Source organism: Microtus pennsylvanicus, chromosome 10, assembly GCF_037038515.1.
Source record: "Microtus pennsylvanicus isolate mMicPen1 chromosome 10, mMicPen1.hap1, whole genome shotgun sequence".
Classification (NCBI taxonomy): Eukaryota; Metazoa; Chordata; class Mammalia; order Rodentia; family Cricetidae; genus Microtus; species Microtus pennsylvanicus.
Window position 1 is genome coordinate 14,450,818 of NC_134588.1, and position 64,120 is coordinate 14,514,937.

General features: G+C 49.7%; 1 protein-coding gene across 2 annotated transcripts; it reads right to left on the reverse strand.

Moving 5' to 3' along the window:
* Positions 1–9,424: 9,424 nt before the first annotated feature.
* Positions 9,425–53,258, reverse strand: Ralb (RAS like proto-oncogene B). Of its 2 annotated transcripts, none has more exons than XM_075987718.1 (5): positions 53,025–53,258; positions 24,465–24,626; positions 17,747–17,955; positions 15,061–15,238; positions 9,425–10,977 (listed from the first exon to the last, which is right to left on the reverse strand). In XM_075987718.1, exons 2-5 carry the CDS (start codon positions 24,576–24,578, stop codon positions 10,858–10,860), a joined length of 621 nt encoding a protein of 206 aa, XP_075843833.1. In that variant the 5' UTR covers positions 24,579–24,626; positions 53,025–53,258; the 3' UTR covers positions 9,425–10,857. The 2 variants fall into 2 exon arrangements, with proteins under 2 accessions (XP_075843833.1, XP_075843834.1); XM_075987719.1 differs by lacking the exon at positions 53,025–53,258 and adding an exon at positions 52,634–52,726.
* Positions 53,259–64,120: the final 10,862 nt, after the last annotated feature.

A 64,120-nucleotide genomic window follows, 5' to 3' on the forward strand; every position in this document is an offset into this window, starting at 1 on the left:
AAAAATTAATATATTTTGTTCAAATAAGCTCATAAAATATTGAATTACGAATGCTGGGCTCTGGCCTGGAGCTGCAGCTCAGTAGTGGAGTGTTTGCAAAGCGTGCGCAGCCGTGCACCACAGGCCAGCAAAACGAGGCTGTCCTGTAAGCACTTTGAGGCTCTGGATGGTACAATCTAACCTGCAGTGTTTTGTGAATATGTATCTTCCTTACTAAAATAAAAATAATAACAAATAAGTAAATAAATAAAATATCCAAGTGACATTTCTGAAGCCAGCACTGTTCGCAGTACCAGAGCAATGGAGTACCAGCTGAATGCAACTCAGGCTGGTGTTGGCCAGGAGTCTGGTGGTGGTGCCACCACTGATTTCCTGGCACTGATAGACTTGCAGGGAGTTTGAGTGTGTGGGGGTGTGGGGGTGTGTTTAGAAAGACTCTCTTGTCACCCAGGCTGGTCTTGAGCTTGTGATCCTCCTCCCTCTACATCCTGAGTACCGGGAACACAGACACACCTGGGCACTAGAGGTTGCACCTGGGCCTTCTACATGCTAAGCTAGTGTCTACACCACAGCCCTAGAGTTCAGTTGAAATTGTTTAACAAGGGTATTATCAGCACAACAGAGAGATGGGAAAGCCTGCAAATTCCACACTGAGTATAGTCAGGAGTTCACAGGCTCAAATCTAGTTACAGAACCACAGCTGCAGTCTAGCCAGGCTTAGGCTTGATCAGTGTGCTGGAATCTCTTTCTGCACAATAGACTGACTGATTGACCTCCCTCTCCCTTCCCTCCTTTTGTCCCTCCCTCCCTCCTCCTTCCATCTATCCCTCCCTCCCTCTCTCCCTCCCTCCTCCTTCCATCTCTCCCTCCCTCCTCCTTCCATCTATCCCTCCCTCCTCCTTCCATCTATCCCTCCCTCCTCCTTCCATCTATCCCTCCCTCCCTCCCTCCATCTATCCCTCCCTCCCTCCCTCCATTCCTCCCTCCCTCCCTCCCTCCCTGCCTCCCTCCCTCACTCACTCCCTCCCTCCTGTCAGTCTCATTTGTCCTCAGCTGGCCTCGCGTTGACTTCCTGCCTCCACTTCTTCAGTGCTTGGATTACAGGCATATGTTGCCATGCCAGTTTATTCCATGCTGGGAATGGAGCCGGTGTTAGGGGAATACCCTACTAACTGAGCTTTGTTCCAGCCTATACAGAACAAGCTTCTGAAAAGTCATTCAGAAATAGAAGCTTACAAAACAAGTATATTTCACATCCTATAGAAGACGTGATACCTAAAAGGGGTTATGGATTATGGATGGCTGATAACCCAAGTTGGATGCCCAGGACCCACATGGTAGAAGGAGAGAACCAACTCCCACAAGTTGTCTTCTGACCTCTGCATGTGTGCCAGGGCAGGCAGATGTCCACCCCAGGAAAGAAAGAAATAAAATGTGAAAATTGAAAGATACTGGAGCACAGCAACAGAATCCCACCATGGCCATGCCAGGGCCACTTCCCTCCTCTCTGCTCCTCACGGGCCAGGGTGGGCAGCCAAGGAGGTCAGTCAGAGAGCACGGCTTACTGTCTCCTTCCTCCCCTCCTCCAGGGATGATATTGTCAAGTGCAACACACACATATGCACACACATACACATGCACACACCCACAAACACATGGTTGTCCTCCAAATTAGAAAGGCAATGTTCCTACACAGAGTAAATTATTTTTTTAATCAAACCATTCTATGTTTGTGTGTGTGTGTGTGTGTGTGTGTGTGTGTGTGTGTGTGTGTGTAGTCCTGGCTGTCCTGGAACTCACTCTGTAGACCAGGCTGGCCTCGAACTCACAGAGATCCTCTTGCCTCTCTGGAGTGCTGGGGTTAAAGGCGTGCTCCACCACCGCCCAGTTTATCAGTTTATCAAACCATTTCTAACTGCGTGTCAAAGCTTTGGGTTAGAAACTTGGAATGCTGAGTGCTTGTGAAGGAGAGAGCCACTCCTGGAAACTCGATTTAACAGAAGTGTAGGGCTGGGGCTATGGCTTGGTTGGTACAGTGCTTGTCCAGCAAACAGTGCCCTGGGTTCCATCCCCAGCACGGCATACGCTGGGTGTAGTGGCCCTGCAATCCCAGCAAGTGAGGGAGTGTAAGGAGGCAGGAGACCAGAAGTTCAAGGTCACCTCCAACTATGTAGTGAGTTCAAACCACCCTGAGATACTAGAGATCTTTTTGAATTTTTTTTTAAATCCAAAAGATTATTGAGGTGACTCAGCTGTTAAAGGTTCTTACTGCCAGCCAGGCGGTGGTGGCGCACATCTTTAATCCCAGCACTCAGGAAGCAGAGGCAGGCGTGAGTTTGAGGCCAACCTGCTCTACAAAATGAGTCTTAGGACAACCAGGACTACTACACAGAGAAACCCTGTCTCGAAAAAATAAAAAGAGGAGAAAGAGGAAGAGGAAGGAGGAAGATGAAGAAGAAGAAGAAGAAGAAGAAGAAGAAGAAGAAGAAGAAGAGGAGGAGGAGGAGGAGGAGGAGGAGGAGGAGGAGGAGGAGGAAGAAGAAGAAGAAGAAGAAGAAGAAGAAGAAGAAGAAGAAGAAGAAGAAGAAGAAGAAGAAGAAGAAGAAGAAGAAGAAGAAGAAGAAAGGAGGAGGAGGAAGAAGAAGAGGAGGAGGAGATGCCCTCAGGACCCACATGATGGAAGGAACAGATCCCTGAAGCCGTTCTCTGACCTCTAGAAGAGTGACCCCACACAACATCATACACAAACACGTGTGTGCAGGCCAGGGCACAGGATTCAGGAGTAAGTTCTCTCTTTCCACCATATAGGTGCCAGGGAATGATCTCAGGTTGTCAGGTCTGTCGGTAAGCGCAGCGCTCAACCATGCGACGGCCCAATATCAATGCAATTTTAAATCACTTCTATATACCCTCCTACTCTGCCACCAGGGAAAAAACACCATTTCTTCACAGTAAGAGTTTTAAAAAAAATTAATAAATCCAGACACCATGCAGGAACACGGGCACAGCAGCAAGCCTCCCCTAGGCAGGAGTCCCAGACGGCCTGCCTAACTTTCTCTGCCTGTATCTTCTGTGTTGTGTTGACTACTCATTTGTGAGAGGTTCAGATAGAAATGGAAAAACAGAGGAGGTTGGGGATGTAGCTTTGTTGGACGAGTGCTTGCCTAGCATGGATGGGTCCCACCCCAGCACCAAATAAACCAGGTTTGGCGGCCAACACCCGCAATCCCAGCACTCAGGAGGTAAAGGTAAAAAGAGCAGAAGAGTTTGAGGCCATCCTCGGCTACATGTGGGACTCCTAGGTCAACCTGGGCTACATGAGACCTTGTCTCAAAAGGGAGATGTGGGGTAATTCCATTTGCTAAATAGAATATTTACCAGAGTCACTTTCTCATTGCATTACCGAAGAGTTACTTCTTCATTGCCTTCGTGGTAACATCAGACACAGGCACCACTTTTGTGGCTGTCTGCTAATGCTATAACCCAGGGCTCTGAAAACACACACAGCACAGAGCACTCGTGTTCCAGGAGCTCCCCTGCTTGGTGCAGCCTAGCCCCACTGTCTACTGCAGGTGCACCAAGTTAGAATCCCAGCCCACCAAACACAGAGCCCTGAGAAGATGCTCCAATCCTTCTCCAGTCGCAGGCTGCTAGTGGAGCCGGCCCTCTAAGTTCCGTACCTCCAAAGGCTTTAGGAAGCTACCTCGCCAGCAGGTCACCAGGCCACAGCTGGAGGTGACATGGGATTTCTCCAGGCTTTCAGTGAAGACAAGCATCCCTTCTACACCTCGTGTGGCCTCTCTGCTGCTTCTGCTGCACAAACCTTGCCCGCACAGCCCTCTGCTGGCCTGTTCTTGTGATGAGACAAGTGCATCGTCCATGTATTTCAAGACAGCACTTGAACTTTTCCCTTTGGGCTGGAGAGATGACAGCCCAGTGGGTGAAAGCACTCTCTGGGCAAGGATTAGACCTCTCCAGCTGAGCTCCAGCCCCTAGTGCTCATGCAACACCCGCAGTGGGGCCATGCAGGAGTTGGATGCCAGCGCAACGAGGGTGGGGACAGGAGAAAGACTGGGCTTGACGGCTGTCAGTGTAGCTCCAGGTTCAGTGAGACCTTGTCAAAAGAGCAAGACAGAGAATGGCAGTAGAACATTCACCTCTTAGTCTAGCACACATATTCACACACACACACACACACACACACACACACACACACACACACACACACTACTTCTTTAAAGAAAAGGAAAGCTGGGCGGTGGTGGCGCACGCCTTTAATCCCAGTACTCGGGAGGCAGAGGCAGGCGGATCTCTGTGAGTTTGAGACCAGCCTGGTCTACAAGAGCTAGTTCCAGGACAGGCTCCAAAACCACAAAGAAACCCTGTCTCGAAAAACAACAACAAAAAAAAAAAAAAAGAAAGAAAGAAAAGGAAAGAAATATCACCTTTTAAAATTGTCAGCCATAGTAAACTAGCCTCTCTGGACAATAAAGAACTTCCATAAAACAGGAAATGGAGGGAGGGGAAAATGGGCCATCACATAGCTCAGAGCCTGTAAAGACACTTGCAGCCAACCTGATAGCCTGTTTGATCTCCTATCTACAATAACCTTCCCCTAAGCACACCATGGAGTGTCCTGTCACTGGTTTATACGTTCTGTGCATTCCGAGGAAGGACCCCATCCCAGAAGGATGGCTCAGGGGCTGGAGAGACGGCTCAGCAACTGAGAGAACTAGCTGTTCTTCCTGAAGACTCAGTTTAATTCCCTGCACCCACTTGTCGGTTCACAACTATACTTCTAACTCCTGGGGATCCAAAGCCCTCTTCTGGCCCCTGCCGGCATTGCACTCAGGTGTTGCACAGATTTGCCTACAGGCAAAACACCATTCTTGGAAAACAGAACAAAGGGGAAAAGATGGCTCAGGGTGTTTGCCACCAAGCCAGACGACCTGAGTTGGACCCTTGGAGTCCATGTGGTAAAAACCAGCTCTGGCAAGTTGTCTTCTGACCTCCAAAGGCATGCCATAGCACATGCCTCTTCTTGGAAAATAAATCAATGTAATTTTAAAACATTAAAATAAGCTGGAGGAAGACAGGCAACATTTGCCTCTGGCCTCCACATGCAGGAAGATGTGTGTGCTTATGCACCCAAGCACAACCAGGCACACCCACGCAGGGCGAGGGCTGAAGGCGAATGGCAGAGGTGGGCTCACACTAAAAGGGGCTCTGACAGTGTTTCTGGAACATGTGGCCCTCTTCCTATGTCCAAGGAAGCAGTTGTGTTTTCTCACGGAAGACAAAAAGGACAACGGGGTCCTATTTTCTTTGTCAACTCAAGTGTCTCTGGAAGGGGAAAAACTTAAAGCACATATATACTTGCTTTCTTTAAAAAAAAAAAAAGTTTAAGCTGATCATGGTGGCACATGCCTTTAATCCCAGCACTCAGAAGGAAGAGTCAGGTGGATCTCTGTGAGTTCTAGTCCAGCCTGGTCTACAGAGCGAGTAAGACCTTGTCTCACAAAACACAAAAATAAAATGAAAACTTGGTTCTATTAGTGTGTGTGTGTGTGCCGTGTGCATGTAGGTGTGCAGGGTTTTGTGCTGTGTGCACACACACAGAGGCCAGAGAATGATACTGGACATCACCCTCCACTGTTACCTGCCTTCTCATCACAGTCTCTGGATAAACCAGAGGGAAACATCTTGGCTAGGCTGGCTGGCCCATAGGCTCTTGGCCCCTCCTATTTCCACCCCTCCATCACCCCCAATGCTGCAGCTAGTCATAGCCATGCCCTGCTTTTTATGTGTGTGCTCAGGATTTGAACTCAGGTCCTCCTGCTTGCACAGCAAGCCCTTTACCTGCTGTGCCATCTGCCTAGCCCTCACCTTATTTTTTCCAATAGCAGAACTGACCAGCACAGTACAGGACGCCCGTTACATTCAGGGGGATTGCTGGTACATTTTCTCTTGATCGTCAACCTGATAGAATTTAGAACCACCATGAAAACAGACCGAGCTGTCTGTAGGGCATCATCTAGACTAGGTTACTGAGTTAAGAAAACTCATAGGCATTCATCTCTCTGTGGCCTGACTGCGGACACGGTGTGAGCAGCTGCCGCCCGTTCCTGCCGCCACGCCATCCCCACTGTGATGGATTGCACCCTCCAAATGTGAGTCCTTCCCTTCAGTTGCTTTTGTCGGGTATCTGAGCAAAGGACAAAAGTAGCTCACACCGCTGGAGTCAAGTTCCACAGCAGTTTTGACTGCCATCCTGGGACATGAAGACACTCCACTGTGAACCAGGCCCCAGCATCTCCCGTGCGCACCTGTCACTCTTTCGTGTTTGCATTTATGCAGAAGGGAAGGTGTGCCACGGGCCAAGGCTTCATCCCATCTCCAACTTCCCACCCAAACTAAGGTTTGATCAGTGAGCAGAAGTAGTGGTCTCTTATGTTTATACTATGAGTTTTAACCAATAATGTTCTGTTTGTTTTTATTATTTGGGTAAATCAGCTTTTAGGAAATGATTTCTATCTGTAAGTAATGAAAATCCGTAAGAATTACTGGCAAGGCGGGGATGTGGTGGAGCACTTGCCTAGCAGGCAGGGAGCCCTGGCTTCCAGCCCCAGCACTGTGTACCCCAGCATAATGGTGCCCCTCATACTCATCACACTCGAGTGGTGGAGGCAGGGGGATCTGGAATTCAAGTCATCTTCAACTACTTACAGAATCTGAAGCCAGCTGGGCATGGTGCCACACGCCTTTACTCCCAACACTCAGGAGACAGAGGCAGGCAGACCTCTGAGTTTGAGGCCAGCCAGGGCTATAAGATGCCATCTCAGAAGAGGTCACAAGTAGATATCGAGCTAGGCGATCAACTCATCGCCTTGCAGACAAAGACAGAAAGAAGGGACAAATGAACACAGGGAGTCCAAAACATCCTCACTTGAAGCTTATAGCAAGACAATGGCAAAGGGTTGCCACAGTCAAAAGAAGCATGCCTGGGGGCCGGTCCATGAGTCCCTCCACTCGGATCTGCCAAGAGGAAACGGTATCTGGAAAAAGGATACCCAGACAAAAGGCAAGACTGAGCGCCAATATGTCTCCAACTAAACATTTAAAAGAAAACTTGAGAACAAATGGCAGAGTCATGCTGAATCCTAAAGTTTATATACATACACACACACACTCACACACATATATATACACACACGCGTATACATATACACACATATCTACACACACGTGTATACATATACACACACATATACACACGTGTATACATATACATACACACCACACACACATATATACACAAACATGTATACATATACATACATACACACACATATCATGCCCTTCTAACACTTTGGGGCGTGTGTAAAGCAAGTACAGACAATGCAAGAGCTGGAAGCTATGGGCCATGGCTCTGAGATGCCATCTTCTGGCTAAGACACAGCAGGTGCAATCCGGAAGTCAAGGCAGCCGCCGCTGCCAGCTGCTGCCGCCTGTGCAGGGTCTGCACAAGGATGAGTCTGTCAAGAGTCAGGCTGTGGTGGCACATACCTTCAATCCCAGAACCTCAGAGGTAGAGGCAGGTGACTTCTGAACATAGTAAGTTCTGGGTCAGCTAGGGCTACAGATTGAGACCCTGTCAAATTAGAAAGGAAGGGGAGGAAGAAAGAGGAGGAAGAAGGAACTGAAAGGAAGAGGAGGAGAAAAAGTAGTAGTAGTCAGGCAGAGGTAGGGGGAGGAGGGGTTGAAGGTGGGTGGGCCATCTTCACCACCCAACTCTCTCTTACTGGTAGGTGCAGAAGAGGGGAACCTTTGCTTTCCGTTGTGTATCCACTGGTGACCCTGCCAGGCTCCAGTGGGTAGTTCCAGTCCTGGGCTCACACAGATGGTCACAATGGGACACAAAGCCAAAATCCTGAATCCGAGCAAAGGACAGGTCGGGAGGAGTGGGGGGGTTGACTGAGATGAGAGCGACGAGGGTCAGGAGAGAGTGCATCACCATAAAAAAAAAGAGCTAAAGACAATGCTTTGTACACAGGCAAGCATGCACAGACACACACAAGCAAGCATACATGTACACACACATACAGCCAAGCATGTACACACACACACAGGCAAGCACTCACACACACAATCAAGCATGCATGCATACACACACAGGCAAGCATGCACACACACAATCAAGCATGCATGCATACACACAGGCAAATATGCACACACATAGGCAAGCATGAACACACACGACCTTCAGGCCTGTGGATCAAGGAGACTGAACTCAGCTTCTCCTTTGCACAGTGAGCCATCCTGTTGGTATGAATTAAACTTGTTTCTGGCTGATGAGAAGGTTCTGGATGTACAAGTACTTGATGCCCAGAACCCACATAAAGGGGATGGAGAGAACCTCCATGTGTGCACGGTGACACTTGTGCCCACACACGCCTGTCACGTACACACACACACACACACACACACACACACACACACACACACACACAAATGAAGGAAGCTCACATACCACAGTTCATCTAGTTTAGTAAGTGCATGTCTGCCAATGAAATCAAGATGAATTTCTTACTAGGCAGTGGAATGATCTGAGACGTTTTATAAGTGTGTGCATGTAGTACAGGTATGTGGTTTATGTGTGCAGCTATGTTTACAAGGACAGAGACCACAGAAAGAAGAAGGGGGTCCTGCTTTATCATCCCTCTCCTCATTCCATCGAGACAGGATGTCCACTGGACCTCGTGACTGGAGAGCAACCACCAGCAAGCCCCAGTGATCCTCCTGCCTCCACTCCATGGCACTATGGCTACAGACCTGCAGATGGCCACACCTGGCTTTTTATACCTGTGTGGGGCTTCAAACCCAGGTCATGCTTTCATAGCATGTGCCCTTAATTTTTTAAAAATGATTTATTTATTCTTATTTTAAGTGAACTGGTGTTTTGCCTGCCTGTATGCATGTCTGTGTGAAGGCATCAGATTCCCTGGAACTGGAGTTACAGACAGTTATGAGCTGACATATCGGCACTGGGAATTGAACCTGGATTCTCTGACAGAACAGCAAGTGCCCTTAACTGCTGAGCCATCTCTCCAGCCTCTGAGCACGGCTCTGACTCACTGAGCCCCCTCTAGCCTCACATGCCGGTTTTCACGGCAGCGAAATCTTCCTGTTAGCACAAGTGTAATCACCGTCAAGGTTTTATACTTTAAGGAGGATGGAGATGTCTCCCAAAGGAGAGATGAAGGTACAATTATTGCTTATATTTATAGCTGTGTTTCCCAGCCCATGGGATTCACTAAAGTAACGCGTGTCTGATAGGCGGCACAGCTGCTAAAAATAACAACTACCTGCTAATTCCTTTCCACGAGCATTCCACGTGGCAGCACGCAGGCAAAAGCGTAAAATCCTGAAAAGTGTATTTTATTTTATTATTTTTTTTTATTATTTACTCAAAAAGGCCCATGGTTCTTTGGAAGTGACAGATGAGTTTCCAGGGATCAGACCTTAGTTCCCACAACCTCTGTCAAACTGTCCACGTGAGGGGCTCCCGCTCTCCCCACCCAGATTCACATGCGGCACCTAAACATGACATGTTCACTTCTGAAAAATGGGAGGAGTGTGTGCGCTCAGGGTAGGCTGCTGCCCCAGTGTCCCCTTCCCCATGATGCGAGAGTGGCCTCGAGCCTGTGGGACCTGAGTCATCTCAGCACCACCAGAACCGCCTGCCGGGGAGCTACAGGCCATTGGTCCTCCCCTCTTTTACCTGTAAATTGGGAGCTTTGGCGTCTCTGGAGAGGGAGCAGGAAGGGCTGGGGCTGGCACTGGCTTTATGTTCTGGGACATAATTCGTACTGGTCACAGTTTTCAGAAGAAAAAGAATAGGACTGCCCGGCCTCTGCTGGTGGAGTGGAGAGGGACCCAGAGATACGGCTGGTGGTACAGTTGGCGACCAGAAGATATGAAAATGACCTAGTCAGAAAAAGCAAGCCCACTACAGAGCACAGGCCTGCGTTTCCCCCAAAGAAAGTTCCCTCACCAAATAGGGCGCTGAGGAGAGAGAGCCTGCAGCCAGCACCTGGCTGGCACTTAAGTACGAAGAGAACAGCACCCCGCTTTCGCTTCGAAGGCCAGGGAGCTTGGCTCAGCCTGTCTGGCCCAAGTGAAGTTCATCTTTCTAATTCTGCTTCCAAGTTGCCGAAGTTTATTTTTAAAAAGAAAGAAAAGAATCCTTTTTTCCCCCAGTATTATCAGAGCTTAGATTTTTCTGTGTACTTCTAAACTGATAAGAACTGACAAGGGTCTTACCAGAGACCCCTTTCTAAAACCTAAGAAAATAAGACATTAATTTTTTTTTCTTTTTGAGACAGGGCCTTGCTGGGTAGCCCAGGCTGGCCTTGACCTCAGGATACCCTCCCTGCCTTACCCCTCCAAAGTGCTGGGACTACAGGCGTGTACACCACGCGGATCCAAAATGAGGCATTTTAATTTTCAAACGAAAGATGATTGTGTCCTAGACAGCAGGAGAAGAAGATACTGTGACGGTATGCTTCCTCGTCATCCCAACTCAGCTGTCTGGGATCTCCAGCACTATGTCCCTAGAGATGGTGGCTGTCATGGTTGGGGGGGGGCAGGTCCTCGGAGCTCCTGCTGACGTTAACAGATCTACCACACAAAGGTGCCTTTCTTCTGTCAGCCACCGATGCACAGATATCTGTCCCATTTAAAGAAGTGATCGTGAATGCAGCTGTGGAGAGCGAAGCCAAACTGGAGGAAGCCAGACTGGGGACAGCCTCTGGCGTGCAGCGTGGTCCACTCTGCGCTCCGCCGCGGGCGCCCGGCTCACAGCAAGCAGCATCGCTCTTTGAAACTCTTCTTGCTCTTGCTGCTCTTCCTGCCGTTCTTGTCCTTGTTCTCCGACATCTTCTTTGCTCGGATTTCTCTCATCAGATCAAAGAACACCTGGCAGCGGGGAGGAAGGGAGGGCAGAATAAAGAGGGAGAGCCATTTAGTCACTGGAAAGCAGCTCAGTTGGCAGGAAACACGAACATGCAGCCATTCATTCGTTTGTTCTCTGAGGCAGGGACTCCTGTAGCACAGGCTGGCCTCCAACTGACTGCGTGGCCAGGAGTTCCAGAGCCTCCCAGGGTGGTCACATGGCACTGGCAAGGGAAGTCCAGGGCAACAGTTCTACCAGCTGAGTCCACCCCCAGCTACCAAGCTTACTTTTACGAGCCTGCTCCATTAAAACAAAGTATCAACAATAAATAAACAAACAAACGAAGCAGCTACAGCGATAAAAATCAGCTTTGGTGAAACAGCCCTTTTCCATTCCGCACGGCTGTCAGCGGGGGCAGGACGAGCCTGTCACCGCCCTTCAGAGCTGAACACTGTAAGGGTAAAAGATGCTTCTGCAGAGAACAGATCTAGAATGGAGGCATTGGGTACAAACGTCTGGAGGGCAGCGGGCACCTGTGGGTCTATTCCCATTTCCAGAAACGCTACCGAGCATGCAAGATGGAGTTCCGCAGTTGAGACACACATGGTGACAGAAGGTTCTGGTTCCCACAAGTTGTCTTCTGACACCATGTACACGACAGCATGGATAGGCACACACACACACATGCACACACACACACACACACACATGCACACACACACACACGCATGCACACACGCATGCACACACACACACGCACACACACACACGCATGCACACACACACACACAAACACACACACACGCACACACACACACACACACACACACACGAATGAACATTTGATGACAAAGGCTAGAATGCCTTTGTAAGTGACAGCCCCTCCCCAAACCCTACTTTAAAAGTGGCCAGGGGCAAATCTGAGAAAGCAAGGGGATGGGAAGTAGGAAGGCAGGCTTCTGCACTGGAGAGCTGGGGAGGACAGGGAAAGAGAAGTCTCATCACAGAACTCCTCCTCATCTTCCCCTACACCCAGCCCCACACCTCCCCCCCCGCCCCTTCACCCCACTGCCAAGAGGAATTTTATCAGGAAAGACAAGCAGGCCTTATCACTGGCCCATGAGGTTTGGGTTTTGCTCTCTGCTACCACAATCACCAAAGGGCTGATTACTCTCAAGCAGACAAAATATCATGCTGCGAAGACACACTGCAGATTTCCCACAGAAACTGGAAGCGTGACAAGGAACACAGGCTTTTTTATCTCCACCAAGATCTGGTTCTCAGACACAGACCAAGGTGAACAGCAAGCTGAGGGCTAGGGATGTGGCTCAGTTGTCTGAGTACCTGCCTGGCATGTACAAGACCCTAGGAATGATTCCCCAGCATGACGTAAACCAGGCCTGGTGGTACAACCTGTAACCCTAGCACTCGGGAGGGCAAGAAAATCAGAGTCTTTCTCGGCTGCATACGAGCTGGAGGCCAGCCTAGGATAGATGAGGTCCTGTCATTTTTTTTTAATAAAGAAAAAATTTAAAAAACAAACAAGAAAGAAAGAAAAACACAAGCCATGCATGATGCCACCAATCTAGAAAGGTTCAAAATCCAAGGTCATCCTTTACAGAACAAATTTGAGACCAGCCTAGGCTACACGAATTACTGCTTCAAAAACCAAGCAAACCAAGATTGCTTTTCTGGAGTGGCACTCCATATGAGCTTACCTCGAGTGCCAGGTACAGGAAGGGAACCCCAAGAGTCTCAGACTGACCTCTACACCCCCTAAGCTAGCCACAGCCACCAGTCAAAGTGACAGATGTCTGTTTCATCCTAAGTTAAAAGGCAGGGGAGATGCGTGGGTGCATTCAGCTCAAATGCCACCTGCACTCTCCCACAGCCTTTCTATTAGAAGTCCCCGCTGGGTCGCCTGGCAGGTAAAAGCTCGTCCAGGGAGAGGAGGGGGATACGATGTATAACACCCCATACACAAGAGACCCCAGAGACTCGAATCTCATCACCTCAAAAGCAACATCAGCATTTTCATGCCGAGAAAGTCTTTCTCTTTTTGTTTTGTTGTTGTTCTTTAGACAAGGTCTCCTTATATGGATCAGGCTGGTCTTGAATTCAGAGATCCACCTGCTTCTGTCTTGTGAGTACTAGGATCCAAGGCTGACGCCACCATAACCAGACAGCCCTCTTGGGTTGTAAAAAATAAAAGGCATGGGAGGCAGAGACCAGCCAGGACTACATTGGGTGACCATGTCTCTAATGTGTCCCACCTCTTCCTTTCCTCAGCTAGATGATGGGAGGAGAACAGAAGTCTGAGCATCGCAGGAAGCAGGGGGAGAGTTCAGATCAGAATATAAAAAAAGGCAGTTGCTGGGTGTGGCAGCTGGTGGAGCACTGTCCAGTAGATGCTGAGTCCTGGGTCCCACGCTGACACCATGAATCAGGTGCAGGGCTCCGCACCAGTAATTCAGTGCTTGTTACACAGAGGGTCATATGAGAGCCTGTCGATAGACAGACAGGCAGATAGGGAGAGAGACAGACAGAATTCTAGTGCTTGTTACACAGAGGGTCATATGAGAGCCTGTCGATAGACAGACAGGCAGATAGGGAGAGAGCGAGTCAGGGAGATGGCTCAGTGAATAAGGAACTTGCTGCCAAGCCTGGCAACTTGAGTTCAATTCCCTGGGGCCCACATGATGAAGGAGAGAACCCACAGATTGACCTCTGACTCCCACATGTGTGCTGTGGCACGCAAGTACACAGTTGCACAAATGCCCCCCACACACACCAAGAAACAAACGTAATTTTAAAAGCAAATCAATTTCTAAGACAACAAAAAAGCAGCTGATGAAGAAACACAATTCACCATACCCCAGGCTACCCAGAGGTGTGCTGTCAACACTGGCCCCTGCTCAAAGCCAAGCCCTCAGCTGGGCGGTGGTGGAACACGCATGTAATCCCAGCACTTGGGAGGGGAGGCAGAGGCAAGCAGATCTCTGAGAGTTCGAGGTCAGCCTGGTCTACAGAGTGAGTTCCAAGACACAGAGAAATCCTGTCTTAGAAAAAAAAATGCTAAGCCCTCCTCTCAATGGGACATCTCCTAATGTTCTATTGAGAGTGCTCAGCTCTCCTCCAGAACCAGCTGAGTGAACCTGGGAAGGCAGAAAGCAAAGGGAGATGGCATCCCACAGCACCAGCCTGTGTGTGTGAACTATGGTGCGAACTGAGAAGAAGATGAGACAGAGAAGGGATCTGTAGCTAAGCACAATCTGGCGCAGACACGGCCTTTCCGCCTGTCGTGGCTCTGCACTGATTTCACAAGTCCAGGACATGAAGCAAGAGCCCACACTATAGGGTGTGAAAACAGAGAGAAGTTCAGCTGTGAGGTGCTTACTTCAAGTGTGTGGTAACACCCTGAACTCTGATGTAAAAGGAGAACACGGGGGCTCCCCCCATGCCAGCACTGTATAAATGGTGTGGTGGTACACGCCTGCCATTGCAGCAAAGGAGTGTAGGGTGGGGCTGGAAGACCAGAAGTCAAGGTCCTCTTCAGCTACACCTGGAACTCTAGGCTAGCCTGTGTGAGACTATCACAAAAAGAGAGAAAAAGACAGAGAAGAGCAGAAGAAAAAAGAAAAACAGAAAATGACAAACCATCGTGGTGATCAAACCCACAATGCCAGCACTTGGAGCTGGGGGCAGAGCAATCAAACTTCAAGGTCATTAGGAGACACTGTCAGAAAGAAAGAAGAGAGGAGCAGGCAGAGGAGGAGGAGTGGCACTGGCAGCTGGGGCAGCTGCAGAGCTGGCTCCGTGGTTAGGAAGACGACAACTCTTATAGAGGACCACTACCCACGTCACAACAGCTTCCAGTTCCCAGGACCCACAGCAGACAGTTCACAACCACCTGCAACTTCAGTTCCAGGGCTTTCGATGATCTCTTCTGACCTCACTGAGTGCCTACGCTCACATGGCATATCCACACACACACACGCACATACACGCACGCACGCACGCGTGCACACACACACACTTAAAACTAAACATCAAGCAAATGAGACAGATGGCTGGGTCTTCCAAGAACCCCCCAGAAGCCACGCTACCTTGTCCACATTGGCACGGGTCTTGGCTGATGTCTCCACATACTGCACACCCCACTCCTCGGCTTTGCCCCGGGCCTCGTCCACGGGCACTTGCCTCCGCTCCTCCAGGTCAGACTTGTTGCCCACGACCAACAGGGGTATTTTATCCTCCTCGGCCTTGACTCGGAGGATCTGTTCCCTGTGGGTGAGGCGTCAAGAACACGGTGAAGAAAGCTAGAGAGCAGCCAGTGAGATGGTTCAGCAGATAAGGGCGCTTGCCTCCATGCCTGATGACTCGTGATCCACCAGGTGAGTGCTGAAAATGACACCTGCGATTGTCCCCAACCTCCACGCAAGCACTGAGGTGTGACAGTGCACACACAGACACACAAAGGTGTTTTGTTTGAAAGCCAGCATAGCGTAAGAAGTTACTTTACAAGCAGCTGACAGTGTGCCTGGGTGCTTACAAGCACATCTGACAAGCTTGGAAAGGAACAGGAGAAACTGCTCTATTTGGGGAGTATTTCAAATGGGTCTCCATGGGCCTGGGCTTTCCCAGGCTGGCCCTTAGCTTCCCACCATCATCTGGTCTCTCTCCATCTGAGGTCTCTCTACCCCACACTCCTACAATAGAGAAGCCTGCATCCCCACAGGGTTCCTGATTTATGGGGAAAAAGAAAGAGGTGGACAGGGAGGGGAGAAGGAAGGGAAGGAACCCTCTGAACTCTCAGGAATTAAAACAAACTGAAAGGTGCTGGGATGTGGGGCAAGGCAAACGCTAGCCTTGCACACACAGAGCCCAACCTAGGTTCCGTCTCCAGTACCCTACAGGCGGGGCATGGGGGCACATGCCTGTAACCCCAGGACTCGGTGGAACCAGAAGTTTCAAGGGCATCTCGGCTACATAGTAAGTTTAAGGCTAACCTGGTCTGTATGAGACACTACCTTAAAAAAAAAAAAGGCAGAACAAAGCAAAAAAAAAAAAAAAAACAACCCAGGATCTGAGAGCTGGCTCAATGATTAAAAGTAACCTGATTTGATTCCCAGCCCCCACGTGGCAGCTTATAACTGTCTTTAACTCCAGTTCCATGGATCTGATGCCCTCTTCTGGACTTGGCGGGCTCTGCAGGCTCCTGCTGCACAGACATAGGAGCAAGCAAATCACAGGGGGACCAGGACCTGTCCCTGACACAAGAACTGCCTCTTTGGAACCCATTTCCTAGGAAGGTACACCTTGCCCAACTTTGATTCTAGGGGGAGGAGCTTGTTCCTGCCTCAGCTTGATATGCAGCTTTGTTGACTCCTATGGGAGGCCTTACCCCTTCTGAATGGAGACAGCGAAGGAGTGAATGGGGGGGGGGGGGTGCAGAAGGGAGGTGGGGAGAGGGAACAGGAAGAGAGGAGGGGAATATAAAATAAACAAACAAAAATAAATAAATAAAAACCAAAAATCCCATCATCAAAGTCAAAGCAACAGCTTGCAAAAATGTTTAATAATTCCAATACAGGGACAATGGAGTAAAAAAGCAGTGTGTGTGTGTGTGTGTGTGTGTGCGTGAGTGAGTGTGTGTGTGTGTGTGTACCCTCAATGGCCTCAAAAGTCAGACTGTGAAGAGGACACAGTTGTGACCACAAGAGTGACAAGCGTGCTATCCCTGTAGACACTTCCTGGTAAGATCAAAACACCTGCAAAGGGAGGCAGCTGCTCATGCTGAGACCCCTCTATCCTTCATATGCGCAGAGTAGTTGCAGGAAACCAGGACCACAAGCACGACCAGAGGTCCTATCATATTGTCTGCCTTCTTTACTAGATTGGCTGAGTTCAGCCCTTGGCGCCTCCCTGGCTCGCGGAGCGGCCTTCCAAATCCTGAGAAATGGTCTCCCTTTACCTCGGTGGGTCACCTGACTTCCTGACAAGAAAGAGCCTGCAGAAGCCTGCAGTCAGGCTAAGTTGACTCAGCCAGGAAGAGGGCCTGGCACCAAGCCTGACTGCCTGAGTTCAAGTCCTGGAACCAACCCACATGGTGGAAGAGAATCAACTTCAAGTCTTCCTCTGACTTCCACATATTCCCTGTAGCACAAGTATACGTATACATGTGAGCACATGCCTGCATGTGCACTTACACTCACAGACACACGGTGGCTGGAGAGCTAGCTCAGTGGTCAAGAGCACTAACTGCTCTTCTAGAGGACCCAAGTTCAATTCCCAGCTCACAACCTTTTGTAACTCCAGTCCCAAGGGATTTGATACCTCTTCTGACTTCCACAGGCATCAAGCATGTATGTGGTACACAGATATACATGCAGACAAAACAACCATACACAGAAAATAAATAAAAATAAAAGTAAGTCCGGTGTGGTGGCACACACCTTTAATCCTAGGACTCTGAAGGCAGTGGTAAGTTGATCTCTGAGTTCAAGGCCAGCCAGGTCTACCAAGGGAGTTCTAGGACAGCCAGGGCTCCACAGGGGCCCTGCCTTGAAAAACCAAAACAAACAAATCTTTAAAAAAGATACATCCAGGGATCCTAAGACATGGATGCACCAAGGTGCATGGTGGATGGAAATGTACCGAGACTCAGAAACCCTGTGGCAGAGTTCTTCCTCATCAGAGGCCCAGCTGTCTCCAGTCTGCTCAACTCAGGTCCCTGGAAGCCTCAGTCCCGTGGCTGGGGGATCAAGGACGCAGCTCTCCCCTTCAACGCACCTGAACTCGGCCGTGGCCGTGAAGGACTCGTGCTCGGTGATGGAGAACACAAGCAGAAAGCCTTCTCCGCTGCGGAAGTAATTGTCTCGGATGGCCGCATAGTCCTCCTGGCCGGCGGTGTCCAGAATGTCTATCTGAACCTCTTCTCCGTCGAGGACCACCTTCTTCCTGTAACTGTCAGCTTTGGTGGGCTCATAGTCTTCTACAAACTGGAGAAGCAGTCAGAAGTAAGGACTACAGCAGGACCCTGCCTGATTCTACATCTGACTCCACATTCCAGATCAGCTTCATACTGGCTGAGAGCCTGGAGTTGTTACATCTTGAAGGAGACACCGAAGGATGCGAGTCATCCTTCCTTCTGAGACAAGGTCGCACTATGTAGCTCAGGCTGGTCTTGAACTCCTAGCCTTCCAAATGCTGGAATTACAGACATGCTCACCACACTTGGGAACCCTTTCCTTTCTCTACTCTAATACGTACAGATAGCCCCATTTGCAGATGAGAACGCCAAGCATCAAGCAGCACTCTTGGTGACATTATCGTCAATACAGTGTAAAGTATAACACAAACAATGGAAAAGGTGAGACATGGAAGCCTGGATTCATAATGGACAGAAGTATAAAAATCATCCCAAAGGAATTTGGCGAGGGGAACCAGAAGCTTAGAATAAAACCAATGGTGGGGGTGGGGGCGGGGGTGGGCAGTGTTAGGAGATGGTGTTGAGCCCCACGTAAACATTTAAAAAAACAGCAAAGAAGGTCAGAGGCTGGAGAGATGGCTCAGCGGTTAAGAGGACTTACTGCTCTCCTAGAGAACCTAAGTTAAGTTCCTAGCACCCTTGGGTGGCTCACAACTGCCTGCAACCCCAGCTCCAGGGATCCAATGCATCCAGCCTGCATGAGCACCTGCACTCACACACACACAATCACACACACGGGGGCAGGCACATAATTAAAAATAATAAAAATAAATCCTACATGGGAGCAGTCCACGTATATGATCCCAGCGCTGGGATGTGAAGACGGACACTGGAGCTCACTGGCCAGCCAAGTCCTGCCTCCTCAGCGAGCCCCAGGCCAATGAGACCTGTCTCAAACCATGACTGCGAGTGTTCTCTGACCTCCACAGGCACAAAAGCATGTGTACATGCAGGCATGTGCACATACACACACATACATGCACATGCACACATCTGCATACATGCACACGCACACACACGTGGGTAAATAAACAAATCAGTCAAGCACTGCGAGCAGACATGAGAACCTTATTACCTTGAAGTAGAGAAGGCCTTTTTAACTATGACTCAAAGTCCAGAAGCCATGTAAAAAAAAAATATGATAAATTAGATTCCCAAGAATGAAACACAACAGAGGCCCAAGAGAGCACAGCACAAAGGCAGGCACCAAACAGAATATCTGCACTCTGTGCACAGAGCATGCTTTCCTCTCTGTCGTGCGGGGTGGGGAGGCACCGGCATCCAACAGAGAACCTCAGAACCAGAGAGCACAGAGATGCTGTCTTCACTAGTGCAAAAGGAAGGGAGGGAGGGGGGAAAGGAGGGGGAGGGAGGGGAGGAGAGAGAGGGAGGGGAGAGAGAGGAGAGGGAGGGGAGGGAAAAAGGAAGGAGGGAAGGGGACAAGAGAGAGAGGGAGGGGGAGGGAGAGGAAAGGGAGCAAGGGAAGGAAAGGGGAAGGAGGGGGATGGGAAAAAAGGGAGGGGAGAAGAGAGGAGGGGAAGAGGAGGGAGAGGGAGGGAGGGGAGGGAAGGAGGAGGGAGGGGAGGGAAGGAGGAGGGAGGGGAGAAGAGAGGTGGGAGGAAGAAGGAAGGAGGGGGAGGGAGGGAGAGGAAGGGGAGAGAAGGGGGAAGGAAGGGGATGGTAAGGGGAGGGGAGAAGAAAGAAAGAGGGAAGGGGAGAGGAGAGAAACGGCAGGGAGGGGGGAAGAGAGAGAAGAGGGAAGAAGGGGGAGGAAGGGGAAAAGAAAGAGAGGGAAGAGGGAGGGAGAGGAGAGGAAGGGGAAGGGGAGAGGGAAGAAGGGAGGGAGGGCAGAAGAGGGGGGAAGGGGAGGAATACAGATTATTACAAATGTATATAAGGATGCACCTCACAAAAAGACGAAACAAATTCAAAAGCTGCTAAGAAGAAAAATAGAAGCAAATTAACCTTCCTAAAGGTTTACTTGGTAATGAAGACACAGAAAAAATTAACTAGTTAATGACACTTTAGCCAAATATTTTGATAAAATGAACTCCCCTTTATGAACTTTTTAAAATTACGTGTGTGTGTGTGTGTGTGTGTGTGTGTGTGTGTGTGTATGCGTGTGTGTGTATGCGTGTGTGTGTTTGGGAGAGCATGTACTATGGTACATATGTGGAGGTCAGAGGGCATCAACCTTCATCTCCCACCTTGTTTTGAAGCAGGGTCACTCTGCCTTTTACTTAACCAATGTGCACATACTAGGCTGGCCGGCCCAAGAGCTTCTAGAGTCTCCTATCCGAACCCCTGATCTTCCCACAGAAGTGTTGGAGTTACAGCTTTCACACAGGCTCTAGGGCTTCAACTCGGGTCCCCAAGCCTGCACAGTGGTTCCTAACAGTGACTGCCCAAGCTTGCACGGTGATTGATTACTGGACACCTGCATGGTGACCAATCGCCTTATCCACTGAGCTGTCCCGGTCAGGCCTAGCACTCCCCAGGAGAGGCAGAAGGACTGCAAGCTTTGGGGACAGCCCGAACAATCTAGTGAGACTATGCTTCAAAATATAACCCCCATGATGCTCACGCTAGCACCCTAATTGAACTCAGTGGGTCACATAAGAGACATGAAAATTGATGGGGGACTGTTTTTTTTTTCTTCTTCTTCTCAATGACTATATGGGAGACTTTTTAGGACTAAGAAGTGAGAGCTGGAAGTGGGATAAGAAACAGCAATAATGAATATACAATGTATAAGAGACAATAAGGAATGTATAATAAGAGACAGTAATGGGAATCTATAATGTATAATAAGAGACAGTAATAGGGAATGAATAAGACCCAAATAGATTATATGAATGTATAAAACCGCCAAGGAATAAATTTGAAATATTTTTTAAAAAACAAAAAATGAGGGATAGAAGCTGGCCAGTGGTGTCAAACACCTTTAATCCCAGCACTCAGGAGGCAGAAGCAGATGGATCTCTGAGAGGCCAGCCTGGTCTACACAGCAAGTTCCAAAACAGCTAAGGCAACACACAGAGAGCTTTTTTCAAAAAACTGAACTGAGGGCTGGAGAGATGGCTCAGCGATTCAGAGTAGTACTTTCTGTTCTTCCAGATCTTCCAAGGGAGCTCATGCCTTCTTCTGGCCTCCGTAGCTATCAGGCACATAGGCAAAACACTCATACATAAAATAAAAATACATTAAACATAGATAAACTAATTTTAATTATTATTTTTCTTGTAAGCATGTGTGTCTGTGCGTGTGTGTGCGTGTGCACGAGTGATGGTGACTGCAGAGGCCAGAAGGGATTCAGATCCCCTTGAGCTGGAGTTGTGTGTCACCATGTAGGTGCTGGGAATTGAACCCAAGTCGTCTGGAAGAACAGTCAGTGCTCATAACTACTGAGTCATCTCTCCACACACACACCCCAAGTAAATAAATTATCTAATTAGCTAAGAAGATCTGAAAATGTCTGGGCATATATACAGCTCACTGTCACAGTGCTACCCTGTCACTTGTGAGGCCTTAGGTTTAATAACTCATACCACCCGACCCTACTCAAAAAAGAAAAAAAAGAAAAAAGAATTTCTGCAAAGAACGAAAGAAGATGGCTCAGCAGTAAAGATGGCTCAGAGTTCTTCTAGAAGGCCGGATTTGGTTCCCAGCACCCACACGAGGTGGCTGAGGTCTCTCCGACTTCCAACGGCATGAGTACTTATGTCACACACAAGAACACAAACACACAAAAACAACACCCAAGCAAACGAGAAGAACTGCCGGGAAAGACAATGGGTGGGTACAGCAGACTTCGCATGCAATGCACATGAAACCCAACGACTGACTCGAAACAGCAATGGTCTAGATAGGAACTAAAACAGGAACTCAGAAGGAAACATGGGCACAACCCTTCGTGAGCCTGGACCTGGCAATGGGTTCTCAAGGTTGATACCCAAAGCACAAGTAACAAAGAAATAAACTGGGGGCCAGGGATAAGGGTGCTTGCCACTAAGCCCAACAACCTGAACTCCATCCCTGGGGCCGCACAGTGGAAGAAGAGAACTGAGCCCTGCCAACTCTCTTCTGACCTCCACACATGCACCTCACCATGGCAAACACACACTCCGGCGCACACACACATGCACACAACTGGACTTCACTAAAACCTAAAACTTCCAGGGCTGGAGAGATGGCTCAGCAGCTGAGAGCGCTGGCTGCTCCTCAGAAGCCCTGGTTTCAATTCCCTGCATCCATAGGCATCTCCTGTGTACAACTCCAGCTCCAGGAAATCTGACGCCCTCTTCTGGCCTCTGTGGGTACTACACACGTGTGGTGCACAGGCGTCCACGCAGGCAAAACACCAAGACACATAAAACAATTAAATTTTTGAAAGTTTAAAACTTTGACAAACCAAAGGGCAACATTAGAAATGGAAAGGGCAAGCCAGACCGTGGGGATGTTATTTGTGTTTGAACACTCGGTCCCAGCTGGTGGCGTTGTTTGGGAAGGTTGGGAAGATTGCGGAACTGCTAGGGGATGGAGCCTTTCAGGGAGAAGCAGTCACTAGAGGTGGGCCTTGGGGTTTTCTAGCCTGCCCCATTTCCTCTTCACTCTGCTTCCTGAGTGTGGGTGCACTGTGACCAGCCAGTCACCTGCTCCTGCTGCCATGCCTTCTCCAACATAACATGGTACCCCAGGCAGTATGAGCCAAAATAAGCTCCTTTTCCTGTAAGTTGCCTTTGTCCAGGTTTACTGTCACAACAACAGGAACGTATCCTGAACAACAATTCATTAGTTTAGATTCTTGTCTTTTCACATAGGCCTCAAACTCACAATCCTCCTTTCTCAGCCAAGGGCTGGAATTACAGGTATAGGCCACCACACCTGTTTCGATTGTACATGATGAAAGAATAAATTTTGGACCAGCAGGATGGTTTAGTGTGGCTTGTCTCCAAGCCCTAAAACTTGACTTTGAATCTTAGGATCCACGTGGTGGAGAGAGAATCAACTCCTCATGCTGTCCTCTGACCTCCCGTGTGCTGTGTCATGCATGTCTGCACAAACATACAGACATACACAATACACTTTTCTTTAAAAAGCACAAAACATCTGACAAGGCTCTGAGTCTCTCCTGTGTCTGCAGCTGTGATGAAAACAGGATGCGGGCTCTGCGCGAACTTGATCTCAGATTTGGCACAATGCCTCAACCGCCCAGAACTACAGGAATCTTCTCCCCCCTCTGCAGCCACAGCTCTGCCTCAGCGGTGATTTATCTCCACCTAAACTCCAGGACCAGGGTGGGAGGGGCGGCTCATTTGGTAAAAGTGCGTGCCTTACAAGTCCTGGGCTCAGTCCTGGACCTGCTATATGGAGCTGAGCCTGGCCATGCAATCTCATGGTCTCGGTGCTGGGAGATGGAGACAAGCCAGCCCAGTTTTCACTTCACAGTTCTTAGGGCCTGTGGTGAGTCAGAGGACGGTGGTGAGAGCACACAGCAACACACAGCAGAAACCAGGAAGTAGAGGAAAAAACAGGAAGTGGCTGCGGTGACAGTATCTCTTTAAGAACACTTCCAATGGTTTAACTTCCTCTGGCTGAACTCTACTTCCTAAGGTGCTGAAGGCTGACAGTCAGTTCTTCAACACAGGTCCCCTCCCGTGGGAGACATTCAAGACTCAAAGCACAGCACCTGAGGCTGGGCAGTAGCTCAGTTGGTGGAGTGCTCACCTCTCACACACAAAGCCCCCTGCATCCACAGAGCCTCAGAAACCAGGGATGGTGGCACAGCAGGGGGAGGCGGGAGGATCAGAAGTTCAAAGCCATCCTTGGCTACACAGTGAGTTCCAAGGCAGCCTGGGCTACAGAAGACTTTGTCTAAAAGAAAAAAAAAGAAGAAGAAGCAGGAGGAGGAGGAGGAGAGAGAGACAGAAGAGAAGAGAAAGAAAAGAAAGCCGGGTGGCAGTGCACACCTTTAATCCCAGCATTCGGGTGGCAGAGGCAGGTGGCTCTTTGTGAGTTCGAGACCAGCCTGGTCTACAGAGCTAGTTCCAGGACAGGCTCCAAAGCCCCAGAGAAACCCTGTCTTGAAAAAAACCAAAACAAAACAAAAAAAAAACCCCAAAACAAACAAACAAGTTCCCAGAACCCACACTGGGCAACTACCTATAACTTCAGGACATTTGACACCCTCTTCTGGCCTCTTGAGGCAACCACACTCCTCTGCACCCCCACCCACACACATACACATACATTAGAAGGATAAAAGATGCAAGCCATAGCACCTACAAAGAGATCTCTCTCTTCCCTCGCTCCTGTCACAAAGAAAGCCCATGTAACACTGGCAATACAGCCCTCTGTTTGGACTACAGCTAAAACCACCACCACACCAGCAACAGGGATCTTCTGCTGAGACTGCCTCTCCCTGAAGCTGTTCGAAACCTCCATGGACAAGTGAGGAGGAGGACACACACAGCACACAGCAGCACAGCCACTTGGGGAAGGTGTGCGGGCATCTCTTACCTCGTCGTACATGAACTGAAGCGTCAGGGCTGACTTGCCGACCCCTCCACTGCCAACCATGATGACTTTGTGAAGAGCCAGGGAGCCCTGGCTCTTGGCCTTGTTGGCAGCCATCCTGCTGGTCTGGGGTGGTGACACACGGACAGATGGCTCAGATGGGAGCTACAGGTGAAAGAGACAGGAACTTAAAAATGGTGTGCACTCTACCCAGCTGAAATCAAATGACATCTGCCATTCCTACACTTTAAATATTTTATTTTTATTTTAAATGATGGGGGGGGGGGTGCACAGGACTGCAGTACCCGCAGAGACCAGAAGAGGGTGTCAGTCCTCTGGGGCTCTTGTTAAGGGGCAGAAGTCAGTCCTCTTAGCTCCAAGCCATTCCTCCAGCCTACCCCAGCACTTTAAAAACACTTAACTATTTCTGACAGAGAAGGGCCTGGAGAGGAGGGCCACGGAAGTCACTTGCCCCGGGAGCCAGGACAGGGCAATGGTGAGAAAGGAGAAGTGCAGGAGGGTACCGCAAGCCTGCACCCCTGGGGAGGGTGGCCTGGGCTCCTGCCTTTGCTCCCAGCACTCAGCATGCAGAGCCCCTTGCAGTCTTAGCACTGGAACTGGGCTTAGTGCCCTGGTAGTCTAGCCAACTGTGTGGAATTCCAGGCCAATGAGAGACTCTGCCCACAAGGAGAAGGCACCTGAAGAAAGACACTCAAGGCTGTCTCCTGACCTCCATGTGCACAACACCCACCTCCCCATCTCTCCCTCCCCATCTCCCCCTCCCCATCTCCCCCTCCCCATCTCCCCATCATCTCCTACCTCTCCATCTTCCATCATCTCCCTCCCCATCTCCCCATCATCTCCCACCTCCCCACCTCCCACTTTCCCACCTCACCATCTCCCCATCACATGCACAAATTTTAAAATGACAACAGCTTCCACGGAGCTTTCAGAGGTGAAGTAGGTGAACTGCTCAAGCTCCTATTCCCAAAGACTCCCAAGTCAAATAGGTGCTCTGGGGACAGTTTGGGGACTTCAATCTCCAGTTCTTTATTCTCACTTCTCTTCTTCTCCGTGTGCCTCTACTCCCTACTACCACCACTAACACATACATGCACATGCCACATGCCTATGTGTATGCACACCATGACCATGCCGTACATACACAGCATGACCATGCCGTACATACACAGCATGACCATGCCGTACATACACAGCATGACCATGCAGTACATACACAGCATGACCATGCCGTACATACACAGCATGACCATGCAGTACATACACAGCATGACCATGCAGTACATACACAGCATGACCATGCAGTACATACACAGCATGACCATGCCGTACATACACACCATGACCATGCCGTACATACACAGCATGACCATGCCGTACATACACAGCATGACCATGCAGTACATACACAGCATGACCATGCCATGAAGAGCTGGAACTGGGGCAACTGTGGGAGTAGGCAAAAGCTCACCACCGGAGGCAGAACACACGCACCATGCCAGCCCCCAAAACTAGAGAACGAACGGAAGAGAAGACAACACACAGGCAGCATTGGACTTCTCAGACTGGGGTCATAAAAATGACTTGATCAACGCTAACAGAGACAAAAACAACCCCTGAGGGAAAAAATGACATTGTCAAAAGACCTGATGGACAAAGTGACAGTGATGGCCTTTAATCCCAGCACACCAGAGGAGAGAGGAAAAATGACTGTAAGTTCAAGGCCATCTTCAAGCCTTCAAGGCCAGCTTGGGATACGTAAGACCCAGTCTCAAACTTAAGAAAAAAAAAGTAAAGTCAGGGGAACTTGAAAAAGAATCACTCAGAATGCCTAAAACACTGTGTGTATGTGTGTGTGTAGTGTATATGTGTGTATAATGTGCATATGTACATGTGTATGCAACTATGCATGTATAGTATGCATTGTGCATGTGCTTGAGTACATGTGCATGTATGTGTTTGAGTGCCTGGGCATGTATGCGTATGTTGCTGTGTATGTATAGTATGTGGGACATATGTACGTATAGTTGTGCTTGTGTGTGCGTAGTATGTGCATGCGTGTATGTATAGTGTGTGCATATGCATGTATAGTGTGAATATAGTATGTGTATAGTGTATATGTGTTAATTAATGTGTATGTTTGTATATGTATGTTTGTATACATATGTGTGTGAGAGTGTATGTATGTATATATAGTGTATGTGTGTAGTATGTGGAGATCAGAGGTTGACATCAAGTATTTTTGTAATTCTCCATTGTATTTTTTTAAATTATGAGCATGTGTGTGTGTCTATGTTGTGTATATCAAATAAGTGTGTGTCCTCAGAGACAGAGGAGGGTATCTGATCCCCTACAGCTGAAGTTATAGGCAGTTGTAAGCTGTCCCACCTGGGTACTGATAACTGAACGAGGGTCCTCTGGAAGAGCAGCAAGCGTTCTTACTGCTGAGCCATCTCCTTGGTTCCTCAAACTTTTGAAAAATTATTTTAAAATTTTTGAGACAGGGTCTTTCTCTGTAGCCCTGACTGGCATGGAACCATTATGCTAACCAGGCTGGCCTTGAACTCACAGAGATCTGCCTCCCTCTGCGCCAGCATTAGTCACTATTGCTGTGATAAAACACAATGACCAAGACAATTTAAAGAATGAAGAGTTTGTTTTGCTCAGTTCCATAGAGTCCTTTACGGCAGGGAGCACAGCAGACAGTGTGCAGAGGCTGGGACAGGAGGCGAGGGCTCAGAGGCTGGGACGGGAGGCAAGGGCTCACTCCTTGAACCACAGAGAAAGCAGAGACAGTGAACTAGAAAAGGCATCAGGCTTTTGTTTGTTTGTTTTTCAAAACAGGGTTTCTCTGTGTAGCCCTGGCTGTCCTGGAACTCGCTCTGTAGACCAGGCTGCTTCGCACTCACAGATATCTGCCTGTCCCTGCCTCCCAAGTGCTGGGATTAAAGGCTTGTGCCCCCACACCTGGCTACCGCCTTATTCTTTTAGACAGGGTCTCTCACTGAACCAGGAGCTCGCTGTTTCTACTAAGCTGACTGACCAGAAAGCTCACTAGAGTCGGAGATGTAGGCTGTCATGCCTGGCTCTTCACATAGGTTCTGGGGTGCCAGTCTTCACCCTTGCACACAGATTCTAATTCTCACCGAGCCAACTCCCAAGCTGTTCTTTGTGGGTATTGTTTCATTTGTTGGAGTGATGTTGGGTTTTGTTTTCTTTTGTGACAGGGCTTCACTGTGTCACTGAGGCTGGCCTGGAACTCAGGAACCCCACCCCCAGCCTCCTGAGTGCGGGGATTACAGGCATGTGCCACCACACTTGGTCTGGTATTCACTGTTAACTGTGCGTTTCTGGCCTCCTCTCCATTTACACACTCTTGCAAGGAAAACCTTTAAGGTCACACGCCTAGTTTTGCATGCTATTTTTCACGTACTTTATCTGTCTTTGAAATCAGGCAGACTAAACATAACTAATCGTTTTCTAGATGATTTGGGGTCCCTCTGTGTTGGTGTTGGCTTGAGGCACGGCCTTGGGCTGGTGAAAGTCAAGGCCACATTCTCACTTCCCCCCATCCCTTTGCTTTTCTCCAGGTTCCTGCCCACACCAGGCATCGCCCCACTCCCCCTTCCTAATTATGTGCTTTTTAATGAGTGAGCTAAGCAATTAACTAGATAATTAAGTACATGTGAGCGGGGGATAGAAATAGAAGGAATAGGGGTACAGGCGCCCCACAAGGCTGAGATTCGGGAACTTGAAAACACCTTTGGCCTGGTTTACAGCCACCAACCGTTTCTTTCAGTGCTGAGGCTGGCGAATGGGGTTGGAACTCCCACATCACCTAAGTGTCCCAGAGCTTCTCAGTCAACCTCGTTTCTGTGAACTCGGTGGAAATGAAACAACGTTGGGCTGGGCTGGCAGGGTCCTTTTAAACACCTGCAGACACCAAATCATGCACTACATATATGAACTTAGTATGTATGTGTGGTGTGTGTGTGTGCTGTATGGACTTTTAGTGTGGGTACGCCTATCCAGGATACACATGCCTATCTATATGTGAAGGCAAGTAGTCAATTTTTTAAAATGACACTGTTACTTCTTCTGTGTGTGTGCACATGTGTGGAAGTGAGAGGATAACCCGCAGGGGCTGATTCTCTCCTTCTACCATGTGGGCTCCAGAATCAACTCTAGAAGATGAGCTAGACAGGAAGCCATCCCACCGGTACCCCTTTATTTTGAGGCAGGGTTTCCTGGTGAAACCTGTTTCAGGATCCCCGTGTCAGCATTCCCCAGTGCTGCGATTCCAGTTGCACACAGCGTGCCTGTCTTTCTCCGAGAGTTCTGGAGATCTGAGCTCAGGCCCTCACGCTTGTATGACAGACACTTCCCAAATGAGCAATTTCCCGAGCACCGTTTACTCCGGGGTTTTGGTTGGTTGGTTTTGAATAAAGTCAATTTCTTTATTCTTTGAATGAAGTCTTTTCTGTAATCACTGGAGAGCAAAACCTCTGCTCCACATCCAAAATGGGGTCTGGGTATGGCTCAGTACACACAGTACTAGTGTCCTGGGTTTGGCCCCTACACCACAGAAACCATGTGTGAAGGCACACACCTAATAATCGCAGTGCTCTGAGGCAGGAGCAGGACGGCCAGAAGTTCAAGTCTATTTCAGCTGCATGGGAATCTGAGGCAGAATGATATCCAGTCTTTTCTCCCTCCCCACCCTTTGTCTCTTTGTTTGTTTACGTTTTTTTTTTTTTTGTTTTTTTGGCTTCGGTATAACAGTCCTAGCTGTCCTGGAACTAGCTCTTGTAGAACAGGCTGGCCTCGAACTCACAGAGATCGCCTGCCTCTGCCTCCTGAGTTCCTGGGATTAAAGGCGTGCGCCACCATCACCCGGCTCCCTCCCTCCCTTTTAAATTTCATGGGAGTACAGCACATGCTGGTGCCCACAGCAGCCAGGGTACCGGGTCCCGAGCTGGACTTCAGGCAGCTGTGAGCCACCCTGTGGGCACCGAGAAGACAAGCTGCTAGCCTCCCTTCATTCCTCCAACCACCGGACCTAGCTTTTGTTGCTGTTGTAAACGTGCAAATCAAAAATAACCACAGATGAGATCTCCAACCCAGGTCACAGCTGCAGCTGTCTTGCTAAGATCGAGGAAAGCCCAGAGACGTGGGTGGAACTCAAGTGTCGTTGCAGAGTTACCCCTGACACGCCCACATCCTGGCCTAGCTCAAAAGAAACTGCTCCCTGGCCAGGCGGTGGTGGCACACGCCTTTAATCCCAGCACTTGGGAGGCAGAGGCAGGAGGATCTCTGTGAGTTCGAGGCCAGCCTGGTCTACAAGAGCTAGTTCCAGGACAGGCTCCAAAGCTACAGAGAAACCCTGTCTTGAAAAACCAAAAAAAAAAAAAAAAAAGAAAAGAAAGAAACTGCTCCCTGTTTAAGCCACACACAGTCCATTTACTGAGGCTGACTTTGCTTTTGTTTGTAGAATCACCCATTGCCTTCAAAGCAAAACACAACTGTCTGACCATCCAATGAGCCACGAAATGACTAGAGAATGTGGGAATAGGTGTCTAAATGAGAACACAGACAGACACACAGCGGTAATAAAGAAACTGGGAAAGAAAAGACCAGTTCAGAAAAAAATCAACACTGTTGGTTGCTAAACTCACAGAGTCTGGAAGGAGGAGGAGGAAGACCAGTGGGTGCCCGGTAAGAGGAGTTCAGTTCCCACATCAGGCAGGCAGCTGTGGGCCCTCTTCTGGCCCCAGGAGACCCACACAGGTGTCCTACACTCACACACAAGTATACATAAATAAAAATCTTTCAAAATCCGCCCGGCACCCACTACTTCCTTATTATAGAGAATAAAGATAGGAAGCATGGGATGGCAAAGTTGGAGAATGCTTTAACAGATCAAAATGAGCATGACCAGTGTAGGGATCCAGCTAACCACGAGGTCACACCAAACAAGCTCTACTTAAGGCAGGAAGGGAGATGTATGTTTCTGAAATGTTGCTGGTTCTACAGAATTGAAAATGTTCCAGTTAAAGTGAACCGAAGAGGCTTTTAGCTGAAGGCAAAGCATGGTCCTAGACTCACCCTTGACAAGATGCAAGTACCGCATCGTCCGCATGTGTGGAGCTCACCTGCAATCTCAGCGTTCTTAGCCATGTCAAGGCACAGCTGGGACCATCACTGTGCGTCCCTTGGCTCTGTCTACAACACTCAGGAAGCACCAGAGACAAGTGGTAGACGAGTTCAGAGGAAATATCCTCTCATGAAGACAGCTCCTGAAGCCAGGGCTGTGGCAGGTTTGTCCATGAGAGCACGCCATTCTTCTCAGGCCCACAGAGCTGTCTTTGCCATGTTTACAGGCGCGAAAGCACGGGATGGGAAAGACAGCATTAAAAGCAAGTGCTAGTGGCTAGTGGCTCAACCAGCAAGGTGCCTGCTGCACAAGCTGGGGGATCTAAGTTCAGAGCTCTGGAACCCACATAAAGCTCAACACAGCAGGCCACATCTATCACCCCGTACTCCACGGTGAGACGGGGGGTAAAGAGAGGGGGAGTCCCCAGAAGCGCACAGGCCAGCTAGCCTGGACTATGCAGCATCAGAGAAGATCTGCCCCAAACGAGGTGGAAGGTGGAAACTGACTTCCCATACCACCACACACACACACACACACACACACACACACACACACACACACACAGAGTGGGGGAGAGAAAGAGGAGGGAGGGGAGAGGAGGAACAAATGAACGTCCAGTTACTTGGTTCAGCACCACCTTGCGTGTGCAGTTTGCACGACAACGATAGCAGACTGTGAACTCGGCCACTGAGGGAAGGGTCAGAGAGGAAAACCCAGCCTCACTACAAAGCCGGAGCTCCGAGAGGGAGATGATAACTTAACTTCCAGAGTAATCCAGACCAGAGTTCCCAACAGAAAGCAAAGATGGGAAGAGCCAAGAAATTCCCCAGCTGCAGGAGTGGATGGAGGCCAAAGGCAGAGCGAGAGGAAGCCGGAAGACGGAAGGGAACACTGAAAAAGTGCAACGTTCTGCCAGCGACATCAGCGATATGCAGAGTCCTGCCTGGGAGGCCAACAGCCCAATTCTTAACTCTATTTATTTTCTTATTTTTTTTTCATTTGAGGTTTTTTGAGACAGGATTTCCAATACTTCAGGTTGGCTATGAGCACTGAACTCCCGATCCTCCTGCCTCCACCTCCAAGTGCTAGGATTGCAGGTGTGCAGCACCCACCTAACTTTCTTAAATAGGAAGAATATGAAGTAACTCACTGGGGGAAAGGCAAATATCATTAATAAATACACGAAGCCACATCCTTAGCTGCTACTTAAGAAAATGCAAGCAAAACATTAGCCTGTCTAAAGTTAAAAGGATTGTCAAGAGTGTGGGAAGGGCTGGGGAGATGGCTCAGGGGACATCACATTTGCCTTACAGATGTGAGGGCAGGAGTTCAGATCCTCAGAGTCCATGTATATGTCATGCAACCTGTCTGAAGTTCTAGTGATCAAAGTCAGAGACGGGGGTCCCCCAGAGCAAGCTAGATTAACTCAATCAGTGGGCCCTGGTTCAACTGAGAGTCCCTGTTTCAATGAATAGGGTGGGAGATGACTGAGGAAGACACCAGAAGTGAACCTAGGGCCTCTGCATGCAGGGATAACACACATGCATGCATGTGAACCTCTATACAAATGTGTGCTGGCATTCATGCAAACACCACACACACACACACACACACACACACACACACACACACACACGGGGAAAGGAACACTACTGGCAAAGATATAAATCCCATGTGCTGAAATGTAAGTGTACAAGAAAGTGATTTAGGGGCTGTTCACATACAATGCAATAATCTGGAAAAGTCCACTAACTGGAAATACTTGTATAAATTACGGAAGAGCCCATGTTTGGCGTGCACGACTATTACAGAGAAAGGAACATCCCTACCTACTGTCCTGGGAAACGTGCAGGATGTACCCTGAAGTGAGAAGTGAGAGCAGGAACCAAGCTGTAGGAAATAGAAGCTGTGATGTTATTTGTTTGAACAAAGCTGGGGGCTGAAGAGAGAGCTCCGCAGTTAAGAGTGCTTGCTGCTCTTGCTCACTGGAGTTCAGTTCCCGGAACCCACCTGGGGCTGCTCACAACCACTTACAAAGCTAGTTCCAGGGGAATCTCACAGTCTCTCTTCTGGCCTCCTTGGGCACCTAGACACACACACACACATATACACACAGATAAACACACATATGCAAAATTAAAAATAAACCTATTTTTAAAAGTCTGTCTGTGGGGGCTGGAGAGATGACTCTGTCAACACAATGAGAACCATGCATGCAAACATGAGGGCCTGAGTCTGGTTCCCAGCACCTATGAGAAAACATCGAGCTTGGTGGTGTGTACCTGTAATCCCAGCACTGGGTGGGGGTGCAAGAGAAGGACTGTGGGGTTCCCTTGCCCCAGTCTACCTACTCAGCAAGCCTTTGGTCTCAATGACAGACCTCTCAAAACACAAGGTGGGTGGCTTCTGAGGAACACCAGAGATTGTCCTCTGGCTTCCACACACTTATGCTCTTGCACACACAAGTGCACCCACACACACAAAAGGAAATATGAAAAGTTTGCACAAGTGTGCACGGCCTGAGTTCGAATCCCCAGATGCCATATAGAAAGCTGGGTGTATAGCATGAGCCTCTAATCCTAGCTGACTATGGGGAGATGGAGGACAAAGAGAAAAATCTCCAAAAGCTCCAGGGACAGCGAACTTGAGTACGCAGTGGAATAAGCAATGGAGACCCTGCCTCAAAAAAAATGTGGAAGGTGAGGGAGGGCCTGCACCCACGGCTGTCCTCTGATTTCCTCCACACGGGTGCTGTGTTCACACAAAACACACAGTACTAAATTTGAAGCCACCCGATGGTAAGTGAACGCCAAAGCAAATTCCACGTTTGTGCTGGCTGGTTTTATGTCAACTCGACACAAGCTGGAGTCATCTAAGAGGAGGGAGCCTCAACTGAGAAAATGTCTCCATGGGATCAGACTGTAGAGAAAGCCTACAGGGTATTTTCTAAATTAGTGATCAAAAAGGGAGAGGCTGGCCCAAGGTGGGCAATGCCATCCCGGGGCTGGCGGTCCTGGTTTCTGTAAGAAAGCAGTCTGAGCAAGCAAGGGGAAGCAAGCCAGTAAGCAGGACCCTTCATGGCCTCTGCGTCAGCTCCTGCCGCAGCTTCCCTCAATGAACGGTGGCTCAGGGCATACCATCCTTTCCTCCCCAGGCTGCTTCTGGTGGTGGTGGTTCAGCACAGCAACAGTAACTCAAACTATGACATTTTTCAATTTCTGGGCCACTTCTTGCACAACCAAAATTATGAACATCTCAACTGGAATGGGTCTCTTCTCCTCAAACAGCCGGCTCCAGTATGAATGAAATAGCACTTGGATCCCCGGCCTGTAAATAAATACTGCATAACTCAAAGTCAAGTTCAGGGCTGGGAGAAGGGTCTGTTGGTAAAGTGTTTGTCATTCAACTCCACTCCAACAACAAACACACTTCAGTAACCCCAGCATAGGAGGGTGCAGACAGGCAGCCCCCCCACCGGAGCCAACAGAGCCAAACTGGAGCGCTCTAGTTTCACTGGGACACCCTGACTTAGAGGGAAAGTGACAGGAAGCAGCCGACTTTGACTTCTGGCCTCCCTCATGGACATGCACAGGTATGCACGTCCACAGACATAAACCATAAACATGCACACAAGAAATCAATGGAAAAACTTCATAGCTAAAAAGCACTCCATTCATCACCCCGGAGGAAACAACTCTGCATTTTAAAAACTCGGGTGGCAAAGGATCAGGAGATCCGGGCCAGCCTTGGAAACATAATGAGGTCCTTTGTCCCACACAGAAAGGAAGACAAGAAGGAAGGGGGAGAGAGAGGGAAGGGAGAGAAGGGAAGGGGAGGGTGAAGAAAAGCAGGGTGGCCGAGCGGTGAGGAGGGGCATCAGGAACACATGCGTGCATGTCGGGTCACCTTAACTCCAGCTCCAGAAGATCCAAAACCATTTGGATTCTGCTGACAATGGTACTCACATCCACATACCCATACACACACACAACTAAAAATAACCCTTTTTGTTTTAAAGGAAGGAAACAAAATGGATGTGTTTTGGGTCACCCAGGGGAATTCACAGGAAACACTCACAGGCCATTGACACAGGACATAAATGAGCACCACCCGCAGGAGGCAGGAAAGGACACTGCCTCTCCAGCAGCTGCAGCCAGGGCCTTGCCTCCGCCTGTGTTCCCCTCGAGGTGTGGACTTGCCTCTTGGCATCACTGGTGAACTACAGCTGCCAGTCTGTAAAATCTGGAAATGCACTGTTCAGTGTTTTCAAAACATTCATTTTTAAAGATTTTTACTGTTAACTCTGTGTATATGTGGAGAAGGGGTGAACAGGGGAGCGCAGATGCCCATAGGATCAGAAGGGAGCAAGCGTGAGCGCCCTAGATGTAGATACAGCTCCATGGGGTGCTGGGAACTGAATGCAGGGCCTCTGTCAGCGTCCATGCTCTGAACCGCTGAGCCACGGCTCCAGCCCTCAAACACCACATTACTAACATCTTTTACACACAGGTTCAAATGTCACTAGAGTTTTATAAAGTGCTGAGAAAGGCTCCAGCCTCCAGGCCAAGGCTGTGTGAAGACAAATGAGGGTCTGGTTCTTAAGGAAGAAGCGGGGCGGGCAGGAGGATTTCTCCCTCCGAGGCCGGCCCTGTGTCCAGCAGCTCACCAGAAGCCAGTGGTCTCCTTGAGCACGGCATCCGCACTCCCTACACTGCTGTGTGGTCAAGCAGCCCATTCCACCAAGCTCAGTCATCACCTGGAGAAATAGAAGGGCATTCTTGGGACAGAACCAAGAACACTAGTGTCTCCATCAGCAGGGTTCACTCATGCCCTTGCTTCTGGAAAGATAAATTCATTGGCCTTCAGAAGCCTCTGTAAGTGGCTCTTCATGGTTTGGCGTGTGTGTGTGTACACGCACATATGTGTCTCTGTACATGTTTGATATTTGTGTGTGTGTGGTATGTGCACGCATACACGTGTATGTATGTGTGTATATGTGTGCATGTATGTGTGTGTAAGCATGTGTGCCCATGAGGGAACAAAGCCGATGTTGTTCCTCAGAGACAGCCCTATATTTTTAAACAAGGTCTTTCACTAGCCTAGAACTCAACAGAGAAAATATATCAGCAAGTATGTCCTAAGGCTCCATCTGTCTCTACTTCTAACCCCACTACACCTAACTACTTTACATGTGTGCTGGGAATCAAATTCAGACCCTCATGTTTGCATAGAAAGCAATTCATTGAATGAACCATACCCTCAACCCTTATTTCTTGATGTTAAATGCCTGAATATACTTACGGTATAGCAAATGCATGCAGTGCCTGCAGAGGCCAGAAGAGGGAATCAGATCCCTTGGAACCAGAGTTACATGAGGGTGTGAGCTGCCATGTAGGTGCTGAGACTGGAACCCAGGCCTTCTGTAGAGGCAGTAAACATTCAACCTCTGAGCCATCTCTCCAGCCACCCCCTGCATTTATTTTTGAGATAAATTCTCATCATATTGCCTAAGCTGGCTTCTACTTCTTAGGCTTACAAGAGTCTCCTGTCTTAGTCCCCAGAGTACCAACACCTCTGCATCCAGCTTGTGAGAAAACGGGATTAATTTTTCCTATCAAACGTGGCTAGCTACCAAGGATCAATATTAAATAAATTTCCCTACTTCCTATAACTTTTATGTAGAGGAATTAGAATCTCTTCATCTCCCCTACCTTGTAAAACTTTGTCTACCCGCCCCACTGCCTTCTGCATTCCCAAAAGTTGGTGGCCCGGAGCCCCTTGCCTTCGACGTCAGCCACCTGGGAGCAGACTGTGAGGCTGAACCACAGCCAAAGAGAACAGACAACCTCCCTTTGCTATAGGGGTAAAAGACAGGGGCCGTCATGGCCACGTCTGCTGCTTGCTATCCTGGTTTGGGTGGTGGCGGCACAACTTTTAGTAAAGAAGGAATCGCCTTGGGCTCTGTAGTGAAGAGCACTGACTGCGGCCGGGCAGTGGGGGACGCACACATCTTTAGTCCCAACACTCTGGAAGAGAGACAGGCAGATCTCTGTGAGTTCGAGGCCAGCCTGGTCTACAAGAGCTAGTTCTGGACAGGCTCCAAAAAACCAAAAATAAATAAAATAAAGAGCACTGACTGCTCTTTCAGAGGACCTAGGTTTGATTCCACAGGTAGCTCACGCCTGCCTGTCAGTCTGGTCCCAGAGGAGCCATGTCCTCTTCTAGCCTCTGCAGGTACTGTAGTCATGTGGTATACAGCCATACACGCAGGCAAAACAACCATAAACATAAAATAAATAAAATGAAAAAAAGGAAGAAATTCCCTTGCGGGGTCACTTTCATTTTGTGTGTGTTTCTTTTTTAATACCGAGAATATTTCTTTCCAAACAGCTCCACGGGCGTTTTGGGTTGTCTGTGGTTAGTTTCTTTGGTTTTCGTGTTTATTTTTACTCTTTGGGGGCCCTCCACTCAGCTCCCAAGAAAACACGTGGAGATTTATTTATAAATGCCCAGCCTTAGCCTGGCTTGTTTCTAGCCAGCTTTTCTTAAATTATCCCATCTACCTTTCGCTTCTGGGCCTCTACCTTTCTCTATTCTCTATTCTTTTCTTTCTCTTTTTTCCATGGTTGACTGTGTGGCTGTGTGGGTGACTGTGTGGCTGTGTGGGTGACTGTGTGGCTGGGTGGGTGACTGTGTGGCTGTGTGGGTGACTGTGTGGCTGTGTGGGTAACTGTGTGGCTGTGTGGGTGACTGTATGGCTGTGTGGGTGACTGTGTGGCTGTGTGGCTGTGTGGGTGACTGTGTGGCTGTGTGGGTGACTGTGTGGCTGTGTGACTGTGTGGCTGGGTGGGTGACTGTGTGACTGTGTGGCTGGGTGGGTAACTGTGTGGCTGTGTGGGTGACTGTGTGGCTGTGTGGGTGACTGTGTGGCTGTGTGGGTGACTGTGTGGCTGTGTGGGTGGCTGTGTGGCTGTGTGACTGTGTGGCTGGGTGGGTGACTGTGTGGCTGTGTTGCTGTGTGGGTGACTGTGTGGCTGGGTGGGTGGCTGTGTGGGTGACTGTGTGGCTGTGTGGGTGACTGTGTGGCTGTGTGGGTGACTGTGTGGCTGTGTGGGTGACTGTGTGGCTGTGTGGGTGACTGTGTGGCTGTGTGGGTGGCTGTGTGGCTGTGTGACTGTGTGGCTGGGTGGGTGACTGTGTGGCTGTGTTGCTGTGTGGGTGACTGTGTGGCTGTGTGAATGGCTGTGTGGATGTGTGGATGGCTGTGTGGATGTGTGGATGGCTGTGTGGATGTGTGGATGGCTGTGTGGATGTGTGGATGTGTGGGTGACTGTGTGGCTGTGTTGCTGTGTGGGTGACTGTGTGGCTGTGTGGATGGCTGTGTGGATGTGTGGATGGCTGTGTGGATGTGTGGATGGCTGTGTGGATGTGTGGATGTGTGGGTGACTGTGTGGCTGTGTTGCTGTGTGGGTGACTGTGTGGCTGTGTGGATGGCTGTGTGGATGTGTGGATGGCTGTGTGGATGTGTGGATGTGTGGATGTGTGGATGTGTGGATGTGTGGATGTGTGGCTGTGTGGATGGCTGTGTGGATGTGTGGATATGTGGATGTGTGGATGTGTGGATGGCTGTGTGGATATGTGGATGTGTGGATGGCTGTGTGGATGTGTGGATGGCTGTGTGGATATGTGGCTGTGTGGATGGCTGTGTGGATGTGTGGATATGTGGATGTGTGGATGTGTGGATGGCTGTGTGGATGTGTGGATATGTGGATGTGTGGATGTGTGGATGGCTGTGTGGATATGTGGATGTGTGGATGGCTGTGTGGATGTGTGGATGGCTGTGTGGATATGTGGATGTGTGGATGGCTGTGTGGATGTGTGGATGTGTGGATGGCTGTGTGGATGTGTGGATATGTGGATGTGTGGATGTGTGGATGGCTGTGTGGATGTGTGGATATGTGGATGTGTGGATGGCTGTGTGGATATGTGGATGTGTGGATGTGTGGATGGCTGTGTGGATGTGTGGATATGTGGATGTGTGGATGTGTGGATATGTGGATGTGTGGATGTGTGGATATGTGGATGTGTGGATGGCTGTGTGGATATGTGGATGTGTGGATGGCTGTGTGGATGTGTGGATATGTGGATGTGTGGATGTGTGGATGGCTGTGTGGATGTGTGGATATGTGGATGTGTGGATGTGTGGATGTGTGGATGGCTGTGTGGATATGTGGATGTGTGGATGGCTGTGTGGATATGTGGATGTGTGGATGGCTGTGTGGATGTGTGGATATGTGGATGTGTGGATGTGTGGATGGCTGTGTGGATGTGTGGATATGTGGATGTGTGGATGGCTGTGTGGATATGTGGATGTGTGGATGGCTGTGTGGATGTGTGGATGTGTGGCTGTGTGGATATGTGGATGTGTGGATGGCTGTGTGGATATGTGGATGTGTGGATGTGTGGATGGCTGTGTGGATGTGTGGATGGCTGTGTGGATGGCTGTGTGACTGTGTGGCTGTGTGACTGTGTGGCTGTGTGACTGTGTGGCTGTGTGACTGTATGGATGGCTGCGTGGATGGCTGTGTGGGTGTGTGGCTGTGTAGCTGGATGGCTGTGTGGCTGTGTGGGTGACTGTGTGGGTGACTGTGTGGCTGGGTGGGTGACTGTGTGGCTGGGTGGGTGACTGTGTGGCTGGGTGGGTGACTGTGTGGCTGTGTGGGTGACTGTGTGGCTGGGTGGGTGACTGTGTGGCTGTGTAGCTGGGTGGCTGTGTGGGTGACTGTGTGGCTGTGTGGGTAACTGTGTGGCTGGGTGGGTGACTGTGTGGCTGTGTGGCTGTGTGGGTGGCTGTGTGGGTGACTGTGTGGCTGGGTGGGTGACTGTGTGGCTGGGTGGGTGGCTGTGTGGGTGACTGTGTGGCTGTGTGGGTGACTGTGTGGCTGGGTGGGTGACTGTGTGGCTGTGTGGGTGACTGTGTGGCTGGGTGGGTGACTGTTGGCTGGGTGGGTGACTGTGTGGCTGGGTGGGTGATGTGTGCTGGGTGGGTGACTGTGTGACTGTGTAGCTGGGTGACTGTGTGGCTGACCCCTGGTGTCTTCTCTTCTCCTTTTCTCACTCCTCTCTCACTCCCCCAGCCTAGATTTCTCCTATTTATTCTCTCTGCTGACAGCCCCCACCTGTCCCTCTCTACGGCTTTGCTCTTGGCTGTTGAACTCTTTATTAGACCAATCAGGAGTTTAGACAGGCAGAGCAACACAGCTTCACAGAGTTAAACAAATACAACACAAAAGAATGCAACACATCTTTGCATCCTTAAACAAATGTTCCACAGCAAAAACGAATGTAACACATCTTCAACTGATCTCCACAACAGTTGTCTGTCCTGGCTGCACCCTCGGCTCTGGCTGCTCTAATGTTAACGTCTTTCCTCTTCCTGCCCAGGCGACCTGTACAGCAAGAGGAGGCAGCTGCCTCCCCAGCCACGGCTGTGGGAGGGGTGGTGCTAGAATGGGATTCACTCTGCTGGGCCAGCACACCCTGAACACAGCTCTGGGACGGGAATGAGGATGGCCCGCACCTCCCCATAACCAGGCCTCTCAGCTCACCTCGTCATCCACCTGTTCCCAAGCGCTTGGTGAAAGGATTATAAAAGGTGAATGGGTATGCCACCAAGCAAACACACCATGCCCAACAGAGTTAGTGCAAGAGGCTTTGGGGGGGGGTGTATGTAAAAGAGTGGAGTAAAAGGCCGTGTCAGAGTGAGGATGTGAGAGAGGCAGACAGACAGACAGAGAGAACATGGAAGAGAAGAGAAAGAAGAGAAGCAAAAATGGAGCAGGAGGCAGGAGTGAGCTGTGCCTGGCGGGCACACTGAAGGGGCGCACAAGTGGCGTAGCTGACGGTGGAAACTAACCGTGGCACTACCAGCAAGGCTCATAAGAACATTCCTCCGTGGTGCCCAGCAGATTAATGTCTTTATGCCCACCCCCACCCCAACCACTTCCTGTTCGCTCTCCTTAGGCTCCCTCTTGCTGCAAATGCCCATATGGCTAAGGTCTCGCCGCCCACCATAAAGCCCCGAGCCATGCCAGTCACTGCCAGACCTCCTTCCTGCCCGCTTTCCTCAGGGATGGAGGACACTAATCCTAATTCTGCTCTGGGAGCATCGTCCTCAGGAACCGCCTGCTCATGCAGGTGCAGGGAGGAACCAGAATATTCCAAGAGGGACATGTGGCTCTGAGAATATCCGGACAATGACCCCATGAAATTGGCATTTCCCCAGGAATATCGTGCTGAGAGAAGTAGACCCGGGGCCTTGGTGCCAGGCTGGGGTGGGGGGTTGGGTCCATTTCACACAGTGCTGACAGCCGGTCAGCCCACCTTGCTGCAGAGACCGGAGCCCAGACAATGAAGGGTCAGCGCTGGGCAGAACCACACCTGGACCAGGCCGCTTTGGCTCTGCACACCTCTAGATCTCTGATTAAACCTGAACTTCATGTCAGGACCCTGAAGATGGACTTATAGGGGGTCACTTTGTTTGTTCTTCCCAATGTGGCCATGCTGACTAAGTCTCCTTTATCTGTTTCTCGCTGTAACTCATCTGTTTAGCTGGCATACCGCACACAGGCTGCTGAGCCAGGCTCTGACTCTCACGGCTTCAGAAGTACTAAGTTCCAGGCCTCTTCTCCAGAATCCCTTTCCTTCACTCAACCCAACATCACCCTACCATGACCCTCACTGATCTGGGTTTTCCTCTGGTCCTCCATGCCACCTCCATCCTTCAAGTTAGCCAGGGCCACACCATGCTGTGAAGCTCTCCCACTGGCTCGCTTCCGGGAATCTTGCTCTCTCACCTCCCACTCTCACGGCTGACTGCACACAAGCCCCAGGTTAGCAGGAATCCATGGCAGCCTGGCAGCAAGCATGCACGATGCCCACCATCCACACACTATGCCCACCATCCACACACGATGCCCACCAACCTCACACTATGCCCACCAACCTCGCACGATGCCCACCAACCTCACACTATGCCCACCAACCTCGCACGATGCCCACCAACCACTCACTATACCCACTAACCTCACACTATGCCCACCAACCACTCACTATGCCCACCAACCACTCACTATGCCCACCATCCACTCACTATGCCCACCAACCTCGCACTATGCTCACCAACCTCGCACTATGCCCACCATCCACTCACTATGCCCACCATCCACACACTATGCCCACCATCCACTCACTATGCCCACCAACCTCACACTATGCCCACCAACCTCGCACTATGCCCACTAACCTCGCACTATGCCCACTAACCTCGCACTATGCCCACCAACCTCACACTATGCCCACCAACCTCACACTATGCCCACCAACCTCACACTATGCCCACCAACCACTCACTATGCCCACCAACCACTCACTATGCCCACCAACCTCGCACTATGCCCACCAACCTCGCACTATGCCCACCAACCTCACACTATGCCCACTAACCTCGCACTATGCCCACTAACCTCGCACTATGCCCACTAACCTCGCACTATGCCCACTAACCTCGCACTATGCCCACCAACCTCACACTATGCCCACCAACCTCACACTATGCCCACCAACCATGCACTATGCCCACCAACCACGGAGCACAGAGCCTTCCCCTCCCTCACTCTGCCATGTAAACCTGATCTCACCTCGGACGCCCTAATATGCTGCTGTCTGTCTGTCCACCCACAGCATTAAGTAACTCTTTTAGTAAGTCTCTTATTTTAAAAAGGGGGGCATTCTGTCTCAGCGTCCCCTCTGAGCCCTGTATTAGTTATGTTTCTGCTGCTGTGACAAACAGCATAGCCAAGGCATCTTATGTTTTGGTTCCGGGTGTTTGGGTCCACGGCAGTGGATAAGCAAGGCAGCAACCGCAGGCATGGTGACTGGAGCAGCCACCGAGCGCTCACACCTTGAACTACAAGCACAAAGCTAGGAGAGCAAACTGGAAATTGTGAGGCTTTAACTCAAAAGGCTCTCAAAAGCTCCTTCAACAAGACTACACCCCCGAATCACTCCAAACAGCACCACCAGCTAGGGACCAGGCGTTCAAATAATTCTGTTGGGGGACATCACATCCAAACACCAGAGCCCCAAACCTGCAATCTTTCCAGTCGCTAGCTCAAATTCCACCTGCCATCTCAGCACCTACAAATGCTGACCCCAGCACATTCCTCCCGGGTTCCACTGCCGCCCCAGGCTTAGGTGACACCTTATCAGGTCCTCCTGGCTCTCACCTCCACCACCATTCCCCCTGGTACCTGTACTAGCAAGCTGGCCAGGGAAGGAATTCAAGAGAAAAAAAAATCACGTCACCAGCCTCATGTAACTTCACATTGAATGTGGTTTTAAATCCCAATCCAGGACGGCACTCCCTCCCCACTGAGGCTCTACTGCTGCCCCTGTGCCTGCTTGGCAGTGCCCGTCCTTCTAGACGTCAGACTTCCTTTCCCCAGGGCTTAGCCTTGCTCCAAGGCTTTTCCCCAGGTTTTTCCCTGTGGTTCAGGCTCAGACTGACCCTTGCCTCACCCTCCACACTCCCCCTGGGCTAATCGCATCCCCTCAGGTGGCTTTCCGTCGGCCTGCCCAGGCCAGAGCCCAGGCCCCTTGGGCTTCTTCACCTCATTTGGCTGTCTTCCAGGAATTTCAAACTCAACAGTTCCAAAATAAACTTCTCCAGTCTTCATTCTTCCACCCTTGAAATCTGCTCTGCAGGCTGGCAAGGTCTCTTGGTAAAGGCGCCTGCTGCCAAGTCTGACAACCCGAGTTCGATTCCTGGGAACCACATGATGGAAGGGGAGGACTTACTCCTGAAAGGTGGCCTGTGAGTGTGCAAAAGTGTGTACTCGCCAACACATGTGAATTAAATAAACAAATACATAAATAGTGTCCTAGTCAGCTTTAACTGCCAACACAGCCTAGATCCACCGGAAGAGGGAGTTCGAGTTGAGAGACTGACTGTTCAGACGAGACTGGCCTGTGAACTCTGTAGAGGACTGTTACATTGTTAATCCATGTAGGAGGACCTGGACGAAACAAGGCAATCAGATACAGGGCAATCATGAGCCTGCGAGTCACCAAGCAGTATCCCCCATGGTTTCTGTTGTACTTCCTCAGCTGTGAGTAAATTCCTTGCTTAAAGATGGACGAGCAAGCGGGCCTACTTTCAGGTTCCTTCCTGAGTTCCTGCCCTGATAACCCTCAGTGAGGTAAGCCAAATAAGTCCTGTCTTCCCTAAACTCCTGCAGCCAGGGTGATTCTCACAACAAGGGAGGGAAACTAGAATAGAGACTCCTCCGCCCACTAGGACACACACACTCCATCTCCACACACTAGGACACACACACTCCATCTCCACACACTAGGACACACACTCCTCTCCACACACTAGGACACACACACTCCATCTCCACACACTAGGACACACACACTCCTCCGCACACTAGGACACACACACTCCTCCACACACTAGGACACACACTCCTTCTCCACACACTAGGACACACACACTCCTTCTCCACACACTAGGACACACACACTCCTCCACACACTAGGACACACACACTCCATCTCCACACACTAGGACACACACACTCCTCCACACACTAGGACACACACACTCCATCTCCACACACTAGGACACACACACTCCTCCGCACACTAGGACACACACACTCCATCTCCACACACTAGGACACACACACTCCATCTCCACACACTAGGACACACACACTCCTTCTCCACACACTAGGACACACACACTCCTTCTCCACACACTAGGACACACACACTCCTTCTCCACACACTAGGACACACACACTCCATCTCCACACACTAGGACACACACACTCCATCTCCACACACTAGGACACACACACTCCTTCTCCACACACTAGGACACACACTCCTTCTCCACACACTAGGACACACACACTCCTTCTCCACACACTAGGACACACACACTCCTCCACACACTAGGACACACACACTCCATCTCCACACACTAGGACACACACACTCCTCCGCACACTAGGACACACACTCCTTCTCCACACACTAGGACACACACTCCTTCTCCACACACTAGGACACACACTCCTTCTCCACACACTAGGACACACACACTCCTCTCCACACACTAGGACACACACTCCTTCTCCACACACTAGGACACACACACTCCTTCTCCACACACTAGGACACACACACTCCTCTCCACACACTAGGACACACACACTCCTCCGCACACTAGGACACACACACTCCTTCTCCACACACTAGGACACACACTCCTTCTCCACACACTAGGACACACACTCCTCTCCACACACTAGGACACACACACTCCTTCTCCACACACTAGGACACACACTCCTTCTCCACACACTAGGACACACACTCCTTCTCCACACACTAGGACACACACACTCCTCTCCACACACTAGGACACACACACTCCCTCTCCACACACTAGGACACACACACTCCTCTCCACACACTAGGACACACACACTCCCTCTCCACACACTAGGACACACACACTCCATCTCCACACACTAGGACACACACTCCTCCGCACACTAGGACACACACACTCCTTCTCCACACACTAGGACACACACTCCTTCTCCACACACTAGGACACACACACTCCTCTCCACACACTAGGACACACACACTCCTCTCCACACACTAGGACACACACTCCTCTCCACACACTAGGACACACACACTCCTCTCCACACACTAGGACACACACTCCTCCACACACTAGGACACACACACTCCATCTCCACACACTAGGACACACACACTCCTTCTCCACACACTAGGACACACACTCCTTCTCCACACACTAGGACACACACACTCCTCTCCACACACTAGGACACACACTCCTCTCCACACACTAGGACACACACACTCCCTCTCCACACACTAGGACACACACACTCCCTCTCCACACACTAGGACACACACTCCTTCTCCACACACTAGGACACACACACTCCTCCACACACTAGGACACACACTCCTCTCCACACACTAGGACACACACACTCCCTCTCCACACACTAGGACACACACACTCCCTCTCCACACACTAGGACACACACACTCCCTCTCCACACACTAGGACACACACACTCCTCCACACACTAGGACACACACACTCCTCCACACACTAGGACACACACACTCCCTCTCCACCCACCCAACCCCCACAACAGCAACTCAAGCCCCTAGGAGCGGGGACATCAGACATTAGTCAAGCCAGACCTGGGAATCATTCTGCATCCCCTTGTTTCTCCCCAGTTCTATTCACTAGTCTCCTGACTCGGGCTCCACAGGACCTTTCCCACCCACCCCACTCTTCCACCTTCTCTGCCCCTACCAAGCTGCAGCAACCGGCCACAGCTGCCAGACTCCTTGTGCCACCTCAGCCCCTCTTCAAACCGTGTCCACACAGGCCCCTGAAATGTGTGTGTGTGTGTGTGTGCGCACGCGCGCGTGTGTGTGTGCGCATGCACTCATGCATGTACACATAGGAGGTCAGAGGTCAACATCAGGTATATTCTTCAATCTGTTCCTGTCCTTTATAGACTGGGTATCCTGGAACTCTCTGTGCCGTCAAGGACAGCTGTCAACTCCTGATGCTACTTCAGCGCTCGGAGTGAGTGTGCGTCTTCATACCTGCTTTTATGTGATGCTGGGATGGAACCCAGGGCTTCCCTCACTCCAGGCAGCACTCTCCTAGCAGAGCCACGTCCCCACCTCTACAGCTGATTTCTGAGACAGGGTCCGGCATTGGCCCGGAGTCCATTAATAAGCCAGGCCAGCTGGTCACATCCCAGAAAGTTCCTGTTTCCACTTCCACTGGGATTACAAACTCAGGCTGCCGTGCCAGCTCTTACTAGCCTTGTTTTGTTTTAACATGGGTCCTGGGGATCAAGCTCAGGGCCCTGTGCTTGCATGCCAAGCACCTAAGCAAATCAACTGACTCCCTAGCCCATGTGAATTTTCTAAAGCAGCGAACAGTAATGTGTTTAGCACTCCAAAGGGTCACCATTGATTGGTAAAATCTAAACCCTCTTCTAAATAGGGTCCACAAACCTTGCCCCACCAGCTCCTCCTCTCCAACCACTACACCTAGAGCTTCCTTCCTACAGTGAACTGGCTCAAGTTAGCAGAGCGCTCATTCATGGGCTTGAAGCCCGGGATTCCATTTCCAGAAGCACACAAAGCTGGTGCGCGGTGTACCTCTGTAATCTCAGCTCTTGGGAGGTGGAGACAAGAGGTTCAGGCTCTCTTCAGCTACACAGGGAGTCCAAGGACAGTCTTAGTTACCTGAGAGCCTGTCTCAAAAAAAAACAGAAGTAGGAGACAGACCTGCAGTAGAGGGAGGGCCAGCCTGTGTGACAAAAGACCAGAGCATGGGGCTGGGGAAATGCCTCTGTGGGTAAAGCGCTGACTGCAAGCACAAGGGTCTGCATTCAGATGCCCGGAACCCATGCCTGCTGGGACGGGTCTGTAATCCCAACAGGAGGCAGAGACAAGACGATCCTTGAGGCTCACTGGCTGGCCAGTCTAGCAAAATGGGTAAGCTGCAGGTTCAACAAGAGACCGTATCTCAGAAAGAAAGGTGGCTGGGCATAGAGCTGAACGCCTTTAATCCAGCACTGGGAGACAGAGGCAGGTGAAGCTGTGAGTTCCAGGCCAGCCTGGTCTAGATGACGACTTCCAGGCCAGCCAGAATTCCACAGTGAGACTCTGTCTCAAAAAGAAGAGAGGCGGACATGTAGTGAGTAGATGAACTGGTGAGCTGTCCAGCAGATGAAGGTCACTTGTCACCAAGTCTGACGACCTGAGTTCTCTCTCTAGGATTCACACGGTTGGAGAGAGAGAATCCAACCTCCACACACAAAAATAACTGTCCACAAAAACCCTACACAGACCAATAACCACTTTAAGCTGTTTGCCAAGGAGATCACTTTGTCAACAATTTTTTTTCATCCACTTGTTTTGGAGTTGATTTAAAAGAATCTCTGCATTCCATTTAGTTTGGGGACCCACAAGTTTTAAATTTCTAATTTCTAAAACTACTGCATATTTGACCGATTAATTCTAGGAGCTGACAATGAAGAACCAGAAGAAAGAACCTGAGGGTTCAGGTATGATATGGAAGTTTCTAGAACAGCAGGCACTCCAGAGGTATCTTTATCTCCTACAGCGTCCTCATGCTTTGGGAAGCACCATAACAAAAATCATCTCAATAGTGTCTAGTCTAAAACTTTTTCAAAAAAGAAGCTGGGCGGTGGCAGCACATGCCTTAGCTCCAGCACTCAAGAGGCAGAGGCAGGGGGCTCTCTGAGACTCAGCAAGTCTGGGCTCTCTGAGACTCAGCAAGTCTGGTCTACAGAGTGAGTTCCCAGGACAGCCAGAACTACAAGAGAGAGCCTGTGTCAAAAATGAAAACAACAAAAGAAAAAAAATGTAGAGGCGAGTCTTCAAGAAGGCCAGTGGCGGTCTGGAGGCAACTCAGTTGTGGAGAGTGAGCCCAGCGTATGTAACATTCTGGGCTCCTCCCTAGCACTGTGTGGACCATGGATGAGGTGCACCTTTGTTAGCTCAGCACTGAGAAGGTGGAGACAGGAGGATCAGAAGTTCACAGTTGGGACTGGAGAGAGGACTCAGTGGTTAGGAGAACTGGGTTGCTCTTCCAGAAGACTTGGCTTCAGTTCCCAGGACCCACATGGTGACTCAGATCCCTTGAAGATTGATGCCCCATTTTGACCTTTTCTGGCTCATCTAACAGGTGCTGCTCAGAAGTAATTGGAGCCAGGATGGAGGTTTAGCTCGGTGAGAGAGAAACTGCCCCTCACATACAAGGTCCTACATTCAATTCTTAGCATAGGGAACTAAAAAATTAAGAAAGAAAAAATAAAATCAATAAAAAATAGTGGGGCTCAGGGCTGAGGAGATGGCTCAGCAGGTAAAGTATTTGCCTTGCAAGTGAAAGGACTTGCGTTCAATCCCATGGTAGGAAGCCTGGCCTGGTATATTCCTGAAACCCCAGTCTCAGTAGAATGCAGAGCTAAAAGGATTCTGGAAAGTTACAGACCAGTTAGCCTGACCTACAGGGCAAAGTTCAGATGAATGACAGACCCTGTGGTCTGTCCTGTGACCTCCAAATGCGTGTGTGCATGCGTACACATACGTATACATACATATACATGCATATATGCATACACACACACACACACATACACACACCTCTCTCCTGTGCTGTAGGGATTAGCTCAGTGGTAGAGTAGTTGCCTAGCATACACAAGGTCCTGGGTTCAGTCCTCAGCAGCTCAGGGAGTGGGGTTCTAGTATTCTGTCTTCCTGCAGACAGACAGCTCACAGAATTCCATGCCAACAGCTCTGGTTGTTATGACAGTGTCTCTGGATTCAAAGTCTCCAAAGGATGACCCCCACATTCAGAAATGAAATGAGCAGGGCGGGGGAGAGCTCTAGTCACAGAATCCAGAGAGACTCACCACGACTGAACGGTACAGCACAAACTCCCAGCCTTCAAACTTCTCCCGGAGCCTTAAGCCACCACCCCCAAGGCAGGAACCTTGAAGAACTTCAAGGCCAGAATGGAGTGAAGATCTTGCCAGGTGGTGGTAGTACACACCTTTAATCCCGGCACTGGGGAGGCAGAGACTGGCGGGCAAGTGAGCTCAAGGCCAGCCTGGTCTACAGAGCTAGTTCCAGGACAGGGTCCTAAGCTACAGAGAAACCCTATCTTAGGGGATTAAAAAAAAGATCTTTTTCCTTCCGTGTGTGTGTGTGTGTGTGTGTGTGTGTGTGTGTGTGTGTGTGTGCGTGTGTATACATAAGTGTGCACTATCTGCTTGTGTTGTAGGTGCTTTGCACACATGTGCACATGCATGTTGAGGTTGAAGCTCACGTCATAAATCACCCAGTCTAGCCTAGAGCTCGCTGATACGGGTAATCTCACGTGCTGGCCCACTTTCTCCAGGGATCCTGTCTCCTTCCCATGCTGGAATTTCAGGCAGGCTGCTGTGCCCACTGGGCATTTATTTGGGTTCTGGGAACCCAAACTCTAGTCCTTACCCCTGTAAGGCAACCCATGAGCCATCATCCTAGCCTAGGAATTAAAAATTCTGAGGCTCCACCCGTAGTACCAAATCAAACAGACAAAACACAAAGAACAGACAACATCTCTATTTCCACCATCTACCAAGAACTTTCCAGATTCCATATAAGGTTCCAATTCCCATTTTCCTACCTTTAGTGTCTAGGTCCTATTTTCCAAAGCTATCTAGTAACTTACACCCACAATTTTTCTACAGAGAATCCTGGAAAAACACGGCCTCAGGCACAGTAAAACCTTGCTGGATCTCAGATAAGAGCAGTTATTTTTGCCAGGCAGCGGTGGTGCACGCCTTTAATCCCTGCACTTGGGAGGCAGAGGCAGGTGGATCTCTGTGTGTTCAAGGACAGCCTGGTCTAAGAGTGAGTTCAAGGACAGCCAAGGCTACTCAGAGAAACCAAGTCTCCTAAAACAAAGACAAACAAACAAAAAGAGCAGTCACTGTTCCCAGGTGGAACTGGAAAGGAAGAGGAGAAGCTGGGATGCCACACGGGCGGCGGAATGTGTGCCTCGCCGTGCACAAGACCCTCGTCCAACTCCTAACACACACAGTAAAGGCTCTGGAGTGGGCAGAATCAAGAGAGCACCTACAGGGGACTGTACCTCAGTTTCTTCCCACTTATGTCACAGACTTAAGACTCCACTTAAAGGGCTGGAGAGATGGCTCAGAGGTTAAGAGCATTGCCTCATCTTCCAAAGGTCCTGAGTTCAATTCCCAGCAACCACATGGTGGCTCACAACCATCTGTAATGAGGTCTGGTGCCCTCTTCTGGCCTGTAGGCATACACGCAGACAGAATATTGTATACATAATTCTAAAAAGAAGCCTCCAGGGCCATCGAGATGCCTTAGTAAGGTGCTCGCCACACAAGCCTGACAGCCTGCGTTTGATCCTGAAAACCCAAGTAAAAGTGGAAGGGAAGAACAAACTGCACAAAGTGGACCTCTGACCTTCACACGTGTGCTGTATACACACAATAATAAACAAAGCGAGCCCGGCGGTGGTGGCGCGTGCCTTTAATCCCAGCACTCGGGAGGCAGAGGCAGGCGGATCTCTGTGAGTTCGAGACCAGCCTGGTCTACAAGAGCTAGTTCCAGGACAGGCTCCAAAACCACAGAGAAACCCTGTCTCGAAAAAACCAAAAAAAAAAAATAATAATAATAAACAAAGCAGCAAGGGCTGGAGAGATGGCTCAGCAGTTAGGAGCACTTGCCTCTCTTACAGAGGACCCAAGTTTGGTTCCCAGCCCCCATGTGGGGCAGCGAACAATCGTTTGTCACCCTAGCTCCAGGGATCAATCCCATCCATGTCCTCTTTTGACTTCCAAAGATATAAGCACACATGGGCGCTCATGTGCACACATGCACACACATACCACACAAATAAAAATAAATCTAAAAAATGCATAAATATACATATATACACACAACATACAAGTAAAAATAAATCTAAAATACATATATATGCACATATAAACATATGCACACAACATATAAATAAAAATCTAAAATACATATATACACACACATATGGAAGCACACATACATACATACATACATACACACACATACATCACAGCTTCAGCCCATGGCTTATTGGCTTGTTGCTTTGGGGGTTGTTGCAAAGCGGTGCATCATGGAGGGAGCACCTGATAGCAGAAGCTATTTACCTCTTGGTGGATGAGAAAGAAAGTCAAGAAGACACAGCATCTCCACACTCCCTGGGAGGACCCAGAGAGTCCCACCAACTCCCAGCATCTTCACAGGCTGCTGATGGTGTGCGACTCTTGGCCAGCATTCCATCAAATCCCAGATTCACGCCCCTCCCACAGAGAGTATCTTAAATGCTGCCTCCCGGACTCAGACTCACAGAGTCCTGACCGTGGGGGTGGTTGACCAACCTTTTCACAGCTGCATTGATGCTGGCGTTCAGAGAAGGGACCTCCTCTAGACCACAGCACTAAGAAAGTTCCTGAGCCACTGTAGAGTTCTTGAGCATACAAGAAGCCCCGGGTTCCATCCGTTCCATCCTTAGCACTGCGCAGTAGAACACGCAGACTCCAGGCAGGAACATCATAAGTTCAAGGTCATTCTCCTTACATAAGTTCCAGGTCAGCCTGGGCTACAAAGGACCAAGTCTAACACACGAGGAGTTCACCTGCGTCTAACCTTGGCTCAAGTCCCTGTTCTTCCCAATATTCAGGACCTCCTTTCCTGGTTCCCTAATCCTTACAACTTCATCACCACTTTAATGTGTTCTCAGACTTGACATCCAAGAATATTGCTCTTTTAAAGCAATTGGCACAGCTAACCCAAGTCCTTCCTCTATGATAAGCTTTGATCATTCAATATCCCCCAAATTGAAGAAAAGTGATTAGGAAATCAAGGCGGAGCAAGGGGTTCTCTGTCTACAAGGGCTGAAGGCAAATCAAAGAATAATCTGTCCACTGGAGACTCCAGGCCCGCTCCCCAGAAGAACAGCCTTTAAACGTCAAAGTTCCAAGGTTCTAGTATTCACTTGGAAATGAACGCGGTGGGAGGAAGGACGCCGCTGTGGGTGTGGCGCACTCTGAGGCTCCAGGTCAGAGCCAAGCACCTGGAGTCAAGACGCCCAGGCCAGGAAAATCCTTCCAGCCACCGTGCTTCTAGAAGCCACCTTTAATGCTAGTCACACTCCGAAAGGCATTTGGAAGACCGGATCAAAAAGTAATTCACAACCAACCAAGTCCCTTCCAAACTTCAAGAATCCAAGCCCCAGGTCACCCAAAGAACAAGTTCCTACCTTTAAGAAAGAAGTTTGGGCAACATTTTATCGCTCTGAAAGGAACTGAGGAAGTGGACCAACTCCGGCGGGAGGCCCAAAAAGGCAGGAAGTGGTCATTTGTGGGAAAAGGGAAGGACAAGCAGCAAAGGAAAGAGAAACTGGGGCGCCTCCCCCATGCCCTCAGCACCCCCAGATCTCGCTGGGAGGCCCTCCGGCTTTCCCAGGGGACACCTTCCCAAGCCAAGCGGGGCGCGGCCCGGGGCGTTGTCTTTCTTCAGGGGACGTGTCCCTCCCTCCCTCCCTCCCAACGTGGAACAAGGAGGCCCGCGATCGCGCGGGGAGAGCATCCACTTCCCTATCCCAGAGCGCACTCCGTGCCTAGGGTCCCTGCGGGGCGCAGCATCCTTACCTGGGGAACCCGTCCCACCGCTGCTCCGGCCGCACGCACAACCAGACTCGCCGCTCTCACGCGCGCCCCGCCCCGTCCTGGGGCCGGACCCCAGCTGTACCCAGTCGATTTGTCATTGAGCAGCCGTGAGCTCGCGTCCCCACCCCCCGGAGCGCGTTCCCGCTGTCCGCCGGTCAACCCTGGCCTCTCCAGAGCCGGCCCTCCCTTCCGCTCCCCGAGGCCACGCCTACCGACCAATCCGAAGCGGTACCTCCAAACTTTCGCCAATGAGGAAGCGTCTTGAGTGTAAGGGCGTGGTGCTGAGGGACGGCCCCGCCCACCCCTCCTTCCTTTCGCCTCCTCCGAGGGACTGGCGCACGTGACCGCTGCTGCAGTGGCGGAGCTTGGGAACTTGTCTGGGGACGCCGGGCGTGGGCGGGTGCACTCCCGGGGAAGCCAAAGTGAGGCCAGAGTAGTAGAAAAAAAAAAAAAAAAAACAAGGACAGAGCTGATAGAAGGCAGTGGGGAGGACGAGATGGCTAAGTGTGGCCTGCGTCCTGGTGTGGAAGCGGACAAGCAGTTTTGGAGACCCTTGGCCTGAAGCTGGAAACTCCAGGTGGCGCCGCCTCTAGTTTAGCCTCTGTCATGCAAGTAGTAAAGGAATTAAAGCTGTTAACTTGACAAGACTACAAACAAGCTGCCCTCCTATCACCCTCTTAAACCCAGGAGCTTGTAATTTTCTATCTAATAGGATTTCGACTAGGGTCGATTTTCCTTAGCTGAACACTAGCCACCTCCCACCGCCCCATACAAACTCCACGGAGCATTTCACTGTATGGCAATTAATAAATAATTCAATGCTTGTCTCTAATCTTTAAGGAGGGGAACAGTGATAACAGTAACCCGCACTATGTAATTACTCTTGTTGATAATTCTAAATTAGGATACATGTATATTATATCTGAGGCTTTGTGCTTTGTTTAAATGGTTCCATGCCAACAAGTAACAGACCCAGTCCTCCCACTGACAGCACGGGAAGAAGCGGAGTCTTGGGGCAAACCAGATGGCTCCAAGAGAATAAAACACCTGCAGAGACGCCAGCTAGCCTCAACCTAAGTTGGAACCCTGGGGTCCACATAATGGGAAGGGAAAACTAACTCCAAGATGCCCTCTGACCTTTTCTGTCTCTGTGTGTCTCTGTCTCTTTTGTACAGATAGATAGATAGATAGATAGATAGATAGATAGATAGATAGATAGATAGATAGATGGATGGATGGATAGATTTAAATTTAAAAGATTGCTTTAAAAGAAAGATACAAAAAAACAGCTGGTGCCCTAGGGGAGAGGAACTAGGAAGCTGCTTTTTAAAAAAGATTTATTTCATGTGCATGGTGTTTTACCTGCATTGCATGTATGTATACCATGTGGGTGCCCGGTGCCTGCGTAGGGCAGAAGAGGGTATGGATCCTTTGGACTGCAGTTGCAGGTGGTTGTGAGCCATCGCGTGGGTGCTGGGAACGGAACCTAGGGTCATCAGCAAAAGCACCAAGGGCTCCTAGCCCCAGTCATCTCTCCAGACCCGACAGGAGGCATCTTAAAACAGCAGGCAGAGATCATGGCCTGAGAGTCACACTGAAGCCTGCTCTCCAGCAGGAAGTGTTGGCTAAAGGAGAAAGCCTCCATGTAACCAGCAGACGTTGTATTAGAGTCACTAAACCTCTGGCCCTGCATCTGTTCCCCAGCTAGCCAATCGGAGCAGCACCTCTGAGCCGTAGGTACACAGGGCTGAGTAAGGTTACACATGGAGTTGGCAACACAAACACAAATGTGGGCTTAAACAGTGAGGGCCAACAAAAGCTACCTCGGATCCCCCCCCGCCCCCCCCCCCCCCCGCATGTATGGAATTCTTCCCTAGCGGGCCCCTTTGATCAGACGCTAGCTCAATTCTACCCACAAGAGAAAGTAGTTCAGGAAACAGAGTCAGGAGCTGGGTCACGGACAGGCCAGAATTCCCTTGTGCTCTGTCCCGTGTCCCACCCGACCCCCTCCCATGCAGCCTCACAGGCCCTGACCCACCTTTCCTGGAGTGTGTTCCCGTCCCTTACAAACAGGATGCGTGGGTTATGTGAAAGGCTGACTCACGCTCCCCGCCTAGAACGCAGTGGGACCCCATCAGCAGAGTCATGTTCGAGGTCTAGACATGCAAGCCCCCACCCCCACCCCAGAGTGACAGGCAGGAAGAAGCAGAACTCGGGTGCAGGGGCTCTCAGAGAGGACGTGTGTCCTGCTACGGAAAGGGTACTGTGGTATCTCATCGTGGGTCTCAGGTGGGCCTTTGTCCTCCATGCCGCTTCTTCAGGAACTCTGACTCTTGGCAGAAGCCAGGGTCTCAGCAGCAAGAATACATGACGCCCAGGCAGACCTGTACTGTTCCTCCGATCTACTGATGGTGAGCAGATTATGCACACTCCCTCCTCCAGATGCATTTCCTGCGCACTGGGAGCATCGTCTGTGCTGTTTGATAAACGTTCTCCTCTCATCAGGACAGTACCTAGCACTGAACTTCTTGGCCATCTGTGGTTGGCTGGGGCTGACTCATGAATACTGAGCAAAAATGGCACACCTGTCACTTCTAGAACCAAAGCTGAGTGTCAGTTGGTATAGCGCCACCTCTAGGGCAGGACCAGGAATAGCTCCCTCCAGGGTGGAGGAAGGGAACTGACCCAGTGGTAAGGGCTCTTCCCTCTGGCAACCCCATCCCTGGGGCCTTCCCTGCTGGGAAATGGTAATCAGCGAGTTCACACACACACACACACACACACACACACACACACGTGTCTTCTCTAACAGGACTGTAGTAGTGATGGGTACAGGACCTTTGGGCCACCACTTTCTTCCCAGCCAAGCGTACTGGCACTGTTGATCCTCCAGTTCTGGTTCTGACCAAGGCTTCCTTCTTTCCTGGGAACTCAGCTCTCTGCCTTGCCCAAAGTCCGAGGAGGTAGCTGCATGCAATGCTTGCAAGGGCCCTTTCTGAAGTCCCCACTCCTGAGTGTGGTACCTAGAAGTCGAACTTCCTCACGACTCAACAGTTCAAGTAGGGGAGGCGTGACTGAGGGAACAAGAATACATTCTGGTGGAGGAGGGCTTGGAATGATCTAGAACAAGACTGGGTAGGTCTGCTGTTTCTCCTGTTGAAGGGTGGTTTACCTACTGTGACTTTGGAGCCCCAGAGACCTGGTTTGCAGTGGCAGCTCTCGGGCCTGGTGGCGGCGGGAAGAGTGACATTCTGCCTTACAAGCAGGGAGACCTAAGTCCAACCCTCTGAACCTGTGTTTTGTTTTTAAAGCTTGGTGTGGTGGCACACATTTGTGATTCCTGTGCTGGGGACAGAGACAGGAAATCCACGGGGCTCCCTACCCAATCATCCTAGTCTAGTAGGTAAGTTCTAGTTGTTGGTGCCTCAACAACAAGGTGAACTGGGGCGAGAGAGGCAGCTCAGTTAAGAGCACACTCTGTTCTTGCAGAGGACCTGGTTCCGTTCCCAGCACCCATATGGTGATTAACAGCTGCCTGTAACTCCACTTCTAGGGGACCCGATGTCCTCTTCTGACTATTCAGGATCCTGTGCACACATGGTGCACATATATACATTGAAATACACACACATTTGTTGGCAGAGGTTTCTGTCCCGCAGCCATTCAGTCCCAAAGAAACACACAGAGGTCTACATTAATTATTAACTGGTTGGCCTATTAGCTCGGGCTTCTTATTAACTCTTTTTTTTTTTTTTTGGTTTTTCAAGACAGGGTTTCTCTGTAGCTTTGGTGCCCATCCCGGAACTAGCTCTTGTAGACCAGGCTGGCCTCGAACTCCCAGAGATCCGCCTATCTCTGCCTCCCGAGTGCTGGGATTAAAGGCGTGCGCCACCACCGCCCAGCTTCTTATTAACTCTTATATCTTACATTAGCCCATAATTCTTGTCTGTGTTAGCCACGTGGCTTGGTACCTTTTATCAGTGAGGTGTTCTCATCACTGAGGTACCCTCTGTGTCTGGGTGACTGCAGACTGAGCCTTTTCTCTTCCCAGAATTCTCCTGTTCTGGTCACACTGCTTATACTTCCTGCCTGGCTACTGGCCAATCAGCATTTTATTCAAACAGTACAAGTGACAGGGTACAAGACCATTGTCCCACAACACTCCCCCCCCCTTTTTTTCAAAACAAGAACTCTGAATCTAGTCTCCTTTGTTTAGCTTTTTTCTTGACCATTATCCATAACAACTTGTAACCAACACTCTAAACAAAGACAAACATCTATAATCCATTTTGGGGAATGTGGGTGTAGTTTTCTAGGCTACGTCCTGCTGATTGGGGGCACTGATAATCTTATGAGGACCTAAAGAAAATTTAGAATAATGATCAAGTCCTGACTGGGATATCCTATGAGGCTTGAATATCTCAGCCAGCAGTCTTGAGGCTGTTCTGGATGCAGAACTCAGACATCTGGGCCATCCGCTCCTATCGGAGATTTCTCAGGTGGTCGTCCCTGACCAAACCTGAGTTTTCTTAATCCAGAATGAATCTCTAGCCTCTCATTTCCTGTGGAAACAAAAGCAAAACCTTTCTCCAAAGTAACATATCTTTTGGCTTATATTTTAAAGTCAAGGCATTTTCAAAATATATGTGTTGGATTAATCCAGCAGCATTTGTAATCAGATGTCTTTTGGCAGCTGTTGTTCCTTCCTCAGCCATCAAACAATTCAAAGACAACACGATAACAAACAGTATCTAGATTCTCTGTGTATTTCCATCATTACATGGCTTTATTTTAAACTCTATTTTATTTTTATTTTTTGGTGTTTTGAAATAGGATTTCTCTATGTATATTTGGCTGTCCTGGAACTCACAGAGATCCGCCTGCCTCTGCCTCCCAAGTGCTGGGTTTAAAGATGTGTGCCACCACACACAACTTTTTATAAAGGATTTTATCCTTTTTCTTTTCTCTCCCAAGCCTACATATATTTTTTAAACACACTGTAAACCATTTAAAGGTTTTTTTTTTGGTCTGAATCTATCTTTACTGTGTATCTTTTTTTTCTGACTACATGAATCTTTAATTTGCTAAGCAATATGGCTAGGATTAAAGCCATGACTTTGATGACTGAATTCACCCCATTCCTTAGCTTGCTGAGATTCTAGCTTCTGACAAAGGTACTGGCCAAAGGCATGTTCATTGCCACAATTCTATGGAGTTTTAAGGTCCATGCCGCCACCACCAAGAAGTATGCTGTCAGTTATCCATCAACACCATTTAAGTGTTATGGGGGGGGGGGGCTCTTAAAAGAGCTGCAAGGTTTTTGAGTTAGGAGGCCTCTCTTAAATGAGACACACTTGCTTCTAGCAAAGAGAGCCCACCTGAGAAAATGCTGCTACCGAGAAGCCATGCTTAACTCTGTTCCTTTGTTTCTAGAATTACTTCCCAAGCTCTCTCAGGTTTTATGTGGATGTAGTTGTCCGCGTTGGCACCATTTGTTGACAGAGGTTTCTGTCCTGCCTGGTTCTGCAGCCAAGCAAGGGTGGCGCAGTTGCAGCCACATGGCCGAGAGACGCTAGCAGCAGTGAACAGCACTTAGGTACTGCAAAAATATGCTTTGTTTAACAAACTAAGAGCAGTTATTAAGGCGATCAAACAATTCTGAGAGTCGGGGACCAGGAAAAAGAGAAAACCCAAAGTTTTCTGTCAGTGTGAGTTGCAGACTGTGTGCACCGTGGGGATTGCAGGCAGCAGCGTGTGGGTCACGAGCCGGGAAGCACTGAGCAGCAGCGTGCTGTAGGGCCATGGGAGGGAGAGTCGGTGCCCAGTGTGCCACGTGGCTGGTGAATCGATCCCAAAAAAAGGTGAACTGGGCCCCACATTGGGACACACACACAGATTATGGACTAGAGGGGAACCCTTGAAATTGAAGGACGTTGGCCCTCCCCTTTCGGATCCAGGCTGGTTCCTTCTAAAGGGAAAAAAACAAGCCTGTGGGTAGAACACCCCCCATCCTTTCTTTGTTTTCCAGTTTCCAGGGAAACACCAGGTCCATGGTGCTTTCCTTCCTGGCTCCCCCACCCACCTTCCAGAAATCCCCCATCTGCTGCCAACTTTTGACACAAAGAGACAGTTTAGAGCTACTGCCCCTGTGGTCACCTGGGCCACAGGCCCTCCCTCCCCTGAGTCAGCACGTGACTCCTGGGGACACGGGAGGAGTAAGGGAGACCCAGGGCAGTCGTTCAGAGGAGGGCTCATTGGCCACCCATGTTAAGGATGCTTTTGGCATTGAGGCCCCTTGACCAGGCTGGGTTCCCCTCAGCATGGCATTAACTGAGCATGTGGAACCCACATACAATGCCCATGCTTGTGAGGTATGGGCAGGAGGGTCAGAAGTTCAAGACCTCAGCCAGAGGGGAAAGTGGAGGCACCTAGAGATAGGATCTGGCACCTGACGGGCATCTAGGAGGCAGGTCTTTCTCTCCTTGGCCTTGTTGGGCAATAAACCCAGACAGGGAGTCACACCCACCCTCCTGCAGCCCGGGAGGGGAACGGGAAGAGCTCACTACCTGAGGGCCCTCCTCCATCTTTGCTGAGTTCAAAGGCTCCTCACACCAGACTTACCTGCACCCAAGGTGGGAATGGGGGATTTGGGGATGAGGGCGGGAACTGGACTGGGGGTGGAGGTGAGCTCAGCAGAAGGGTGCCTGTGTTGCTCTCCTTGGGCCCAGAGTTCTATCGAGAGCAAGTACCAGAGGGAGAGAGACTCAAGGGAATTGGATTCCCACTGTGGGATCCAGAACTGGAGACACACAAGGCAACCCCAAGAACAAGCCATACTTCCCACCTTACATTCCAGGAAGGGAGGGCTGCAGTGACAGGGCCAGGACACAGACAGTGACTCATTCTGAGTCAGGGCTAACATCTCCCAGCCCTTCTACCCTCCCTGCCCTGCCAAGGAGCCAGTGTGCAGGGTGCCACCCCTTTCTCAGCGCCTCCCTCAGTCCCTGATAACACCGAGTCCCTTAGCCTCACCTGGTCCCTCATCCTAAGGTTCAGTACATGATGGCTGGACCCTGGACCCACTGATACCCTCCACTGTGGCCGCTCCTCATCCTGTCCTTCTGTTGCTCCTGGCTGTCATTCCTGTCCTAGTGCAGGTAAAGTTCCTGTCCAGGCAGCAATGGAGACATTACGAAGGGTCACCCGTGCCGCTCTTTGGCTAAGAATTGAAACAATGGACCCGAAGGAGCTGGAATTTCCACAGGAGTCTACTGGTGGGAGAACAAAAAGACCCTACCTGGCACCAATCACGGGGATCTTGTCTCCGAGGAGGAGATTTCACAGTTGTGACAATCAGTCAGCCCATCCCGTAGGCAAGAGTGGAGCCGAGGCAATGGTGGGTCAGTCAGTGATGGACAGGCCCACACCTGGGCCAGGACTGCTTGGCTATGCACATTCCTGCCTCTCCATTCAGGCCTGGGCTGTGTGGAGGGCGGGAGGCTGGGGGTTTGGGTGGGGCTGCAAGGCCCAGGCTCTGACCCAAACAACTCCAGTAACAGAAATGGACTCTCCAAGAGGCCTCTCTGCATCCTCTCTTAACCCCCAGCCCTGCTTGCTCCAAGAAGACTGTCTAACCACTGTCTTCCTGTGCCTGACAGGAGCTGAGCCACACCATGACATTCAGAAGAGGAGATTTCACAGGCTTGGGTGCATGTGGTCCTCCTGGAAGTGATAAGCAGGCAGCAGGAGACTTCTGGGAGAGTGGGGATGAGGCTCACCTACTCGAGTCTGAGAACTGAAGGGAGCAGGGGAAGGCAGGCCAAGGCTGGGTTCTGAGACACACACAGACCAAGTCAGGGAGCCAGGGTGACTGGGCCACAGCAGCTGACCTCAGAGGGGCTGAGCAGAGGGGGGATTTTAAGAACTACACCACCAGCAGAAACCCTGGAATAACAGGAAGCATCCCCCTCCCCACCTACCTTGCAGACAGGAAGCTTCGGGACAGTTTCCTCTGCAGGGCAAGGTCCTGTGACCTCAGAGTTCAGAGCAGTTCTGAGACAGAGCCCACTGCTCAGTTCTCTCCGGGCTTAGTGTTCCCTTGCACAGTTGCCTGCAGCTTTCACTTTCCACAACCAGAGTGTGTGTATCTCAGAGGTGTCTGCGCCCGTGTGTGCATGTGTATATGTGTGTATGTGTAGTGAGCGAGTGTGTCTCAATGATATGTGTGTGTATGTGTGTGTCTCAATGGTATGTGTGTGTGTCCAGCAAACTAAAGGTGGGGCTTACCTGTCTCTTTCCCTTGTCATAGGTACAGATCTGAGTCCCAGGAGACTCACCGGGATTTCCGGGTTCTTGTGCCCCAGGACAAAGAATTATATCAGAAACACATGGTTAGAAATAGAGCCAGACATTGATGGTACACATCTTTAATCCCAGCACTTGGAGACAGAGGCAAGCAGATCTCTGTGAATTCGAGGCCACCCTAGACATCTGAATCCCACCCAGGGGACTGTGTGTCAGTGACATGTATATTCAGTGACGTGTGTGTGCAATGACATGTATGAACAGTGACATGTGTGTACAGTGACGTGTGTATGAAGTGATGTGTGTCTGCAATGACGTGTGTGCACAACGGCATGTGTATAGTTATGTGTGTATATTGACATGCATGTACAGTGACGTGTGTGTGCGGTGACCTGTGTGTGTAGTAACATGTGTGTGTACAGTTACACATCCCTGCTTTAGAAGCATGTTTCTCCTACATCAGTGATTCTATAATTTTGTTCCTTTGGGGGTTTTTTGTTGTTGGTTTGTGTGTGTGTGTGGTTTTCCGAGACAAGGTTTCTCTGTAGCTTTGGTGCCTGTCCTGGAACTAGCTCTTGTAGACCAGGCTGGCCTTGAACTCACAGAGATCCGCCTGCCTCTGCCTCCCAAGTGCTGGGATTAAAGGCGTGCACCATCACTGCCCTGCTTCTGTTAATTTTTTAAAAAAAGCTTAAGCGAACAGTGTTGATCAAGTGAGTGATGGATTGGGACAAAAAAAGATCAAATCCAGTTTAGGAACACAGGTTTCTGGGTTTCCCCACGAAATACTGCACAAATTGACCTGGTGTGAGTGTTCTGGTGTGAGCGTTCTAGTGTGAGTGTTCTGGTGTGAGTGTTCTGGTGTGAGTGTTCTGGTGTGAGCGTTCTGGTGTGAGTGTTCTGGTGTGAGTGTTCTAGTGTGAGTGTTCTGGTGTGAGTGTTCTGGTGTGAGCGTTCTAGTGTGAGCGTTCTGGTGTGAGCATTCTGGTGTGAGTGTTCTGGTGTGAGCGTTCTGGTGTGTCTGGTGTGAGTGTTCTAGTGTGAGTGTTCTGGTGTGAGTGTTCTGGTGTGAGTGTTCTTGTGTGAGCGTTCTGGTGTGAGCGTTCTGGTGTGAGTGTTCTGGTGTGAGCGTTCTGGTGTGAGCGTTCTGGTGTGAGCGTTCTGGTGTGAGCGTTCTGGTGTGAGTGTTCTAGTGTGAGTGTTCTGGTGTGAGTATTCTGGTGTGAGCGTTCTGGTGTGAGCTCTGGTGTGAGTGTTCTGGTGTGAGTGTTCTGGTGTGAGCGTTCTAGTGTGAGCGTTCTAGTGTGAGTGTTCTGGTGTAAGCGTTCTAGTGTGAGTGTTCTAGTGTGAGTGTTCTGGTGTGAGTGTTCTGGTGTGAGTGTGAAGGCGTAAGTTACAAACAATGCCACACCAGTTTGGAATTATGATTAATAGGGTGGTATTTATTTAAAGGGGAAAAACTTACAGATCACAGCCCTCTGCGCAACCAGGAAGGGAGTCTAGTCGCCGGTGGAGCAGGAAGTGAAGAGAGAGATCAGAGGGAAGTGGCCACTTTTTCAAATGGAGAGAGACCATGCCCCAATGGGCTGGTATCTCAGCGGCTATAGGCTGGAGGAGTGGGAGGACCTCCCGCAACACCTCCCCCTTTTGTTTAAATAAGAGAGTTCTAAACCTACTATGAAATTATATACAATAAGTACAAATATCCTATTCTAACTAGCTTAGGTCTTGTATAATAAATAACTTGGCCAAGTCATGAGAGAAAGTAACTACATTTATATAGTCTTCAACCCCATCGAAGATCTGAGAAGGGAAATAATGTTACCTGGGTAATTAGGAAGTTCAGTAAAACAACTTCCAAAACATGCAACAAATCACAGAGACAATTAGCTACCTGGGCAATCACCCAAAGTCACGTTAGCAGCGTTGAAGTAACCAACTTTGGCTAAGGCCTAACATAACTGACATACCATTTTTAAAGGCAAGCAACTTTTCAAAACTACCTTACCCTGTCTTGGCAGGATATGACAGTCCTGTTTTATCCATTGATGCATGCTCTGTATCTCTGTCAGTCGTTGAGGTATGGGCATTTCTTTGCCCAAAGGCCAGTTCTGCTAAAAAGAAAGGCTTCAGGTGGAGTATCTTTGGTGCTCAACATTCTCTCGGGAATAGAGCGGTGTTGCTAGGAGCAATTGTGTCTCACTACCACAAAACTCTGAGTTAGATTAAAGGCCATTTTCTACAGCTCTTTGAAGAAGTTGAAGATTATCTATCTATACTGAGTATAATCTCTATATATTTAAAGAACCTGATTAGTCTAATTATAAATGATGAACTTAGATGACTATTAATGTATATAATCCTCAATATCTATCTAACTTAAAGACTAAGAAAATAAACTACTGTGAAAAAGATGAGGACAATGACCTCCAAATATAAACAATGTACAAATATACATTGCAGTAGGTAAATATATATATATATATCAATACGATATATGTCAATACATAAAAAATGTTTTAAACAGAGGTAGAAACATGCATGTATACAATAGTCAATATAATTTAACTTTGTATCAATATACAAGAATCTATACCAATATATTTGCCTAAAAACAGTAACTCACAATTACAAATCTATTATCCCAATGTCCCTTTTTTTTTAAATGATCCCTGAGCTTATAAAATTCCTCCCCCAACCCTCAATCGTATACTAATTATAATCAACCCCTAAATGATGTCCCTAAACCCAAGGGCAAACTTTACTGGGAGAGG

What these genes read in the sequence shown, in the direction of transcription:
- Ralb (XM_075987718.1), bottom strand. Translation starts at nt 24,578, where the DNA reads ATGGCTGCCAACAAGGCCAAGAGCCAGGGCTCCCTGGCTCTTCACAAA. An exon ending in TTCAGTTCATGTACGACGAG is followed by an intron (nt 17,956 to 24,464) that starts GTAAGAGATGCC and finishes CTGCTTCTCCAG; the next exon opens with TTTGTAGAAGACTATGAGCC. An exon ending in ACGGCCACGGCCGAGTTCAG is followed by an intron (nt 15,239 to 17,746) that starts GTGCGTTGAAGG and finishes CCTCACCCACAG; the next exon opens with GGAACAGATCCTCCGAGTCA.